The sequence below is a fragment of the Rosa rugosa genome, chromosome 3 (assembly GCF_958449725.1).
Source record: "Rosa rugosa chromosome 3, drRosRugo1.1, whole genome shotgun sequence".
Classification (NCBI taxonomy): domain Eukaryota; kingdom Viridiplantae; phylum Streptophyta; class Magnoliopsida; order Rosales; family Rosaceae; genus Rosa; species Rosa rugosa.
In genome coordinates this window covers 3,391,234-3,461,202 of record NC_084822.1, presented here as the reverse complement: position 1 = coordinate 3,461,202, position 69,969 = coordinate 3,391,234, and the positions used below count along the sequence as shown (strand labels likewise).

General features: G+C 39.6%; 4 protein-coding genes and 1 long non-coding RNA gene across 28 annotated transcripts; all 5 read left to right on the top strand.

Moving 5' to 3' along the window:
* The first annotated feature begins 6,214 nt into the window (after positions 1 to 6,214).
* On the top strand, positions 6,215 to 6,852 carry LOC133737032 (small ribosomal subunit protein uS2m-like). Its single transcript, XM_062164667.1, has 2 exons — positions 6,215 to 6,695; positions 6,774 to 6,852. The coding sequence occupies exons 1-2, from the start codon at positions 6,244 to 6,246 to the stop codon at positions 6,850 to 6,852; spliced, it is 531 nt and encodes a 176-aa protein (XP_062020651.1). The 5' UTR covers positions 6,215 to 6,243.
* Positions 6,853 to 15,785: 8,933 nt separating this feature from the next.
* Positions 15,786 to 26,552, top strand: LOC133735600 (uncharacterized). Of its 6 annotated transcripts, XR_009859162.1 has the most exons (12): positions 15,786 to 15,937; positions 16,030 to 16,338; positions 16,984 to 17,087; positions 18,017 to 18,085; positions 18,196 to 18,240; positions 18,392 to 18,546; positions 18,651 to 18,721; positions 18,849 to 18,896; positions 19,931 to 20,880; positions 20,997 to 21,083; positions 21,498 to 21,553; positions 21,728 to 21,853. XR_009859162.1 is itself a non-coding variant. In XM_062163003.1 (10 exons), the coding sequence occupies exons 1-7, from the start codon at positions 20,548 to 20,550 to the stop codon at positions 23,157 to 23,159; spliced, it is 879 nt and encodes a 292-aa protein (XP_062018987.1). In that variant the 5' UTR covers positions 20,533 to 20,547; the 3' UTR covers positions 23,160 to 23,241; positions 23,325 to 23,447; positions 24,339 to 24,530; positions 24,681 to 26,552. The 6 variants fall into 6 exon arrangements, 5 of the variants coding, with proteins under 5 accessions (XP_062018987.1, XP_062018988.1, XP_062018990.1 ...); XM_062163003.1 differs by lacking the exons at positions 15,786 to 15,937; positions 16,030 to 16,338; positions 16,984 to 17,087; ... (4 more) ...; positions 18,849 to 18,896; positions 21,728 to 21,853 and adding exons at positions 22,081 to 22,233; positions 22,310 to 22,438; positions 22,614 to 22,741; ... (2 more) ...; positions 24,339 to 24,530; positions 24,681 to 26,552 and having other exon boundaries at positions 20,533 to 20,880; positions 21,013 to 21,083; XM_062163004.1 differs by lacking the exons at positions 15,786 to 15,937; positions 16,030 to 16,338; positions 16,984 to 17,087; ... (4 more) ...; positions 18,849 to 18,896; positions 21,728 to 21,853 and adding exons at positions 22,081 to 22,233; positions 22,310 to 22,438; positions 22,614 to 22,741; ... (2 more) ...; positions 23,970 to 24,109; positions 24,339 to 26,552 and having other exon boundaries at positions 20,533 to 20,880; positions 21,013 to 21,083.
* A 14,859-nt stretch (positions 26,553 to 41,411) lies between these two features.
* LOC133735713 (disease resistance protein RUN1-like) lies at positions 41,412 to 48,267 on the top strand. 12 transcript variants are annotated; one of them, XM_062163147.1, is made up of 11 exons: positions 41,412 to 41,634; positions 41,865 to 41,966; positions 42,073 to 42,180; positions 42,373 to 42,504; positions 42,636 to 43,200; positions 43,297 to 44,380; positions 44,552 to 44,827; positions 44,930 to 46,021; positions 46,129 to 46,773; positions 46,894 to 46,983; positions 47,059 to 48,267. In XM_062163147.1, the coding sequence occupies exons 5-11, from the start codon at positions 42,692 to 42,694 to the stop codon at positions 47,839 to 47,841; spliced, it is 4,479 nt and encodes a 1,492-aa protein (XP_062019131.1). In that variant the 5' UTR covers positions 41,412 to 41,634; positions 41,865 to 41,966; positions 42,073 to 42,180; positions 42,373 to 42,504; positions 42,636 to 42,691; the 3' UTR covers positions 47,842 to 48,267. The 12 variants fall into 12 exon arrangements, with proteins under 12 accessions (XP_062019131.1, XP_062019133.1, XP_062019130.1 ...); XM_062163149.1 differs by having other exon boundaries at positions 42,621 to 43,200; XM_062163146.1 differs by having other exon boundaries at positions 42,373 to 42,508; positions 42,621 to 43,200.
* A 442-nt stretch (positions 48,268 to 48,709) lies between these two features.
* On the top strand, positions 48,710 to 59,284 carry LOC133739960 (glycine-rich cell wall structural protein 1.0-like). 5 transcript variants are annotated; one of them, XR_009860931.1, is made up of 6 exons: positions 48,710 to 48,896; positions 49,056 to 49,113; positions 49,227 to 49,451; positions 50,081 to 50,235; positions 58,238 to 58,598; positions 58,847 to 59,284. XR_009860931.1 is itself a non-coding variant. In XM_062167787.1 (4 exons), the coding sequence occupies exons 2-4, from the start codon at positions 49,103 to 49,105 to the stop codon at positions 50,103 to 50,105; spliced, it is 261 nt and encodes an 86-aa protein (XP_062023771.1). In that variant the 5' UTR covers positions 48,710 to 48,896; positions 49,056 to 49,102; the 3' UTR covers positions 50,106 to 50,235. The 5 variants fall into 5 exon arrangements, 2 of the variants coding, with proteins under 2 accessions (XP_062023771.1, XP_062023772.1); XR_009860930.1 differs by having other exon boundaries at positions 50,081 to 50,255; positions 58,238 to 58,675; XR_009860932.1 differs by lacking the exon at positions 49,227 to 49,451 and having other exon boundaries at positions 50,081 to 50,255.
* Positions 59,285 to 64,841: 5,557 nt separating this feature from the next.
* On the top strand, positions 64,842 to 68,314 carry LOC133740511 (uncharacterized). Of its 4 annotated transcripts, none has more exons than XR_009861274.1 (5): positions 64,842 to 64,938; positions 65,503 to 65,586; positions 65,715 to 66,489; positions 67,368 to 67,523; positions 68,074 to 68,314. It is a non-coding gene; the product is annotated as an uncharacterized LOC133740511 (long non-coding RNA). The 4 variants fall into 4 exon arrangements; XR_009861275.1 differs by having other exon boundaries at positions 64,864 to 65,586; positions 65,715 to 65,882; positions 66,324 to 66,489; XR_009861273.1 differs by having other exon boundaries at positions 64,924 to 64,938; positions 65,027 to 65,586.
* The last annotated feature ends 1,655 nt before the right edge of the window (positions 68,315 to 69,969 follow it).

Here is a 69,969-nt window from a genome sequence, read left to right as displayed (position 1 = left end):
GTCTTTGAGTGTGAAAGGGAACAATCTAAGCTTCAAGCCATCTGGATTGAGACCATGTAGTTGAACGGTGGTACACACTTCTTCAAACTCCGCAATATGATCATAGGGATTATTTGAGGGCATGCCATGGAATGTGGGGAGAATGCTCAAGGTAGTTGGCTTGATCTCAAAGTGATGCTCACATGGAGGGAGTACAATGCAAGAAGGGTGATCAACAATTGTGGGACTAGTGTACTCCCTCATGGCCTTGCCTTGAGGAGGATTTTGTGCGTCTCCCATGTTGACTTCTCCTTGTGAATGTCTTAGAGGTACTCTCTCTTGATCAAGAACTCGAGGTGGAGCACTCTTGGTCACTAATGGCCTTCGGATCCTCCTTCTTGGTCTCCCTCTAGTATCCTCACTCAATACCCTTCCGCTTCTAAGAGTGATCGGTTGATATGAAGAAGATGCTTCGTTCATACACCTTGGAACAAAAATGAGACCACGTAATGAGTACTCAAAAATTCACAAAATAGGCAATGAGAATCAAATTTCACTTTTTTCAATGAATGAGAGGGGTTAAGAAGAGAAAGTAAGACAACAATTAAACAAGAAAATAAAATAACACAAGCAAAGAAATGGTGAATACCAACAACTCAAGAAATTAACGACTATGAAGGAAACCTAATAAAAACTAACAAACAAGTCAAGGCAAGTGACGATCGCTATCGATGCTCATGTCTTACATGTACTACAAAGTAATACAAGGCCCGTCACTTCGATAGAAATAATCACAATGTCTCAACAAACAAACAAACAAGTATGAAATAATCTAAATAAGAAAAGTAAAATAAAGAAACACACTTTTTTTTTTCTTTTTTTTTTTTTAATCTAAACAAACAAAGAAAAATTAACTAAAACTAAGAAAATAATGCAAGTGACCTAACAACCGAAAACCCAAGGGATTAAAGCTATTACACTTTAATCCCCGGCAACGGCGCCATTTGATTTGTGTGCTTAAATGCAACTTACGCGCAATAAGGGCACGGTCATCAAAGAAGTGGGAAATATTTGAACCCGAAATTATCGTACCACGGGGATTGAAAAGCTAACTCCAATCCTTGGTTATGCCGATTACTAAGTCACCAACAATTTAACAAACAAAACCTAAAAAAATAGCACCAAGCTATTTACATGCCCGGCCCGGAACAACCAAGCCTAAAATTGGTCAAGAGAACCACAAATAAATGCGGAAACTCACAACCAAATGGTATGGACAATGAAAGTGGTTTGTGAAATTTGATTTTTGATTTTGAAAAATAAATTGACAATTGAAAATTAAAGTAGCTAATAAAAATTGAGATAATAGAAACTAATCAAGAAATGGAAATTAGGTCACTAGGGTATCCTCCTAGCCAAATTTAATGCATAAATATATTCCGACAATGGTCACTCAATTCATAGTGGCATCAAGAACCGTACCCAAGGCTTTTCAAGGCTCATGGGTCATTAGATTCCTTAAAGGGTATTCCTACTCCGGATCAAGGGTCGTAGAAACTCAATTGGGACAATCTAGAGCCTTGTTAGGGCCTCTAGTTGCACCAAAAGGCGAAGAGTCCTAGAATCAAGGTTCCCAAGCTAGCCAATACGGCAATCGAAATTGGTATTGTAACTAACCATGTTCTAAACAAGTGTCCTAGCCATAAATTAGAGAAATGATTAGGTCCCCTAATTTGTTCTAGACATGCTCATCTACACATTCAAGAGTTAATCAAGCTCCTAAGCATGCATCTAAGCCAAATATTATAGAATAGAACATATGCCAAACACGAAATTGAAAACCATTAAATCAAAACATATTTATTACATTAAATCCATGCTAGGGCTCAAACCCTAGCTTCCTAAATAGACTACTCACAACCCATCCAAAAATCAACAACAAAATACATCAAATAAAGAGAGAAAAGTGAAGAGGAGTGAGAAGTCACAAGAACAAGTCACAAATTGCTGTGGAGCAATTATGACAAGCTTTGATTTATGATCTTTCACTTTTGCCCAATCTCAAATCTTGATGCCCCTTGAAATTCCTTGAGAAATTGATGAGGATTTGATGGAATTTTGGTGAGGTGGGTTTTGGATCTTGGTGAGGAGAAAAAAAATTGGTGAGAAGGAAAATGGATCTTGGTGAGGTGAGAAATAGATTTTGGTGAGGTGGTGGTGAAAATATGAGGAGGAGGAAAATGGTGGTGTGTGGTCTGTTGGAGAAGAAGAGAGAAGAAGGGATGGGAATATGGGATAGGTCTGGTGCGGCCTGTGGGGAAGAGGAATAAGGGGATTGAATGAGATTGGAATTAATGGTGCCGCTCCTGTTGGTCTTCTCGGGTTCTCCCCTGATGGATGAGATGCGAATGGATCTGCGGCTTTAATTGAACAAGGAAAGACTAGTGTGCCACATGTCATGAGTACACTGGTTGAGTGGTGCAAGGATAACGTGTTGCTGTGCGTTTGGCAGTAAGAGAAAGAATGAACTGCTGCACTCCTTCTTTGCATGTTTAAACCAAATGATTAATTGAATTCCTGCCACTTGTCACCAAGATACATGATTTTGAACCCTTTCAATTATGCTAACGTGCAGGCCAATAATTAACCTTAATTAACCACTAGTTAATTAAGATTAATGGTTAATTAAGGATGCTTTGATCTAGAACTGACGGCCTCGACCTTTATTGAAAACTCCACCTTGCTACGATGATTTCGCACATTTTGTTATCAATTTCCATAACTCCGCTTATTTTCTACAAAATAATAAAAAGGGATTAATTACATTATAATTGACTTGAGAATTAGCTTATTTATAGTGTTTTAGATATAATTACACGCATATAAATGAGTATAATCACAAGTTCCAGCCACTATTAGGCAAGAACACAATTTTTTGCATCCTCCGCGGCGCACAAATTTGAAACTCTTTTTGTATTTTTGTATTTTTTTTTATTTTTTTTTTATTTTAATAAGACATTGTGAATCAAGGTTTAGACATGCGGCCCAAGTATAGTCGTCTAGACACAAATTTTCTTTCAAATCCTTTGGGCAACCTTACTGAAATGGTCAGGTGGGGGAGGGCGAACAAGAGAGGCAGAATCCATTTTGGCATGAGCTACTCCCACATAGTGGTTTATGCCCATTTGCACGCACTTCTGGATTCAAGAACCTGTCATGAACGTTGTCCCCTTTCTAGACACCATTTAAAGGTCATAAGTGTGAAGACAGTTCAACAAGTGTTAATAAAAGCCGCCCTTAACCTTAAGGGACCTGAACTAGGCACCAATAAGGAGTTTAGGCCAATATTAACAAAAGAGACTTCACCTATTCCGTTATGATTCACAAATGACGAAAATAAAAATGAAAACTGAAAATTGACAGGAAATTTAAAAACAAAGAAAGAAGTTAGCAGCGCTATATTTGGCTAACCTCCAGAAGGCCACGGGGGAGGCCATCTATGCTTCACTCCAAGCTCCGATGTATCAAAATTTGTAGGGTAAAAATCCCTCCTATGAGAGCTTGTAGAAAAAGAACAAAGATACTTCTCGTTGAAGAATTTGGAGGAATTTGGCTCGTGAGAGGGGTATTCTTGCCCCCCAAGTATCTTTGTTGGTTGACGAGACATGATCTCCAATTGTAATTTGGAAGATGACGGTGTCCCAAGATCGGCTTTGTCGCCAACTGTCGCCAACTTCTCTTGATCAAAGGGATGATCATGGGTCATATCTTGCCCCCCATGTATCTGATCAGTAGCCACATATTTGGCTTGATCAGTGGAGACATCAGATATTTGTTCAGAGACAATTTTCTTGTCAGAAGAACAATCTTGTTGATGACGTTCTCCATAAGTAGCCTCTATGTAAGGCTGTGATTCACCAGTGAGGCCATTAGGTTGATTGCCACCTATAGGCAAATCAGCCTCATAAATGACCTCTTCTCGAGCGTTATGCTCAATTTCTAGGTCCCAATCGCGAAACCTCTGCTTTGTTTTTGCGATCAAAATGGCTATGTCCCTGGCTTGCTTTTCTTTATTCCTCTCGATGTTGGCCATGATGATCGCGAGCTGTTCATCAATGCTTGCCCCCTCTGGGATGGGAATAGGCATAAACTCATCATTAATGGCGGTATCGCCAATGGTGGCAACATTGTCCATCAATTCACTTTAGGAATTTCTTTTGGTAAAGATTTTCCCCTGGCATCTCAATGATGACGAAAAAAGACTCTAGTATAGTCCCACCGGGCGTGCCAAAATGTTAGGAAATGTTTTGAAGCCCGGTGGTTGAATGTGCTTCAAGAAAAAAAATTCTAACCTTGTCCCACTGGGCGTGCCAAAATGTTTGTTTTGAAGCCCGGTGGTTGAGTGTCTTCAAGAAAAAAAAAAATTCTAACCTTGTCCCACTGGGCGTGCCAAAATGTTTGGCTCCAATTTTGTTGCAGCTGGTCAACAGTCTCTTTTCTGCGCGGGCGTGCCAGCACCGTTCGGGTGCGGTCGTCGGGGGTGTCCCTTGACCTGACTTCTTTTCAAGCGATTGTAGACGAGGAGAGCACCAATTAACCTCGTCGTGGGATTCTTTCTGCCTCGTGGTGAGGACTTTGCTGAAGTTTCTTCTTGTTAACACAATCGATACTCAATATTGTAGATCGAGCAGAGCGACATCACCGGGAAATGTTGAGATCTTGCTAAAGCGTGACTTTAGCTTGGCTGGGTTGCTAGGGCGTTACCCTTGCTTGGCTGGTTCTGTAACCGTTGTGGTCGCGGCACTACCGTCGGCTCCCGAGGAGACTAGGACCGAAGCACGTTGACAGAGGGTTTGGCGGCACTGAAAGTCGGCTTCTGAGAAGACTAGGACTAGGAGTGTGATCACCGCTAAGAGAAAGAGAAAGAGAGGGAGAGGAGTTGCTCTTAGAGAGGTTGCTCTAGAGAGAACTTAGATCATCTTAGAGATGTTGTTGTTGAATGTGAATGTGTGTTTTAGAATGAGAAGAGAAGGTGTTTATATAGGGAAGAAAAATAAGAGTGAAATGATGAGTGGAAGAAAAATAATGAAAGTGGAGTATGAAAGTGATTTGTAAAATATGGAAAAGATAGAGAAATGATGAAATGAAAGCAAGGCATGAAGGTGCAAAAACATGGAAGTGATGATGATCTATTAAAGAGATTGTCTTGAAAAATATATCCAAGGAAAAAGAGAAAAGCATCTAGCTTTCTTCATGTGGGTAGGAAACATGAACATGTGAATATTGAGCTGGTTTTAGGTCAGTTTCTGCCCCTTTATTCCTTCAATTATTTCTCCAACAAGACTTCATTATATGCCTTTGACTTCTTCATATGAAATGTTCCACTATGAGTGTAGATCATCCTGACAAATTTTCAGATTTTTATTCCATGTGGTTGGGCCGAAAATGCTGCTGGACCTCTTACAGGTCCAGTTTTCCAGTTTTGCTTCTGTAGAAAATTGGGCTGATTGTTTGAAGGCCTTCCACTCAAAACAAGCTCTGGCACTCTTCATAAGAAATGATCCTTGGGCTGTCTAGAATGGATCTGCAGAGTTTCAGCTCATTTCAAGTTGATTTGGTCAGTCTGCCGCCCCTCCTTCCTTGTTTAGCTCGGTTTCTCCTAGCCGAAGTAGGAAAATGTGCTAAAGTTGACTTTTCATGTTTCCATGCTTCCATGCTTTCATAGTAGGCTTTATTTAGCCTCTAAATATATATTTCGAACTTGTCGACAATATATAGCTTGAGCCACTGACATTGGCTCAATTTCTCCAAGACACGCCTTGTCAGGCCAAAATGCTTATTTTGGGTCCAAACACCCACTAACCAAATTTAAAACGAAATAACTATTCTGCCCTCAATCTAATTAATGTGTTACATGCCATGCCACACTCTCTCATCTCTCTCATCCCGATCTCTTCTCTTCTCTATTCTCTCCTCTCTCCTCTCTCCTCTTTCTCTCTCTCCAGACCAGTCTCTCTCTCCATATCGACGTTTGCGACCTGCTGCATCTCCTCCCTTCGCCTGAATCTATGTCGCCACCTTCTCCGGCGAGCTGCTTCAGAGCTACAACGACAAAGATGGGCTCGGATTGCAGATCATTGTCGGTGCAGTCTCTCTTGCAGGGCCGCCTTCTCCTCCGGCAAGGAGTACAGATCCAAGGTCGAGGCCGAGCTCTCTGAGGTCTGCGCTAACATCCTGAGGATTCGTCTGATTTTCATCGCCGCCATGGCCGAGAACAAGGCCCGCTTCATGTTCGTCAACACCAACTCCCTCTGGGACGAAATCGTCGAACAAATGACCAAGAAGATCGGCTGCTACTCTCCCTCCATGAACACTCTCTGGCACACTGGCAGCTTCCTCACCAATAGTCACAGCCCTAAGAAGTTCAGGTCTCGCCTGAAGAAGATCGTCTTCGGACCGACTCAGCCGCCGGACTGCCTCGTGGTTATTTACTCCGAGAGGAAGTCGTTGGTGATTCTCGAGGCGCATAGGTTGCAGATTCCGATTGTTTCGCTTGTGGACTCGGACATGCCTATCGAGTACTACAACAAGATCACGTATCCGATTCCGTGTAATTCCTCGGTGCAATTTGTGTACCTGTTCTGCAATTTGATCACCAAGACGTTCATGCTTCAGCAGAAGAAGAGCGGCGCCGTTTCGGCCGAAATTGAGACTAGGTGTGTTGGTGTTTTTAGTGCGTACCAGGTGTTTGATGTTTTGATTGAGTGAGATTGATGTGTGTGTTTTTGTTGCAGTGAGCGAGTGGGGGTTATAGAGGAGGCTAAGAGCACAAAGAAGGATGTGGTGCTTGTGGTTCAATCAATTAAAGGATGAGATCCTTTAATTTAGTCATGTTTTTGTTCTTGCCTTAATTCAATCAATCTTGTGCTGCAGGTCTATTGGGAGGCAATAGACGTTTTGAATTAATGTAATCTCCTCTTTTTTTTCTTTAATTAAAGTTATATTTGTGTAATTTTAGAAAAATTAGTTTTCATTTCAGTAACCGAAACGTATATTGAGGGGCAATATACATCTATTGGGGGGCAATAGACGTTTTGAATTGATGTAATCTCCTCGTTTTTTTTCTTTAATCAAAGTTTTATTTGTGTAGTTTTAGGAAGATTAATTACCATTTTGGTAATCTAAACTTCTATTGGGGGGCAATAGACGTCTACTTGGGGGCAATACATGGCTGATAGTCGTCTATTGGGGGGCAATACATAGCTGATAGTCGTCTATTGGGGGCCAATAGACGTCTATTGGGGGGTAATAGACATCTATTGCCCCTCTATTAGGGGGCAATAGATGTCTATTGGGGGCAAAAAAACTTTCCGGTGGGATTTTCAGCAAATTCCGGTGGGCGGCAGCCGGTGACTGGAATCCGGCGACCGGTGACGGGCTCCGGCGAAGTCTCCTATAGTTTCTCTCTCTTCCATTTTCTCTCTCTCTCTCTAAGTAACAAATGGGTGAGGGGTAAAATGGTATTAAAAAAAATTAAAAACAAAAAAAAAATCTTAATGGGGTATTAGGAAAGACTCCCTTAGAGTGTATTGGGTAAGAGGGAATTAAAAAAACTTAATGGGGTAAGAGGGAAAAAAATCCCTAGAAATGGGGTAAATGGACAAAACCCCTTAAAATTAATCAAGTTGGATCTTGACGGTAAGCAATCACCTATTCCAGGATTTGATTTTGTACTTTTTTATACAGAATTATTGTCTATGTATTTGCTCAATTTGTGCTTTCAATGTATATTTGGATCATGCTTCTTTTCTGAATTGGTCTAATCTGTGCGATTTCATCGATTTTAGTGAGTGGTTTTTTTTTTTGCTTTAAATTCAATAGTTCCTCATAGTTTGTGCAAAATCAGTAAGCTAAATCATAGCACGATTCCAATCGATGAGAAGCATGATAAGTGGTAACTCTTACAAAATAGTTGCTTAAAAGGAAGCATATATACTTGTGTATACGTCTGTATCTTAAAATTCCTTAACGCGTTGCTAGACTGATCAACAATCTGATGAACAATTTTCTTTGGGACAGTGTAAAAAAGGATATGAAACAGCAGTTGTTAAGACGTGAATTAGTTTAGATATGTAATACAAACTGAAATCTAGCTGAATTAGTTTAGCTACTTTCAGTTTGTAGTTGATAATCCGGTTGATAAGAATGGTTGTGGAGAATCTAGCTGAATTATTATCAATGTGGCATACTGTGATTATAGGCAAATGTTGTGTAAAAAGAAATGCAAATACATTTATGCTTCTATTTCACTTAGTTGTTTCTATACGCCTATTACAATGCTTATATGTAACATAATACTTGACTTTGATCTTCCTATTTCTTCTTCAACTTTGATCTTTTTGTCCATTTTTTAACTGTTGCATGCATCTATTTTGTCTTCTTTTCCCATTTTAATTTTTGAATTATGAACAAATGAATCCATTTTTCTTCCAAGTTCATAATCGACTGTGCAATTGTTATTGAGTTCAAAACTGAATAATCCATTGTGCACTACTTATCATTTTTCATTTTAAAATATGTTTGACTACACTTGATGTAGCAAGATCAATGATATTTGAAAAAAAGTTACAAAGAAATCAAACTGTAGAAAATGATTCTTCATTTCAAAAACATTTTTTTTCCACCATACTCATAATACCTGAATTAAAATCAAACAAACTGATCAAATAATTGTATTTAACAAATCTATTACAAAATGTTGAATACAACAAGTCATAACATCGATATGATCAACATCTAGCATTATTAGGAGCTGAAGTCATATATGTAAATTTAGCTTCATTTAGTACTTTTTTTTATAGAATTTTCAGTTTAAAATTAATAGTCACTTCCAGCATATTTATATTATATCCTCAATGAACATTAACATCTTCTCTCACTTATTTTCAGCTCCAAGAAAACATGGCGCACACGTTAATCCGTCAGATAAAAGCTTTTCAGCTTAATTTCAGAATCAGGGTTCGCGTTTTGAGAATCTGGAGGCCAAGGAGGTACAACAGCGAGATATATGACGGTCTTCATTACATCTTGGTCGATGAAGAGGTAAGTTCTTTACAGATTATTCAAAATTACTTCAACTATTGCAAAACTGAAATACATCTTGCTCATCAATGCCATTACTGATCTTTCACTTATTGAACACGAGGAAAATTTTAAGCAAATATTATGGATTCATTGCTTCCTTTCAACATTTTTTTGTCTACATTGATTCTAAACTATACCTTTTTTGTGTGCAAATTTTTTAGGCGATAGCTTATGGATCTGCGAAGCTTGAAGATTTTGGATTGGCAAAGGTATGTCTTCTGTTCCTCTGTGCCATTCTATATTTTCAATAGTTTTCACAATCATTTTGAATCTTTTCTCCTAATAGTATTTGTTGTGCCTTTTTTCAGATAACTACCAAAGTGAATGAAATTCAAGTTTTGCAGGGGACTGCATTCGATGGACCCTGAGGTTTGCCTTCACACTAATAATCTTAATCCATTTAAACAGTAAAGTCCCCCTGATAAATTTTTACTTATTTATAAAATGGTTGATTTGATGGTGTTGTATAGTTTTGTCACATGTTACTCTCTTTCCTACTGTCAATGGACATATTTGATACTGCCATTTTCTATTTAGGTTAAAATGACATGTTTTTTTCCCCCTGAGTTCTTAGCAACTTGATTTGTGATGAGTAGATGAGCTTTAATTTAAATGTAAAATTTAGTGTTTTCCATTTATTGATCATTTTATGTGATGCCCCGGAAATTCGTATTTATCTTCCGAGGATTTTCCGGAATTTAAATTGTGGTTATTGGATGGTTTCGTGGCTCGTGGACGGAGCGGAAGTGTTTCGGACGAATTTTTGTTTGAAAAGGATGACTTTAGGGGGGTTGCAAAGGTTGACTTTTGATACGTTGAGATTCTCCGAAAACTTCCTTCACAAAAGTTGTAGAGCGCATCGATACGAGTTCGTGGACATGCGGAACGCGAGAATCGGAGTTCGTATGAGAAAGTTATGGCCATTGGAAGAAGTTTCCATTTTGGTATAAATAGAAGTTTCCCGAAGGAGAAACTTACTATTTTCATTTGGTTTCCTTTTCCGGAAACCCTCAGTTTTTCTCTCTCTCTTCTCTCTCGACTGATACCTTCAGTATCTGGGTTTTTCGACTGACCCGACCCGAACCCGGTGTTCCGACCCGGCCGGAACTCCATTCTCCGGCGACCTCTACCGGCGAAACCTGCACAGATCGATTCGACTCCTTGCTCCGGTCGTCTCTGTGGTGGCCTCGAGCAGCGATTTTCAGTGGAGGAAGCGCAGCAAGGCGGTGCAGTTCGTGGTTTTTCAACCCGACCGGAAAACGCAGCTCCGACGTCGGTGAGGCTTCAGGCCAATCTTGGGGAGCTCAGAGCAGCCTCCTTGATCGATCATTGGTGGTTGTTTGGATCGATTCACGTGAAAACTCTATCAACTCAGTTTGGATTACTGTTCACGGCTTGTGAGGTAGTTTTCGATCCCTTATGCTTGTTTTCTGACTTCGAGCTAGTTATGAAAATCCACAAGCATGCTTAGATGAAGCTTTTTGATGTTGGGAGTTTTGTGAAATAATGAGTTTTGGCCGGCGGCGGTGCGCCTCCGTCTGTGGCGGCGTTCCGGCGGTGTTCCGGCCATGTATGGGACTGTTTCTGGTATTATATGTCTTCTACTCGTCGATACGAGCGTTTCGATATATAATATGCAAATTTTGGAGTTCGTATGGATTTGTTATGATTTTTACCGTTTCATATCGGTGAATTTATTCGATCCGTGAGGATCCGAGCGTCCAATCAACTTGTGGTTGGGACGTGTCGATCGTGGATGTATTCCGGAGACATAGGGTAGTCTCGGATGTGGTTTCGCCTCAATTGGCGTCACTTTGGGGATTGTGGTTCAAAATAGGGGTTTCGGACTTAAATCATTTGTGGATTGTTGCTAAGCTGAAACCGTATGTGATTAGGTGATCGACGAAGTATTTTGGACGGTTATTTGGTGGATTGGCTGTTTTGTTCCTTATTGAAGACGCAGCGGGAGTTTCGAGGTGAGTAATCTCACAAGGTTCAATCATGAACGAATTTAAATTGGTTGATTTTGATTAGCTTTCGAAATGAACTATAGATGATATTAGTGGCATTTCTGAGTGGATGACTATGTGTGTACATATATATATTATGGGATATATATACATACATATGTATTCATGATTTGGTGGGTTGTGGATTGATGAAAACAATATGCATGAATTGATGCTTTTTATTGTTTTGAGTTGTGGCTTTTCGGAAAACAAATGGTGGGAAATGATATTTCTATTGTTTTGAAAAGTGTTTGAGGAATTGAGAGTCACAGGTTGTGATTTCTTCTTTTGATTTGATTTAACGTTTTGATCCGACGACCGGTGGTCTGAGGATGTGAGAGTCACAGGTTGTGATGTCTCCGTTTGATTTGATTTGACATTTGGGGTCCGGTGCGACTCGTTTAATGTTTTGATCTGAGGGTCAGGTTGGCCTAAGGATCCGGGGTTGCAGGTTGTATCCTCAGGCAGTGTATATCGTAAGGTTGAACCTTGGCCGAGGTGACAGGTTACGATATATTCAGTTAGAGCTCTAGTCTGTCTGCCATGGTACTTCAGGGATCTAGGTAGGTTACTTATGACTCCTGGGTACGTATTTTGTCCAGGTTGGACTAAAAGAATCATATGCTATTTGTTAGGTTAACGATAGGTATGATTGATGTGTGTTGTGTTTTGTCCAGGTTGGACCGATTTGTTGTTTTATCCAGGTTGGATCGATTTATCATATTCGAATTGTTAGGTTAACGATTTATATGATTTTGTCACGGTGTGACTTTCGTTGTTTCTTTTGGGAAAAGAGCATTGTTTTGGGAGGCATGGTATGTTTCCTTATTTTCGAGTCGAAGGTTTTCCTCGTGTTTTGGCTTGGGTTGCGCGGGCTTTTATCCCGTGATTTGGTGTGAGTTGTTTAGAGTTACTCATACGCGCTTGCAAAAGCTTACCGGGTTTGTTGTGTGGCAACCCGGTGCACCATTCAAACGGTGTAGGGGTTAATCCTGCAGGTTAGGATAATCAGGCTGAAGCTGAGGTAGCGCCTTTGCAGCTTTACGGTAGGAAGCCAGTTTTGTGATCTTACCGTTGATATTAGGGCTGGGCTCGGGTCGGGCCGGGCCCGAAAATTGGTGAGACCGAGACCGAACCCGAAACTGTCGGTTCGGGCCGGTTCGGGCTTTTTGTAAACTGAAAACCGACAGAAACCGAACCCATTCGGGCCGGTTCGGTTTTCGGGCTTTTTCGGGCCCAAAATGACTGTTTTGCCTGTTTTGCCAGTTTTGGTACCTAGAATGCATATCAAATTATATAATGCATATGGGTTGGGTCTTAAAAAAGCGCTTCTTATCCATAACTCCAATACTGAGGTAATATTTGAAGGTACTCTAGGTGTCCCTTGTAGACCTAGAAAAATAACAAAAGAGAAAAGGATTGGGATTTGGGAACCTTTAAAAATTCTGATTGAATATTATGGGTCTTTTATTGATTACAAGACTAGATCTTCTCCAATATGGAGCAAGTATTCAAATTCCACAAAGCTTAGTAAGTTGGCCAGACCATCATTCTTAAATCTTCCAAGAGTACCCAATATCAAAAGCTTACACATTAGACCAAGCAGGTTATGTACTTCAGCAATTTCTGCCATAACAGAAATTAGCGTCCAGACCCAATCTAAAACACAACAAATCCATCCCAAATTCTAAAAGGAAATCACCATGATATTTCCACTCAACTCTATTTAACAACCATGCTCTCATCACAGTTTAACAACCAAACTCTCACCATTAATTCAGCAACTTGGGAAATTCATCACAACCCAATCGAATTCGATAACTATTTATACTAACACGTAGAGCACGAAGAGGTGATCAATTTTCAAACCTCATGCATCAACTTAGGCAAGGCTTCCGCAATCTGAGATTGTACAGATCGAGACTGCAGAGACAACGGAGATGAGAAGACGAACCGATTGGCGCCGGTGGTCAACCGTGAGATGGCCGGACGACAGATTTCTGGTCGGGTCCAGTCGCGGGAGTGAAGATCGGGGAAGGTGTTGAGGGAAAGTGAGGAAGGAGAGGGATTTTTACATGGAATCTGCATAAGGGCTGCGTACTTGTGCGTGCATTCGTGATTGCAGGGAGGACCCCATTGCTGCGGTATCATCGTCTCTCTCTCTCTCTCTGTGAATGGCGGAGCGGTGGTGGGTAACTGGGCAGAGAGGAAGAACTCAGATTTCTGGTGGGTAACTCGAGACCGGAGCAGGAGCTGGTAATGGAGACCGGAGAGAGAGATACACAACTCACTGGGACCGGGTTGAACTCAGATTTCTGGTGAGGGAGGGACTGAGAGAGTTAGAGGGAGATTTCATCAGATCTGAAGTTTTGGGGCTGAGGTCGATAGTCGATACAAGCAAAGTCGCAAAGAGAGGGAGGCTGAGGTTGAGTTAGTGGACACCGAGGCCTTTAGGAGTTTAGGGTTGTGTATTTTTTTTTTTTTTTAAATATTAAACTTATTATTATAACACCCAATCATGGACTGACATGTGGCATGTGCTACAGTGTTCGGTTCGGTTCGGGCTTTCGGGCCCTGAAAATATGCAACCCGAGACCGAACCGATTACATAAATTCGGGTCGGGCTTTAGACCGAACCGAAAATTTCTATTCTAAAACCGAACCGATTCGGTCTTTTTTCCTCGGTTCGGGTCGGGTCCTCGGTCTTTCGGGTCCGGACGCCCACCCCTAGTTGATAAGGACTTCCGTTGTATAATTAGCTCTGAGGAGCATTTACGTTTTATTTTTTGTTGACAATTTAATTCGTAAGCTTATGTAATATATGACTCGATGGGCGGGTCAATATGAACGTAGTGGGTTCAGGGCATCAATATGTATGTAGTTAAAGGGGAAAACGTTTCCAGGTATATTGATGTTGATGACTGAACGTTCACGCATATATAATTATGGGGTTATATATATCGATTTTTATTGTGTAAAAATTAGGGGCGTGACATTTTATGATACTCATGGTTTTGCAGTGGCTAATTATATGATGAGTAGAGAAACTCATACTAGATACTGGTGCCCGATGTTAATGGAAATAGTCAAGTTGACAACTATGACTATGGAGATCAACAATTGCAGCAAGTACATATATGAGGGGGTACTGCTTAAAAGAGTTAAAAGAGTTGACAAATTTATATTTGTTCATTAATAAGAAAACTGTTTTACACTTTAGAGCGCTAATCTCCTCGATCAATCTTATTCAAGAAAGCACTAGCCTCTTAACACACGCTCACGCGTGTGTCAATTGGCTTTTTTTTTTTTTATACTTTATTTGTGTCTATAATATTTTGCTTGAGTTTTTATTAATATTTCTAAAAAAAGAGTTTGTTTTCTTAATTTATCTAAAAAATGTTTATTTTTTATGAAATTATGAATAACTTTTTTTTTCTTCAAAAAAAAAGAATAACTTTTTGTTTAATAAGCAATTTTTTTATTTAAACTGCCAACTAAAAAAAAAAATTAAACTGCCATTGTAGTTAACAAAACGTCTAAGATCCTTTTTTTTTTGTAATTTCTTCAATTCAGTTTACTGTTATATTTACTATTTTAGCCTTCATGTGTTAAATTATAGATTTTTAGACTATAATTAAAGAAGGGTAAATTGTGGGTTTTTGAAAATTTAACCATAAGCCTTGTTGGCTTAATTAATACTGATAATACTGATTACAAATTGGGCATTAAACCATGTGAAAAAACTATTCCCTCTTCATTTTTTAATTGAAAGTCTATTTATGTTTGACAAAGCCAAATTCATTGCTTTCTTGAATTCCTAATGTTGAAAATGAAGTTTGGTTCTGTAATGCCCTTGGCTCAACACATTGTCATGCTGATAGGCACTTAAGAATAATTTTAGATATAGCTATAGTGATATATCTAACAAGGCCCTTGGTTATGTTGCTGCATTTTTTGGTGATGGCTATCTAACAAGAGTATAATTCTATTTAGAGCAGAGAACTAAACTGCAGTTGGAGCCTTAGAGTTTCGATCTGGTTATAATCCTGCATTTTTCATCCTGATATTTACTTTTTTGTGTTCTTGGGTTGCCTTTTTCAATCTCATTGTCAGGCCTGCAATAATACATTGTACTTTGTTGGATACATTAAAAGCTGAGGTTTACATAAGAAAATTAACCTGCCAATAATTTGCATTATAATACTTCTCTTCAATCATGTTAACGGTGCTCTTAGTTATCTACTTTTGCAGGTCAACTGTAGAAAATCAAATCGTCAAGGAAAATTCTTTCTTGGAAGTTTGAAGACTATCGTAGTGGTTAATGGTTGACAATCACTTAGATTTTTCTTCTTCAATTTGATTTGTACTTCACAATTTTATGCATAGAAAGAAATAATAACAACTTTTCTTATACTTTGGAATAAAGTTTTATGTTTCTCTGCCTATGGCTATAGTCGCTATACTTTGTAGGTTCATATACTTCTGAGATTCCTCTTATTTCTCATTACACCTCTCTTTCTACTAAATTTCAAGTCTCGCAGTAACGCGCGGCTTCCTTTTCTAGTTTACTATATAATAAAGGAGAGTTGCTGTTCATAAGAGCTCGAAATGAAGTGACGCTTTTGCCCTTCTATTTCCCTCATTTACAGGATGCCATCCTTCTATAGTCGAGTCAAATGTGCGTAGATTTGGTTCGTGGTCTCTAGAGAAAGCACAGTCGAAACACAGGGAGAGAGAGCCAGAAAGTGGTGATACAGAGGGGAAGAAGATATGCGTTTTGGATAGCTCTGCTGACTACATTTTGGGTTAGTTTTTGATTTGTGTTTTTTGGTTTATAGTTTTCGTTGGGTTTTTTGCTGTGGCTGGTTTTCAGTCTACTTGGATTTCCATTTTGTAGGGGTATTGTTCGTGCTCCAGTTTGGGATTTTCTCTTCTGTTGGTTTCTCTTTTCCTCCCTTCTGCCTCTTTTTTCGCTTTGTCGCTCTCTCGCTCTCCTCCCTCTCAACTTTACATAGAGAAAGAGTGAAGCAGAGAACCATGATCAGACTGGAGATTTGGGCAAATCCAGGTTTGCTAATCAGTTTATGTAAAGCGAAGAGGCTCTTTTGCTTCAACCACAACACTCCGATTGCTCTAGTGAAGGTTGCCTGCAGTCTTATCTGTTTTTTCAATTTGACACTCCAATAGCATCTACAGCATTTAAAAGGTAATCTCGATTTGAAATTTTTTATCTTTTTAAGATTTTGGCTTCTGGGTTTTATGGCCTGAATGGGTAGGATAGGATAACTTTACAATATGTCTTCCTTTTTTGTTTTTGAGGATATGATTAACATTTCCGGCATCCACAACTCTGCAATTACTTAAATCCTATAAATTTTCGTGACCATATGTGCAGAGTTATGATTGGAAGGAATTAATCATTTTCTAATTCATGCAATATTCTATAGCTGTAATGAATTGACTGTCTGCCATTTCATTTTCTTTAGTCTGCTTCCTGGGGATTTGGACAGGAGAGAATTCAAATTACTAACTCAACATGATTCAATATATACATGCAATTTTGACATGGTTGCAAGGAATTCTCTCCTAACTGTTTAGACTGTGGGCGTGATCATTTACTTAACAAGATTATACAATACATGAAAGATTCGAACTGCATTTAAATGAAAGATTAGAAACTGCTTTCAAATAAACATCAACCAATGAATATACTGCTTTGAACTAAACATCACTATCCAATTAACCATTTTCTAATTCCTTCAATATTTTTTCTCCAGTTTTTTCAGATTGAGTAAAGGTTTATATAGTTGGTTTTTGTCGATTTGTGGTTTAATTCATACATTCTTTTCAGGTGTTCAGATTTCTGGTTTATTGATTTGTCAAGGAGAGTTTCAAATTGGATTGGGGTTTGCAGAGGCCTCAAGGTTTCATCGATCGTTCTTCAGCTTGAACCAGGTAATTAAAACATCTGATCCTATATAATCGATTTCAAAATGTGTTTTTATAGTTTTACTCTTTCATTCATATTTGATCAGAGTTCATGCAATTTATAACATATTGGGGGCACCCATATTGATATATGCAATTCATAACTCAGAAATTCTTTAAGATCATAGTGACATTAGGACTGAAGAACAGCAGACTTGATGAAAACCTATTTATACTGACACTTCTTCCAAGTTAATAGAGTTTGTTTGTCTTTAATTAAGAGTTTAGTAGTCTACATTTGTCACTGTATTGTAGATGATGAATAAAAGTTCGATTCGAATAATGATACTATATTTGTTTTTGTGTTTGAGGTAGAGCTATGAATGAATAAATCAAAGTTCAAATGTGAATAAGAAGATCTCAGTAAATTCTACACCTTGAAAAGCCTACTTCTCTCATTTGTGAATAAAGAGACATTCTACTTATTCTTTACTTTGGGTTTAGCGTAGAATAGAGTAAATTGAGAAAACCATGTACAACAACTGTACTTTATGTTAACATATATAACCTGCTGTTGTTGTCCAAAGACTGAGTTTGAAAACAATCAAGCTTTCTCAATTTGGATTACATAAAAAAAACAAAAAAAAAAAACAAAATAACAAAATAACAGGGGAAGAAGGGAAAAAAGAAGAGATTTTGATGAAGAAAGAAAAGGGAAGAGAGGAAGAAACAAAAGAAATGAAAACAAGTGGCTCTCCATCTCGGTATTTGATTTAATACTCAGCAAATCATTTATTGGAATTAGATTTATCATACCATGTAGTGGAGGCCAGGGCAGCACAAAATTCTCAACCTTGGCGTAATGATTATTAAATATTTTTTTGTTTTTGGATTTTTTTAATGCTGTTATAGACATTGTTTGATGACTCGATTTGTATATGTTGTTTTGCTTTCAGGAAGGGAATAAGAAGAAACAGAAGAGGGAAACTCCATGAAAACAATTATTGGATCATAATATTGATAAGGTGTCTAAAAGTTATCATTTGCACCAGCATCTAAAATTCCTTGAAAGAGACATTACCTAATATTTCAGTACCTTACATACTGTTATTCATCTTCATCTAAACTTATCAAGATGCTGATGAGCTTTTGGAATCAGAAAGGAAGGTTCATGACATTGGTAATAAGCTATCCCAATTTCATGTCTGGTAGACATAGAGGTTTAGAAATAGTAGTACCACTTATAGTTTCTAATTTTCTACAAGTATCTCCCACAACAAATCATTTTCCTAATTTCATTGACAAAAGATGCCAATACATAATCTTTTCAGGAAGACTTTTATGCTCTGATGGACTGGGAAAACAAAATTGATCCTTTACGCTGCATATCAATGCATGAAATTACAAAGCCTAATCTGTTTGCTCAGAAAGATGATGCAACTATATTTGTCAATTTCCAGCTGGGTTGGACGTGAAGAGTAACTTGGTAAATTTGAATTTTGGTTTCTTATGATATGTTTGATAGATTTGCTTATATTTACCATGTGCTTTGCTTGGTCATATCAACTCAACCAATTAACTGAGTTTCAGGACTTGAATGAGTGGCCTGTGCTTAAAGCCCTTCCATCTTATGGCAGAGGAAGAGATGCAGCAGCTGTAAGGTACTCCAATCTCATATTTGGAACAAATCTCACTAATGTCATTGTTACAAGTTCAATTCTTTCTTCCAAATTGCATTCCAATTTTTACTAAAGAATGATCTAATATGTAAATTTTGGTTATTTTTAGGATCCTAAGCTGGAAAAATTGCACGCTGATCAAATTGCAGCTCTGAAGGTTCGATTTTTAAGTGTTTTGTTTCATGTTGTTATATGGATGATGTGAGAATCGATTCAGTTGATAGACTTTAATGTTTTTTGTGATTTCATTTTTTTTTTTTTTTTTTTACTGTATGGACTTGGTGGCTTTAACTCACAGCTTCAAAACTTGATCCATCTCTAGCAGCCTCTTTCACACTGGATATATGTAAAACTTTAACCTTTTAATTTTCTTTCTGTTGTGACTCAAGTCAAGGTAAATGCCCTACCAGACTCTACAGGAATACATCAACTCCCTTTGCATATAAATAACACAATATATTATTTTCATTTGAACTCAATTTGCCGGTATTTGACAAAAAAAAAAAAAAACCCCAATTTGCCAGTAAAGGCCTCATTTGATTACTGTACATATCTTGAATGTCGTTCATAATCACACATTTTATTTACAGCAAACATTAAAATTCTACTCACTATCGATATGGTGAAAATGCACGTGTCAATGAAGATATTGAATTGTTTCAATTCATGCAACGACTTATTTGAGTGATACAAGAAACTTGCTTCTCTATAAGCTATTTATTTAGAAATTTCAGTTTGTTACTTGATCAGAAACATCTTATTTCTATCGATTGTGATTCAATTTAACTTGCTATGTTTGCACAGGGTTGTTTCAATTGGTAACAAAGAAGCAAAAGTTTTATGTCGGTCATTTTATCACTTAGCATTTCACTGACTCGGTTGCTATATCCCTACAAGTGCAAGAACTCTGTCTCTCTCAGGCAAGTCCTTATCTTAATTGCATTCATACACATTTTTATTCATCTCTGATTCAGACAAAAAAGCTAGGAGAGATGTAGTTTCTTCTTCATTAACTTATAGTTATTTTCCGTTAACTTTTCAATACAAGAGGGTTCCACTAACTAAACTATAAGAGCTCTTTGCTATATGCCAATGCAGTCTTCATAAACAATCCAGAGATCCTCATTATAAACATCCTCCCACACCAAAGCTTTTAGGTTAACCTCTAACTCTATTTTCTTCGTTTTAAAGTGACAGGCAAGCTGACCATGAGCCAGCAACATCATCAACAGCAAAGCACAACCTAGGAAGCAGAAGAAATGACTGAACGTGTATATGATTGTAACTATTGTTGAACCAATTTTTGTACAACAATGGCTGGAGCAGCCAGGTGAAGCAACTCCAGCGGCAACTTTCGCTATGCTAACCTACTCTGTACAGTTACAACTGGAGCAGCTACCCATTTTATACTGGTACAACTGGAGCAGCTACATATTTAAATATACTCCAGCAACAAGTTTAACTAGGTTAACCTAATTTTGAATAGACTTCGACTGGAATGAAAAATGTATGGAAAGCCCTCCATGGTTTGAACTTAATGACTGAAATGCAAGTAATTTGAGTATCTATGTATTTTTGAATGAAGCCTGCATTGCATATAAGTAAACCTTCAATGCTATTTCAGTAGAATGAAGTTGTTTTCAATTATGCATTTCATGTTATAATTTGTTTGCAACAAGAAGTTCCGCGGCAAAGCGCGGACACCATTTCTAGTTATTATTATTATTATTATTATACATACATCTAAAGGAGTATACACTGTGCAACTGTTCATTCCAGGCGTTACTGTTCATACGAGCCCCAATTGAATGACGCTTTTGCCCTTCTCTTATTCTTCTAATTACGGGTTGCCATGCTTCCAGACGTCTCCATGTGAGGCAACCGACCTCCTCATTTTTTTTCCAGAAGTCTCTATCTTGAGGCAATATAGAGAACTGGGTCTGCTTCCACCGACCTCTGCAACCGACTCCAACCTTCGTCTCATCGACTATATCTCTTTCTCTTCTACTCTAGGGATTTTGAATGTCGTTGACTTTCTTGCTTATGTGATTGAATGCATTGTCATACTTTTCAATTATTATTTGATTTCAGGCAGAATAAACTTGACCAAGAGTGCCACAAGATCGAACGCCAAATTTGAGGTAATCTCTTTTTCTGCATTACCCAATTAGTAATTCCATCTAAAGTTTTACTCTTTTTCTGGCTATTTACACTTATACCATCTACTCTAATCCTATAAAGCGTGCCATTGACTCAGTAGCTTCTTTGGGAAGGTGTCCTTAAACCGACGGCAGTTGCTGCACTGTTTCAGATCTGCAATCAACATCAGCTTTTACAAAAATCGGTTAGCATCATCAACCATTGTCTTTCGCTTTTTTTTGCTTCGAGTCATCCATCTGCTGTACTATAAAATAGCGTTTCTGTTGTCTGAGAAAGTTGAAGTCAATGGCAAGATGTGCTATACAATTATTTTACTCGACTTTAATCTGTACAAGATCCTAGCTTTGTTTGAATTTGAAGTTAAAGATCGCGAGTTTATCCTTGACAGCTAATCGGTCTGGATTTTTTGAAAGAGCAGTTATCAGTTGCTTATTCTATATAAATCATATCAATGTTGAGTGAACGCTGGTAATTTAATGGTGGATCAACTACTATAGTTTGGAACCTAATTCAGGATTTTGAATATGTACCCTTAAAGTACTCTATATAAATCATATCAATGTTGATAATTAACAATGTTTTGCAATTGTATATTTAGGTGGGTTAAAAATGATCATAAAAACTTAAGGAGATCAATCAGGGAAATTTTGACAGGTGCGTTTTTCTTGCTTTGCTCCTAGCATCATGCTTTTACCAGAAATTTTGGCATCTGCATCTGAAATTGTTTCTGTTTGTCGAAGTTTTCTTTGTTCGAACCATTTAGGCTTGGTTTAATCAATAGTTGAGTAGATAAAAGGTACTTAGATTAAGAAATTTATGTGAATACAGGGGGAGGAGTTAGAGAAGCTTGCTTTAGATGTATCGGTGGAGGAGTTAGAGAACCAATAGCTTCTTATGCAACATATTATGAAATTGGTGGAGGCATTATCGGCCACACTTAAAAACAAGGCAAGTAAAAGACCAATTATTCATACGTTGTTATCCTTATGTGCTTAGCTCATTTCACAGCCATCTTTCTTATCCTTTTAGAAGACTCTCTCCACTTATTGTTTTCTTAATGAATTATTCTCAATGAAAACTGTACTGAAAGCTATTGGTTGAACCAAACAATGCATTTAGTTCTTACAACAAAACCATGAACTGACTTTGTTCGCATTTGCTTCTTCTACTGATATTCTCAGTAAATACAGTATACTGTGGCCCACTGGTCAAGTCTCTATCAGCAAACATAACAACTGCAATTCGACCCACCTGCTCTCCTGCAAAAGATGGTAATGAACAAGGTAGTGCTTGGATTTTTGTCCTATCCCAAAATCACTCATCAAGGACACCAGGTAGGTTGATAGTGGCTTCCAGGTATTCGACATGTTTAATTAAGAAGATAGGTCACCAATATGTTTACTTTGACAGCTCAAGAGGAAGAAGGTCAACAGAACAAGAAACGGTTATTGGTGATTGCTCTGATCACAATTCCTATGATTATGATCCTACTGAGAACAATGATGTATTTTCTAAAAAGGAGAGTAGTCAAGTCAATTGGTAATCTTCTTAAACTGTTAATATATATATATATATATAGAGAGAGAGAGAGAGAGAGAGAGAGAGAGAGAGAGAGAGAGATGTTGAATCACTGTTTTTTTTTTTTTTTACTTTAGTTCTTTCACTAAACCTTGGGAGAAGAATCTAATTTGTTCTTTGTTCTGTTTTTGTTTAGGGATTATAGACAACATTAAAAGATCAGTTTATAGGCTATTAAATGTAATTCCAGCTACAGTCAGTTTTAACATCAATGCTCCTAATCTGTCTACAAGTTGGAGAGGGTGGTTTATATATGTCTACAAGGTACAGACAGTTTCCGTGTGACTCTGTTTCCTTTCATATATGTTTAGAGCTTTTATATATTTCATAAGTTAGTGATGGATTAGATGCTTCATGATATTATCAAATTGAATGATTTGGTTTGCAACATTTTGGATAGTACAAAAAGATCATGCTTCTTTCAATAGATATAAGTTGATTCCTTTTTTTTTTTCCCTTCTTCTTATTGCTCTTTGGTATCTAAAAATCCATTCTTTGCAATCAGCAGCAAGACAGAACCTATGTATATTACATTTCAGAAAACTTAGGCAGGAGAGTGGTAAATTACATAAGCATTAATAACCTAAAGTACATTACATTTAGGTTTCAGATCATTGCTGGAATGCTCTCATTTGAGCTTCTGAGTTATTCATGAATTTGCCTTTTGTTACAGGAAGGATGAGACCTGGGTGAGCCAGACAGAATTGTCAGGAAACTGTTGCAGCGTAGGGTCTGTGTGAAATTGATTAATCTGGGTCTTGAGGGTAAGCAATCACTTTACCCTATTCTAGAATTGTGTACAATGAAACCGAATCATTAGTAACATTCTAAGGATTATGATATGCAGTGGCCTTCATCTCTGTTCAACTGAAGCCCCTCAGTTCGATTCAGAGTTTTCATGCAGATCGAGAAGAAAGACATCCAAGATTTCAGAACCAACCCATCTTTTTGAACGAAGTTTACGAAAGAGGTGAAATACTACTTCTTTGAGTCTTTCATTTGTATCATTGTAAATAGAAAAACTCTTACTGCTTCTTCATCTGGTCAGTATAATAGGAAAGTAGCATATAATGAATTCTATTATTCTTTTGGATGACTTCTCTGTATGTTTCTTACAATAGTTTGGAACTTGATTCAGCTCTTCAGTTTTATGATAATGTCAAGTTCCACACTGTGGACTATGGTGATCTTTTAAATAATAAAATACTGGAAGTTTCCCTGCAAACCAATGCCTATGATCAAATGGAATTTTGAATAAGATTGTCGTAGAATGGTTTCATAGAATCTGTACCCTTATGATTCTTCTTTATAATAAACTGTACCCTTATTCGTTTAGTACATACACATAAACAATCTCAGATCTTACAGTGTATACCTAGGTAGCACTGAAAACCGTGATGGTTATACACCACGCTTTCAGGGAAGTTGATGCTCTAATTAAGTATAGCTGGAGTAGAGATCATATTCTGAACATATCTCATTTGCTTTTCAGTAAGAATAATAAATGACCATGAAGATTCTTTGACATGAAGCATGGACTATTATACCTGCATTCATTTATATGCATCATATCTCGAAGAACGCCTGGACTGTTTTTGTGTCCTGAAGTACGATGTTCAGAAAGATCACTTGGTATGCAGTTTGAATTGGAATTTATGTGCAAGCTTTTTGTATGTACACTGTTCTTTCTATATATATATATCCTGAAGTACGATGTTCAGAAAAATCACTTGGTATGCAGTTTGAATTGGAATTTATGTGCAAGCTTTTTGTATGTACACTGTTCTTTCTATATATATATGTACTATCTCAAAATTTCATACCATTCCATCCAATATTCCTTATGATGTTCCTCCATCAGGTTGCAGGTAAAATTGCCCAGTTGTATGCTGCAATTACAGATGGTATTGTCAATTTAGTTAACAACGCAGGCCTTGGATTTCATTATTGCATCCTTCATAACATGATCCCATTTAGGGGGAGTATTGATACTTGGATTATCTTCCTCTGATTGTTTCTTCTTGGGTTGGTGTCTCTTGAGCAACTTCTACAGGTAATCATTCTTCTACATAGCTTCCGCTACATAGTTGCCTTTGTCATTCCTATCCCAAAAAGGGGGAAAACAATTTGTTATGTTTTTCTGTTAAGGATTATTCTGCTCGATTTCATTTTATTTTACACTAAGTGTGTGATAATGTTTCAGGAACTAAGGATCCTCAAAGTACTTGTTGAGGGGGAGTCGAAAAATAAACGTAAGAGTTTTGGTTGAGGAATGCCAAAGGGGGAGATTGTAAGTATGAAATATGTTGGGCATTCCATCAACCTCATAAGTCAAAACTCTTCCCCATGTGATAATGGCATCATATGATTAATTGATGAGAAGTTGTCGACAATACCAAGCATGGCAAGCATGCTATCTTTAAAATATGGTTTCTTTTGTCTAAAGCATGCTTGGAAAGAAAACTCATGTGCTCTCTTCCCTACATTCTCACGGTCAAAAAGGAAAATGAACATGATGTGTTAAAATGTTAAAGTATGGCTTTGCTTTTTAAGCATGAAAGATTGTTTAATTACTTTGTGGTGAGCAGGTTATCAAAAGACCAAAAGCAGAAGAATATTGCAGCATGCACATCGAAGTCTAAACATGCTTGCTGTCAAAAGATCAAAAGCTGAAGAATATTGCCGTGCACCTCATCTCCTTTACATGACCACCCATTCTGTCGAAAAACAAAAAAAAAGGAGTTGCATCTGGTTTCATGTTTTTCCATTTTGTCCTTCATGGAGAACGAGCTGTCAAAACGAAAAAGCAAGAACACGATAGCTTGGTGTTCCGTCTTCTTCTCATCAAAATCTTGCTGTCAAATAAGAAAGGTGAAAGCAACTATATCTCCATCTTGCTGCCCACTCGATGCAATCATGAAGACCTTGTTGTCCAAGATGGAAGTGGGAAGCAAGTGCCTATTCACCTCGTGATCTTCTGGTCTTGCTGCCCACTCGATGCAATCATGAAGACCTTGCTGGCCAAGATGGAGATATAGTTGCTTTCACCTTTCTTATTTGACAGCAAGATTTTGATGAGAAGAAGACGGAACACCAAGCTGTCGTGTTCTTGCTTTTTCGTTTTGACAGCTCGTTCTCCATGAAGGACAAAATGGAAAAACATGAAACCAGATGCAACTCCTTTTCTTTTGTTTTTCGACAGAAGGGGTGGTCATGTAAAGGAGATGAGGTGCACGGCAATATTCTTCAGCTTTTGATCTTTTGACAGCAAGCATGTTAGACTTCGATGTGCATGCTGCAATATTCTTCTGCTTTTGGTCTTTTGATAACCTACTCACCACAAAGTAATTAAACAATCTTTCATGCTTAAAAAGCAAAGCCATACTTTAACATTTTAACACATCATGTTCATTTTCCTTTTTGACAGTGAGAATGTGGGAAAGAGAGCACATGAGTTTTCTTTCCAAGCATGCTTTAGACAAAAGAAACCATATTTTAAAGATAGCATGCTTGCCATGCTTGGTATAGTCGACAACTTCTCATCAATTAATCATATGATGCCATTATCACATGGGGAAGAGTTTTGACTGTTGCGGTTGATGGAATGCCCAACACATTTCATACATACAATCTCCCCCTTTGGCATTCCTCAACCAAAACTCTTACGTTTATTTTTCGACTCCCCTTCAACAAGTACTTTGAGGATCCTTAGTTCCTGAAACATTTATCACACACTTAGTGTAAAATAAAATGAAATCGAACAGAATAATCCTTAACAGAAAAACATAACAAATTGTTTCTTCCCCTTTTTGGGATAGGAATGACAAAGGCAACTATGTAGCGGAAGGATTACCTGTAGAATTGTGTGATAGAATGTTATTGTAAACTGCAATAATGTAAACCTAACAATTTTAGACAGATGAAATTTTTGCTCATTTTATCATTCTGTCATTATTGTAAATTATTAGCAACAGCAAACCCCGCAGCAAAGTGCGGGCACTATTGCTAGTCTATACTAAAGCTCTAGCATCCTATGAATAGTACTGCCCCTATTGATTTACCTTTTTACCCTTAATGTTGTGTTTATTACTATTTTGCTCCTTATGCTTATTTTATCATTTTACCCCTCTCTTCAAATTAAATTACCCACAGAATCCAAACATATAATTTAAACTTTAATTAAATCAGAATTAGGAGTGGGATAATGGAGGATTTTAATCCCTTAACTCACACCATTCATATGGTGTGTTGGCAATTTCTAGTTTCTTGCTATTTATCCCCGAGCTGGTCCACGAAAAAAGCAATGTATTATCCACACACCCTCAAGGAAAGAAGCCAAACGCATGCATTCAAAAAAAAGAAGCCAAACACATACATGATCAAAGCTATGTAATCTTTCTACTGCAACTCATACCACACAAAATAAATCAACTTGAACCCATCGCTAGCAGTGTTTCTTCCTTTCAGTTTCATTGTCCTTGTTCAAGTTGCTTTATTTTGTGTGGTATGAGTTGGCTTGGAATAGTGTACTACAGGTTGGTATAGTGTACTACAGGTTGGGAACGCGGTAGAAAGTAGAAAGAAAGAGTGACTAATTTCCCTGCATATTCCTCTCTACTTCCAAAAAGAATGTGTTGGATACAGGCAAGTAAATAAAGGAAAAATAGGTTTAAAGTTTAATCATGATTTCACAATGCCAATGTTGGCCAAGCTCAATACAAGATATAGATGGTGTACCATCGGTGACAAAATGAGAAGGGGATGTTTGGTACAGGACCACCACAACATCCTTCCAAGATAGCTGAGCTAAGTTAGGCTACTGGGCTGTTGTGCCGTTACAAAAGGATTAGGGGAGATGTAAATGGGCTTGTCCTAACAAGTCCCACCCCCTTAAGAGGCAAGCCGACCACGGCTGCCGAAAGTGGGAAAACAGGCCATAATGCATTGGGCCTCCTCCCAGGTGGCGTCATTTGCAGGCATCCCTGTCCACTGCACCAACCACTGCGTAATAGGCCTGCCTTTCTTCTAAACGACCATCATATCGAGTACCTTGACTGGTGTCCACATGATTTCTCCCTTATCATCAAACTGAGGGAGGGTTTGAGAGCTCGGGATCGAGTCACCGATTCGCCGTTTCGATAGAGAAACGTGGAAGATTGGATGGATTTTGGAGGAAGCTGGCAGATCGAGCTTGTAGGCGACTAAACCGATGCGGTCCACGATCTGGAAGGGGCCGTAGAATCTGGGCGACAATTTGTGGGAGGGTCGTTTGATCAAGGAGCGCTGGCGATAGGGATGGAGCTTCAAAAAAACCCAGTCGCCAATTGCAAATTCCTGTTCCGTGCGAAGCTTGTCGGCTTGCTGCTTCATTCGGTTTTGCGCCATGGACATGTGGAGTTTCAGGGATTGCAAAAGTTCATCACGGCTGCGGAGGGCGGAGTCCACGGCATGTACCGCCGTAGACCCGGGTAAGTACCGAGTAATCGATGGTGGTGGAATGCCGTAAAGTGCTTGAAAGGGGGCCATTTTAATGGTGGAGTGGTAGGAGGTATTATACCACCACTCAGCCCAGTGAAGGAGACCATGCCAGGAGGAAGGTTTGTCGGCCACAAAACACCGCAGATAGTGCTCGAGGGAGCGATTGACGACCTCAGTCTGACCATCCGATTGGGGGTGGTAGGCGGAGCTCTTGCATAGTTTGGTGCCCTGGAGCTTGAAAAAGGACTTCCAGGAGTGGCTGAGGAGGATGGGGTCGCGATCGGAGACGATGGAGCGAGGCATCCCATGGAGTCGAAACACCTCCTTGAGGAACACTTCGGCAATTTGAGAAGCCGTGTAGGGGTGTTTGATTGGGATGAAGTGACCGAACTTCGATAGTCTGTCAACCACGACCAAAATGGCATTCATACCTTGGGAGGAAGGAAGACCATCCACGAAATTCATGGAGATGTCACAAAACACTTCCTCAGGGATCGGGAGAGGCTGCAGTAAGCCGGGTGGGTGGATGGCTTCATAGTTTTGGCGTTGACATTGATCACAGGTGGCAATGAAGGTTTTCACATCCTTACGAACACCGGGCCAAGCGAAGCTTCGAGAGAGATGAACAAAGGTTCGAAGGTAGCCGGAATGACCGACCTCAAGGGAGGAGTGAAATTCCTGAAGAATTTTGGCACGCCATTCGGATGTTTGAGGTACAAAAATCTTCCCTTTGTAATACAGTTTGTTGTCGGTCAATGAGAAATGTTTCTTCGTGGGAGAGCCTTGCTGGAGTGCTTGGGTGATGAGCTGGGCTTCAGGGTCTCTAAGGCAAGCTTGTTGAATATGTGACAGGCTGTCAAAAATAGGAGAAGAAACGACCTGGAGAGCGCATAACTCATGGCGTCGAGAGAGTATGTCCGGAACTGTGTTGAGGCAACCGGCGCGGTACTCGATCTTGTAGTCATAGCCGAGAAGTTTGGCTAGCCATTTGTGTTGTGACAATGTGGAAATGCGCTGGTCCAATAGGTGCTTTAAAGTCTGGTGATCTGTCAGGATGGTGAATTGGCTCCCTAGAAGGTAGGGACGCCATTTGTCTATTGCATACAAAACGGCCAGCATTTCTTTATCGTATACAGATAGTGCCTGGTTCTTGGGGTGAGAGAGCCTTACTCAGAAAAGCTACTGGATGGTGTTGTTGAGTGAGGACAGCCCCTATGCCGACGCCGGAAGCATCCGTCTCGATGGTGAATGGTTTGGTGAAATCCGGCATGGCTAAGACCGGAGCTGTGGTGACTGCCAGCTTGAGTGTGGTGAAGGCTTCGTCAGCCGCCGGTGTCCAGTGGAAGCTGTCGGCCTTCAGCATGGTGGTAAGTGGTTGGGCTATGAGCCCAAAGTGCTTGACAAACCTTCTATAGTACCCAGCCAAGCCCAAAAAACCCCTCAAGCCTTTAACCGTTTTGGGCTTAGGCCAATCAATGAGACATTGGACTTTGGTGGGGTCCACCGAAACTCCTTCACGTGTGATAACATGGCCCAAATAGTTGACAGATGGTTGAGCAAATTCACATTTCGACAGTTTCACTTTCAATTGATGAGTTTGTAATAATTGGAACACTTCCTCAAGATGTTGAATGTGAGAAGTGTAATCCGAACTATAAATCAAAATATCATCAAAGAAAACTAAACGAATTTGCGTAAGAGATGCTTAAACACATGACTCATTAAAGCTTGAAAGGTAGAAGGAGCGTTAGAGAGACCAAATGGCATTACCACGAATTCGTAGTGACCCTCATGGGTTCGAAATGCGGTTTTGTGGATGTCCTCTTTACACATCCGGATTTGATGTTAGCCCGCTTGCAAGTCGAGTTTTGTAAAGTATTTAGCACTATGGAGCTCGTCCAAAAGCTCATCGACGACCGGAATGGGAAAACGGTCCTTGATGGTGACGACATTGAGATTGCGGTAGTCAACGCAAAACCTCCAAGAGCCTTCCTTCTTACGGACCAACAGTACCGGAGAGGAAAATGGACTACAGCTAGGGAGGATGAGACCATTGGTGAGCATCTCTTGGACTTGGGCTTCCAATTCCGCCTTTTGGGAATGTGGGTAGCGATAGGGCCTTACATTTACTGGGCCGGCCGAAGGAAGTAGAGGGATTCGGTGATCAATGGGCCGAGCAGGTGGGAGGCCGGTTGGGGACTCAAACAAGCAGGCATAAGTGGAGAGAAGGGTCCGAATTTCAGTGGGCTGGGCCTCGGGCGGTAACACCTTTGGACTTACGGTTTGGGGGCCAGAGTCCAATTGATCTGGGGAGATTAAAGTCATCAGAGAGCTGGGATCCGGTGGGGAAGCTCTGGTGGTGATACCCTGTAAAACTTGACATTTGCCTTTGTCCATGAACACCATCACTTTTTCCAGGAAATGCCAACCCACGAAACCTAAGGTGTCGAGCCATTCTGCACCTAAAAGAAGGAAAGAGAAAAGAAGAAGTGAAGTGGTTCTCCTGGATGGTCACCGATACGTCCAGCGCTTGTTGAGAGGTGGTCACCACTTCGCCCGTGGTGGCGGTGAACCGTAGCGGTGGTGCGGCACCAACTGTGAGGCCCAGTTTCGAGGCGAGCGTTGGGTTCAAAAAGTGAAAGTACTAGAATGGCCTAGAGGGGGGGTGAATAGGCAATTAACAATTATTTGCAATCAATTTTCCTGGACGTTGTTGAGGGATTGGAAAAGCCTATCTATCCCTAACCACAGTATAAAGTATTTACCATATGCAAGCATAAGAATAAATAACAGAAAAGTAAAGAACACAGGAAAATGTTTACGCAGTAAAACCCTCAAAAGTGAGGTAAACAACTGCGGGCCTCAGGCCAAGTGCTTAAGCACACACTATAAAATAGTAAACAAAATACAAGGTACACTTACAACCTCTCGGATAACTCTGGACTCGGTTATCTCTAGCTAAACTCTTTTAGCCAGTTGAACTACCTCTCAGTAATTTGTCTACAGCTTCTAAATGTGCTCCACTTGTCTTGAAAACATCGGTCTTGAAAACTCAAACATAGTTGATTTTCTCAACTGAACTCATCGGTATTGAATACAAGAGAATGTTAAGAATAGAATACACTCATGACTCACTTATTCTCTTGAACATTGAACTCAGACACTACACCTCAAAACCGATGCAACTTATGGAACCAAAGCATTCTTTTTATACACCCAGACTGCTTAGAAGAACTTTGTTAAACGCTCAAAGTGCAAGTCCACGTGAGGGGACACCAGCCTGTAAGATAAAAAGAAAAAGAAGGCATATGGGCGCATCATGTAGACACAAAGAATGCACAGTACTATGACTTAATTAAAACAACCACATGGAGAGTGCACAGCACTATGACTTAATTAAATCAACCACATGGATGCTTACAGAAAGGTGCATAGCACTTATCACAATATCTCAAATCCTGACCCTATGACATGTAAAGAAGGAAAACACATGGATGCACGAGAAGAGTGCATAGCACTTATCAGAACTTTTCAAGCATGCAGAAATTGATGCAGACCACTAACAAGTGTTTCAAAAGTTGACGACCTCAGGATTGAAGACAGCTAACAATCCTGATAATTAATTCTGCACAATGTGATGACTGAAACTCACCCAACAAACGTATGAGTCAGTGCGTCATTGTCATGTGTTACTGATCCAAATGCTTAGATCAAATCACTCACACACTTTTAGCTAGAACACTCAAGTTTTGTATAAGGGGAATGCCAACATACAATTCTTATACTAACAATCTCCCCCTTTGGCATTCCTATACAAAACCATACTCTGCTAATCCTAGATTCTAAGCATCTATCTTCGATCATATCCAACACTTCCAATGCTCCTGAAACAATCAAACAACATACCAAGTGAAAAGCAACTGAACTTGATTTAAACAAAAATTCAAAAACAACAACAGTTAATTTCAACAAAAGTCACAAAAACATCTAGCCTTAACAAAGACAAACTAGAAAAATCACAAGCTATCCAGAAACATCAGAAGCATCTTCTCCCCCTTTTTGTCTAGGAATGACAAGGGGTCCTAATCAATATACTCAACAATAGTGTCAACAGACTTAGTGAGAGAAGTATCCTCAACATGAGATACTGTGAGGAAGGCAACTCCCCCTTAACCTGAGCCAGTAAGAAAAATGAACGAAATGAAGCAGACAATGAGGCATGACTAAATCCCAATGAAAGTATAGTGAATCTCATGAAACGTGCAGAAGCGAAGATTTGAACAATTTACTCACTTACAGCGTTAGACAAAAAAATGGGTACCATGAGTAGCCAGCCAACTTAGAGAATCTAGACAAGAACAAAATAGGTGCTCACTCAACTTGAATGAATAGTGAACAAGAATCAATGTGAGGTTTTAACCCTATCGAAGTAGCCGGACTGAGGTCACAATCGAGAACAAGTTCATGTGCAAGGATTCAACTATAACATTTTTTTTTTTTTTCAACCTTATAACACCTTTTGTTTTTTTTTTTTTTTTTGAATATATAAGCACAAACTTAATGACCCATGTAGCGAGTTTTACGCCAGTGACTCTCAGACCAGTTGGTCTTAAGGCACTAAGTATAACAAGGATACTCCAAGGACTTATCAACTCGAGTCACAAGTTAGAATATCAAACAACCACCGGGGGACCAAACCATTCCTGTTTCTATCCCAAAATCTCATATCGTTCGTCACGACCGAGACCTGTTTACTTTGGGAATAGCCTGGCCATACTCCTTCAAGAGAATATTTCTTTCATTTTAATATGGAAGGAGCAAGAAAATGCACACTAAGATAATGAACTTAGAAAGTTTTAAACCTCAAGTCCAGACAAACTTTTGACAAGATGTAATCCCCACAAGAGATTCAAGTGTGCATGTGAGTAGATCAAGGAATAAGAGTGAAACACAGACCTTGGATCATACTAGACTCCCAGGTTGGCTAGGTAACAAGGTCGCACCACTTAACATTGTTTTACCAGTAAGCATGAAATCAGGAATCATATGCTTTAGCTAGATTTCAAAATCCTCACGACCATCACAGGGATTGCAGACATGCATGCAATCCTTTCACTAGAATTAGGAACTAAAACTCCTGGACAAACCATGCACCTATACGAACTAAGTGAAACACACAAAGCATGATGTACATGTAATCAAGGTTTAGCACAGACCCCAATAGCTTTACGAAGTGATTCGAAACGAGTGTGATCAAGGGGTTTAGTAAGCAAATCAGCTAATTGATGTTCAGTGGGCACAAAATCAAGTCCAAGTATGTCTTTTTCAACTAAATCACGAATGAAGTGATATCTAATATCAATGTGTTTAGTACGAGAATGTTGGACAGGATTCTTTGATATGTTAATAGCACTTGAATTGTCACAAAAAATGGCAAGCTTACCTTGATTGAAACCGTAATCCCGGAGCATCTGTTTCATCCATAACATCTGTGTACAGCAACTTCCAGCTGCAACATATTCTGCTTCAGCAGTGGACAGAGAAATGCAGTTCTGCTTCTTGCTATGCCATGATACCAGATTGTTTCCAACAAAGAAACACCCACCCGAGGTGCTACGTCGATCATCCAAGTTTCCTGCCCAATCTGAGTCCGAGTAACCTGCAACTTCCACGTTAGTCTCAAAAGTATAGAAAATACCAAACTGGGACGTACCTGAGACATATCTGATGATGCGCTTAACTGCCTCAAGATGAGATACCTTGGGATTTGCTTGATGTCGTGCGCACACACCAACACTGAACGAAATGTCTGGTCTACTTGCAGTAAGATATAGTAGACTCCCTATCATGCTTCTGTACAGTGTTTGATCAACACTTTTTCCAGCAAGATCCTCACTGATTTTTGTGCTGGTGCTCATGGGTGTGGGGATTGCAGATGCTGTTTCCATCCCAAACTTTTTCACCAAGTTTTTTGCATACTTGGATTGTGACAGAAACATACCTTCTTGAAATTGTTTAACTTGCAAACCCAGAAAATAATTCAATTCACCACACATGCTCATTTCAAACTCACTTTCCATCGCAGTTGTGAACTCTTTCACAAGAGATTCAGAGGTAGACCCAAATATGATGTCATCTACATATACTTGGGCTATCATTATGTGCTTGTGAATTCTCTTAACAAAGAGAGTTTTATCCACTGCCCCACGCTCATATCCTTTGCTTAGTAAATGAGCAGACAGACGCTCATACCAAGCCCTAGGGGCTTGTTTCAATCCATACAAAGCTTTCTTTAGTTTGTAAACATGATCAGGATTGTGAGGATCTGTGAATCCCTGTGGTTGTTCTACATAAACATGTTCATGCAGAACACCATTTAAAAAAGCACTCTTAACATCCATTTGATAGACTTTAAACCTAAGGTGACAAGCAACAGTAAGCAAAAGTCGAATTGATTCTAGTCTTGCAACCGGGGCAAAAGTTTCATCAAAATCTAGACCTTCTACTTGAGCATATCCTTGAGCTACAAGTCTAGCTTTGTTTCTAGTGACAAACCCTTTCTCATCAGTCTTATTTTTAAAAATCCATTTAGTTCCAATAACATTGCAATCTTTAGGTCTAGGAACAAGAAACCACACATCATTCCTGTTGAACTGATTAAGTTCATCATGCATTGCATTAATCCAATCATCATCACACAATGCTTCTTTAACATTTTTAGGCTCAATTAATGAAATAAAACCAATATGTGAGATTTCATTGATCCTATCAACATTATTTTCCATGAAACAGATTAAGGCAGATTCACATACCTTATTTGTCACTTGACTCCTAGTTTTTAAGCCATCATTCAGACCACCTATGATATCTGAAATAGAATGGTCTTTTTGAACTTGCTTATGTCCTTGTCTATGTACTGAAGGAGCACCAAATAATTCCTCATTTAATTTATTTGTCTCTTGGTCACTTTCACTCCCAGGTTGTCCTTGATTTTTGCTAAGAGAAGAGTAATCATCATCTGCAAAGAAAGGTACAGAGTGAGCAATAGAGTCATCAATAGTTACATTGATCGTTTCAAGAACAGATTTTGTTCTTCTGTTGTACACTCTAAAAGCTCGACTATTTGATGAATACCCAAGAAAAATTCCATTATCACTACGAGCATCAAACTTTGCAAGATATTCTCTATCACGAAAAATGAAACAAGGACTACCAAAAGTTTTCAGATGACTTACATTGGGTTTCTTACCTTTCCACAGTTCGTAAGGAGTTTTATCAGTACCTGAGCGAAGAAAAACACAGTTTGTGGTGTAACAAGCTGTGTTGACAGCTTCTGCCCAGAACATGTGAGCAATTCCAGAACCACACAGCAATACTCTTGCCATTTCAATCAAAACTCTGTTCTTCCTTTCAACAATACCATTTTGTTGTGGTGTGATAGGTGCAGAATATTCATGCATAATTCCATGTTCATCACAAAAGTTATCAAAAGAAGAATTTTGAAATTCAGTTCCATGATCTGTTCTAATCCTAACAATGCTAGTATTTGAAGAGCTTTTCTCATTTAAAATCCTTTTGCATAGCCCTTTAAAACTAGTGAAAGCATCAGATTTTTCTCTCAAAAAGTTTACCCATGTGAATCGGGTAAAATCATCAACAAGGACAAGTATATACTTCTTACCTCCTATACTTTCTGTCTGAATAGGTCCGACTAAGTCCATGTGCATTAGATCCAAAGGTTGGGAGGTTGTGATTTCATTGATTACACGGTGTGAACTCCTTATTTGTTTACCAAGCTTGCAACCTTCACAGACAATATCTGTTTGTCCACTTAATTTTGGTAAGCCACGTACACCTTCCTTGCTGGACAACTTCACAAGATCTTGAAAGTTGATGTGCCCCAACCGTTGGTGCCAAAGTTCCAAAATATCATTTGTAGTTTTGATCTTCATGCACACCTGAGACATGTTAGTTTCATTTGCATGTATGCAGAAACAATTATCTTTGGACCGCTTTCCTCCCATGATACTTTTGCCAACATTATCAAGTACAACACAGTTATCTTTGTTGAAATAAACACCTTCATAATCATCACACATTTGACTCACACTGATCAGATTTGAATACAACCCTTCCACATATAAAACATTCTGTAAGTTGGGGATACCTGGTGTGCAAACACTCCCTTTACCGATTACTTTTGCTTTCCTTCCATCTCCAAAAGTAACAGATCCACATGTGAACTCGTCTGAGAAAGAAGTGAACCAGCTTTTGTCACCTGTCATATGTCTAGAACAACCACTATCAATGTACCAAGTATCAGCCCTTCTTGCTGCTAAAACAGTTAAGGCAACAAGACAAGTTGCTTCAATAAAATCTGAATCTTTTTGATGCACACAAGTATTATCAAACACGGATAAATCAGAGGAAGGAATATTTACAGAAGCAACATGACAAGAGTGTGAACCTTTTTCTACCCAGACTTGTTTTGATTTTGGAGTTGAAGACTTTGGGATTGAAACCAGCTTTGTAATCCTGTTAACTTCTTTCAAATGTTCTTTCAATTTGTCATGCAAGGACATGTTTTGAACTGACCTTTTAGACACACTGGATACTTGAAAATGTTTCTTGAGACGATTACACCTGGGTCTAATGTGACCAAGTATACCACAGTAGTGACATATGGGAACAAACCTTTTAAAAGGAGGAGGAAATTCATTCTTAGGAGTCATTTTTTCTTTCACAAACCTGATGGGTTTTGAGTCCTTGAAAGAAGTGCTGTCAGAGAATCCTATTCCCTTCTTGTCCCCTCCAACTTTTCCAATGCCTATCATTTTTGAAACTTTGTCAGAACTTATTGAAAACTTTAAAAATTTTTCTTGAGATTCTTTCAAAGAAAGTTCTAGGCTCAGTTTTTCAGAAGACAAGGAGTTAACAAGACTAATTTGAGTATCCAAATTATCTTGTAAGCTCTTTATACGCCCAACATACACTGACTTCTCGATCTCCCAGTTTTTTGTGCAGGATTGCAGGTGCTTAGCAATCCCTTCCTTTTCTTGTTCTACCAGACAAAGTTTTTCACTCAAGGATTGATTTAGCTTCAACATTTTGGTCGAGGCTCTACACATTTCTTGGTATTTGTCAGCCATGGCTTGATCATTTGTTTCTTCATCATCAAGATCCTTTTCTTCATACTCACATGAGGATGAAGGATGAAGAGCAGCAGTTAAGGCAACGTTGTCTTCACCACACTCAGATTGAGTGTCAGACTCAGAGTCACTCCAGGTTGTGTTCATAGCCTTATTTGAATGAGCCTTGAATCTCTTATTTCCACAATCTGCCGCAAGATGTCCGAAACCCTGACACTCAAAACACTTAGGTTTATCAATAGAAGGTTTCTTATAGGTAAACCTAGCTTTAGTGTCTTTTTCAGAAGAATAGTCACCGCTCATATTTCTCCTAGAACTAGACCCAGAGAAGTTCTTGGAATTTTGAAACGAATTACCAGATCTTAAAAACTTTTTGTAATGTTTGGTTAAGAGAGCAAAGTCTTCAGCAGTAAAATCGGAGTCACTATCCTTTTCCTTTACTAACTCTTTTGGCTTTTCATCCACTTTCCTAACAGCATTCAAGGCAATGGTTTTTACTTTCTTATCTGGCCTGATTTTCATTTCAAAAGTTTGAAGATTCCCAAGAAGTTCATCTAAGGTATAGGTATCTAAATCCTGAACTTCTTCAATGGCAGTTTGTTTATTTTGAAAACTCAAAGGTAAGGACCTAAGGAATTTCTTTACAATCCTATTCTCAGCAATAGGATCACCAAGACTATCACACTCATTCGTCACATTTATAAGCCTAGAATGAAAATCATCAATCGACTCATCATCTCCCATAGTCATTGTCTCAAACTCAGAAATTAATTTCTGAAGTTTCTGAGTCCTAACTTTCTTGTTTCCTTCATAAGTCATTTGAAGAAGATCCCATGCCTTCTTCGCAGTCTTACAGGTTCCAATACGCTTCTTTTCTTTCATAGAAAGAGCCGTATACAAGCTGTGCCGTGCTTTAACATCATTGTTAAAATCACGCACTTCAGCTATAGACCAATCTTGCCTAGACTTAGGTTCTTTTATGGAAGCAGAACTCTCACTCTCTTTAGACTTAGTTTCCTTTGTGGGAACCTCCCACCCAAGTTCAACAATATTCCAGATATGTTCATCCTGTGAATGTAAGAAGGCTTGCATCATAATTTTCCACTGAGAATAATCATTCCCATCAAAAAAAGGTGGACAGTTTATAGAACCAGAACGTTCTCTATCTCTATCCATTCTAGACACCCTACGGATCTCACTAGGAGAACTAGTGACCTGCTCTGATGCCAAATGAAAGTACTAGAATGGCCTAGAGGGGGGGTGAATAGGCAATTAACAATTATTTGCAATCAATTTTCCTGGACGTTGTTGAGGGATTGGAAAAGCCTATCTATCCCTAACCACAGTATAAAGTATTTACCATATGCAAGCATAAGAATAAATAACAGAAAAGTAAAGAACACAGGAAAATGTTTACGCAGTAAAACCCTCAAAAGTGAGGTAAACAACTGCGGGCCTCAGGCCAAGTGCTTAAGCACACACTATAAAATAGTAAACAAAATACAAGGTACACTTACAACCTCTCGGATAACTCTGGACTCGGTTATCTCTAACTAAACTCTTTTAGCCAGTTGAACTACCTCTCAGTAATTTGTCTACAGCTTCTAAATGTGCTCCACTTGTCTTGAAAACATCGGTCTTGAAAACTCAAACATAGTTGATTTTCTCAACTGAACTCATCGGTATTGAATACAAGAGAATGTTAAGAATAGAATACACTCATGACTCACTTATTCTCTTGAACATTGAACTCAGACACTACACCTCAAAACCGATGCAACTTATGGAACCAAAGCATTCTTTTTATACACCCAGACTGCTTAGAAGAACTTTGTTAAACGCTCAAAGTGCAAGTCCACGTGAGGGGACACCAGCCTGTAAGATAAAAAGAAAAAGAAGGCATATGGGCGCATCATGTAGACACAAAGAATGCACAGTACTATGACTTAATTAAAACAACCACATGGAGAGTGCACAGCACTATGACTTAATTAAATCAACCACATGGATGCTTACAGAAAGGTGCATAGCACTTATCACAATATCTCAAATCCTGACCCTATGACATGTAAAGAAGGAAAACACATGGATGCACGAGAAGAGTGCATAGCACTTATCAGAACTTTTCAAGCATGCAGAAATTGATGCAGACCACTAACAAGTGTTTCAAAAGTTGACGACCTCAGGATTGAAGACAGCTAACAATCCTGATAATTAATTCTGCACAATGTGATGACTGAAACTCACCCAACAAACGTATGAGTCAGTGCGTCATTGTCATGTGTTACTGATCCAAATGCTTAGATCAAATCACTCACACACTTTTAGCTAGAACACTCAAGTTTTGTATAAGGGGAATGCCAACATACAATTCTTATACTAACAAAAAGTTTTTGGCCGAACCGCAATCGACAAAAATTTCGATTGGACAACCATTGATGTGTCTGCGGAATCGCATCATCTCACTGACAGCTGTGTTGGTGATGGCATGAAGTGGAAGGGTCGGGTCGCTATCAGAGTGTGTTTCCTCGGATTGGGTATCATCGGTAGGCTGGATTTCCAAGGTAGGATAGGCTTCCAGGATGGCCATCACGGGTTTCTTACACACATGGGTCTTTGACCATGGTTCATCACAACTAAAGCAGAGGCCTTAGGTGCGGCGCTCTCTGTGGTCATTGGGGGTCCACTTTCTGGACGCACCTTCTGTTCTAGGCTTTTGGTTGTGTAGGGGGTTGGTTGGGAACTGGGTGGTAAGGGGTTGTGTTTGGCCTGTAGTGGCGACAGAAGGTGTGTGGGGATGTGTGGAAGGCTTTGTGGAATACTGCCAAGAGGAAGGACGATTGGATCTGTAGGATCTGATATGGTTCAGTTTCAGTTCATAGCGACGTGCCAAGCGTTGAGCAGAGGCTAGAGATCTAGGCTCCATAGCGATGACGTCATGCTGGATATCCGGTTTGAGCCCACCGAGAAAAATCCGCAGGAGTTGGGAGTCGGACCAACCAGGAGCTCGGCAAGAGAGCTTGGTAAAGGTGGTGATGAAGTTGTCCACCGTGGTGGTCTGCTGTAAGTGGGAAAGAGTCGTTTGAAAATCGGCGTCATTGCCGGCGCCAAAGTATTCCAAGAAGGCAGTCGCAAACTGAGCCCAAGAGGCTGCCGGATGCCTTTGCTCAAAGGCATTCATCCACATACACGAGTCGGGCCCGAAGTGCAAAGCGACGGTGGCTATGTGGGCTGCCCGAGGGATGTTTTGGGCTCAGAGGTGGTTCCGCCATAATGAACCAACCGAGCGCATCTTCGCCATAAAATCGCGGTAGATCGACTTTGGGTGGGCGAAAGAATGGATTGTCAGGGTGAGGGTAGTGATTGTGGTGCTGATTAGGGGCAGGGATATGAGTCGTCGGCTGTGGAATGTTGAATGCCGACAGGGTGGTGGTGGTGGGTGGTGTTGGGGTAAAGGTGAAGGCTTGCTGCTGGGAAACTGAAGCGATAGTGGAGTATTGGGGAGCAGCAGAGGAGTATGGGGGTGGTGTATGGGGTGAGGAGGCTGACGGTGTGGTGATGGGAGTTGTAAACGGTGTGGGTGGGAGGGAGAGACCAATGTTGGATAAGGGTGGTATGGGCGAGGAGATGGAGCCAAAGGTAATGGTCGGTGCTGAGGGTGTTGGGGGTGTAATAGAGATAGGTGCGGTGGAGTTGATAGGCTGTGGTCGATGGGTGAGTGCGTGTACCATCGTGCTTTGCAAGGCGGCTAATTGAGCAGTGATGTGGTTTTGAAAAGAAGAGTGGTTTTGGTTGATGGATTTGATAGATAGGTGTAGCTCGTCTTGAAGCAGGTCCAACGATTGGTGGAATTCGGCTCGTTGCAGGGGTGCACAGTCTTCCGGGTTGTGGGAAGAAGAGGGAAGCTGTTGGTGAAGGGTTGGGTTGGGTAGTGGAGGAACATGGGCGGAGGAGGGTTCAGAAATTTGCAAGGCCCTCATCGGCGCCATGCTCTGATACCAGATGTTGGATACATGCAAGTAAATAAAGGAAAAATAGGTTTAAGGTTTAATCATCATTTCACAATGCCAATGTTGGCCAAGCTCACTACAAGATATAGATGGTGTACCATCAGTGACAAAATGAGAAGGGGATGTTTGGTACAGGACCACCACAACATCCTTCCAAGATAGCTGAGCTAAGCTAGGCTACTGGGCTGTGGGCCGTTACAAAAGGGGTTAGGGGAGATGTAAATGGGCTTGTCCTAACAGAATGCAAGTCTTTCATTTGGCGTGGGAATGGGAATGGGAATGGAAATGGTCAATTTGTTTATCTGTTTGACGGAGGGCGTTCACTGACAATGTTTTTTTTCTTTGTACTCCTTTTTATTTGGTCAAGTGGACGCTCGCACTTTTTCTCCATTTCAGATTAAAACACCAACCGAAGACTCTCAAATATCAGATTCTCTTCGTATTGATCCAGCTCCATCAATTATTGAGGAGGGTTCTTGCCTTTCTTCAATCGTTTCTCCAGGATGATATGATATGATAGGTATGTAATTTCTCATGCATGCTTCGAATTAACTATATGTAAAAGCTGTTCCTTTTTTACTCCGATTACGGGGAGAGATCAAGATTCAACACCATATATTACTCCCTAGTACTCATCTGCATGCATTTCTTTTTCTCTGATCAACACTGTTGTTCTGTTCTGTGCTTCCAATATTTTTTTTTTTCTTCCGATGTATACTCAATAACTACCAATGAAACAATCAACTGTAGGACACCCGAATGGTTGTTGTAACCTATCAAACAGCTTATGGTTGAGGATTTAACCTGATCTCATACAATATAGTCTGGGTTTAAGAGTACGTTGTAGTAGAGGTGGTTCCTTAATTTTACTTTTTCAGAACATATTATTAACTGATCACTATGATGTGACAATTGTTTTATATTTTAACTAACGCCTAACCATCACAATTGATGTCAGGCCGTGGATCGTAATTTCACTGTGTGTGTGAATTGGTCAAATAGTCAGTTTGTTCCGATTGTGGGAGTTGAATGGCCAGTTATGTAAAGTGCGTTACAGTTCTTTTTGGTAATGTGTGTTACACTGTTTGTTTTTGGTGAAGTGTTTCTATTCTTGTACATTCTCAATTTCAGACTCATAGATTCTCAAAAATCTCAACTTCCCTTCATATCTCCCTCAATCAGCCGATTGTACTCAGTGGATTGAATATCAGTCTTTAGCATGTTTGGTATATAATACTCAATTCACTTCCAATTTTAGTTGACTGCGTTGATCGAGTTGTTGGAAGATGATAAGAGGTTTTGCTCTGATCAAGCTTGCTTAGTTTGTGGTTTGTTTCTCTTGAGAGGGTTCCGGCTGGCCTTTGTTCGATCGTCTGTCCAGGATGATATGGTAGGTATGATCAAAATTTCTGCTATATGTTTCTAAGCAGATATATTTCCTTTCTTATAGATCAGTAAATTTTGTTTTTCTTTGAAACATTCAATAGAGAATTGAACTTTATATAGCTGCTTCATTTTCAGTGTGTTCCTGTTTCGTCCTCTACTTGGGAAATTAACGGGGAGCTCAATAGACATATATGATGGGCACTGAATTACCCTCCTCCTCATTTGCCTCTTCTTCAAACACACAATGGACATATGACGTTTTTCTCAGTTTCCGAGGTGAGGATACTCGTAAGAGCTTTGCAGATCATCTATATGCTGCTCTAGACCAAGAAGGTATTTTCGTCTTTAGGGATGATGAAGAGCTTCATAGAGGACAACCCATTTCATCAAATCTCCTGGAAGCAATACAAGTTTCAAGAATCGCGCTTGTTGTTATCTCAAGAAACTATGCTTCTTCGAAGTGGTGTTTGGATGAACTCACTACAATTGTTGAGTGCATGGAGGATAGAGGGCAGGTAGTGTTTCCAATTTTCTATGATGTAGATCCGCGCGAGGTGAGGAAACAGACTGGATGGTTTCGACAAGTCTTTATTGAACATGAAAGGCGCTCTAAGGATGACTTGGAGAAACACAAGGTGCAAAAGTGGAGAGCTGCTTTGACTCGAGTGGCCAATCTATCTGGATTTCATTTACAGGATAGGTACGTAGCATTTACTAATTGATGACGATTAGATAAATAATAAATCCGATGATAGTTAGTTACAAGCCAATGCCTCCCCCTTTTTTTTGCCTGCAGGTATGAATCAAAGTTTATCCGAGAGATTATGGGAAAGATAGTAAATGAGTTGAGAGGTACAGTCCAACAGCCTCATTCGGATGATCTTGGACTTGTGGGAATTGACTTTGCTGTTGAGGAAATAATGAAGTATTCAGCTACAGATCAAGGGAATGATGTTGTCTTTATAGGTATATGGGGAATGGGTGGGGTTGGCAAGACAACTCTTGCACAAGCTTTTTATGATAAAATCTCTGATCAGTTTCAAGATAAATGCTTTCTGAGAAATGTTAGAGAGATTTCTAGACGAGACGGTATTGTTGCATTAACAAAAGATCTCCTTCGCAATGTCTTAAAAAAGATGGATGTGCATGACAGTGAGGTGAGGCATAGATTTCGTCGTAAAAAGGTTCTCATCATTCTTGATGATGTAGATAAGTTAGAACAATTGCAAGCATTAGCTGGAAGCAACAATTGGTTTGGTCGAGGGAGTAGGATCATTATAACAACCAGGGACAGTCAATTGTTGATTGCTCATCATGTGGATAGATGTTACAAGGTCAAGGAATTGAAAAGTGATGATGCCCTTAAGCTTTTCAGTTGGAAAGCCTTCAAGAATGATCATCCCCCAAAAGATTATATGGAGTTATCCCATAGCTTTGTAAATTATAGTAAGGGCCTTCCCTTAGCTATTGAAGTTTTGGGTTCTTTCTTGTGTGGTCACAGCCTTCACGAATGGGGAAGTGCCTTTAGTAGAATACAAGAACATCTTGACAAAGATATCATGTCTGCACTTAGAATCAGTTTTGATGGATTGCATGAGAAGGAGCAGCAAATATTTTTAGATATTGCATGTTTCTTCAAAGGACAGGAGAGAGATGAGGTGACAATATTGTTGGAGGGTTTTGGTTTTGACCCAATCATTGGTATAAGTAATCTCATTCGAAAATCCCTCATCAGTATGGTAGGGAGTAAATTGTGGATGCATGATTTGCTTCAGGAAATGGGTTGGGAACTTGTTCGTGGGGAATCTCTCAATGAACCTGGGAATCGTAGTAGATTATGGCAACCCGATGATGTGCTTGATTTACTGAAGTATCATAAGGTAAGTCTAGATGGTTTTATTGGAATATACATGAAGCTAAATGTTAAAGAGTCTTCATTTTTTATATCTTCAGTTTTATTTAAATATCATTACGTGCCAGTTCCCAATTTTTATTTTACCTACACTACTTAACAGTTTGTAATATTTTTTATGATTATTATGTGTAAATAGGGATCAGATGCAGTTCAAGGGATAGTCCTTACCTTGCCTCAAGAACAGAAGGAGCAATTGAAATGTGATGCCTTGTCAAACATGAAAAAATTGAGATTTCTTAAAATGTCTAATGTGCTCCTTCCGTTGGGCCTCAATTATCTATCTACTGAGTTAAGAGTTCTCGAATGGCATGGATATCCTTCAAAGTTGTTGCCAACAGATTTCCCATCGGAGAAGCTTGTTCAACTCAACCTGTTTGGCAGCCATATCAAACATCTATGGAAGGGATTCAAGGTAACAATTTCTTTCGTGTATATATTTTGTGGGTTTTAGTAAATTGACTTCATAAGACTATAAGAGCTTATAGTTTTTCCATTTGTTTTTCTTTTTACACAGTGTTTAGATATGTTAAAATCAATTGATTTGATGGACTCTGAAAATTTGATTGAGACACCAGACTTCACGGGTGTCCCAAATCTTGAGAGGCTGAATCTTGAAGGTTGCACAAAATTATCTAAGGTTCATCCATCCATTAGCAATCTCATACACCTTAGATTATTGAATATGAAAAACTGTGAAAGGCTTCAGATCACTTCATGGGACATCAGTTTGAAATCTCTCGAAATTTTCAATCTTTCGGGCTGTGCACGACTCAAGAGATTTCCAGAGATTGTGGGAGATATGAAATGCTTGTCTAAAATTTATTTAGATGGGAGTGCTATAGAGGAACTACCAGTGTCAATTGAACATCTGACTGGTCTTACATTGTTGGATATGGCTCATTGCAAAAATATTTTGAGAATTCCTAGTGTCATTTCAAGTTTGCCAAGGCTTAAAACAATCATTCTGTCAGGCTGCTCTAATCTTATTGAAATTCCCGAGAACATTGGGAATGTGGAATGTCTTGAAGAGTTGGATATAAGTGGAACTGCTATAAGGCAAATGCCATCATCCATTGTGTACCTCAGAAACCTCAAAAAGTTATCCTGCTCCTGGTGCAGTGGTCAAGTTTCTACATCACTGCTCTTTCCCTGTCTTCCAGAAGTATGCCCTGGACCGAACTTCTTGTTACCTGCTTCATTGTCTGGTTTTAGCTCTTTAATGTCATTGAATTTAAGTTACTGCAATCTGATTGATGGTGCCCTCCCTAATGATTTGGACCGCATGTCATCATTGATGGAGTTGAAGTTACGGGGAAACAATTTTACAAGCATACCTGAAAGTATTTGCCGACTTTCTAAGCTCATAAAACTTGAGTTGGATGGTTGTATCCGGTTGCAGTCATTGCCAAAGCTTCCATCGAGTATAAAGTTGGTTGGGGCAGCTGGTTGCATGTCACTTAAAAGTGATTCTGATCAGTATGATGTATTTTATTCAAGTGAAAAAACTGTTTGGATTAATAAGCTCACAACATCAACCATATGTTCCATTAATATTAGGAATTCACAATTTGCAGCATGGCTGAACATATATCATGAGGTTAATGAGGTATACCTTTCTGTTTAAATATTTCTCTCCTAAGTCCTTTATACTGGCCAATCTTAAAGTAAGTTGCAGTTTTTTTCACACTCATTCCCCCGGGTTTTTTTAAGCAGGTACAGGTTGATATAAGTCTACCGGTGAGAACGGCATATGGTTTATCAATTGGAACTCATGGAATACCAAATTGGTTCAACAATTGGAGCAGAAACTTTTCTATAACAATCCCGCTTCGAAAGGGCCTAATTTATAACAGTAGGCTATGGAGAGGATGTGCCTTCTATGTTGGTTTGGAAGTTGATGAGAATTTTGATACCAGTTCTGATTTCAAAGTGATGCACAAGTTTGACTGTTGTTTTGATACCATGGAAGGTCCCGGTTACAAACAAACTCTATACCACGAGGTAAATGCTAAAGGTTTCCAATTGACTGGGTCACTTGGATATTGGATAATAATACCGCATCTGTGGTTTTCAGCAAGGTTGAATGCCTTCAATCAGTGCAGTAGCATCCAGGCTAACACTACAATTGATAGCCCATACGTCGAGGCTAAAATGAGTGGTGCCCGTCTACTCTACGAAAAAAGAGATTATATAGAGTTTATCCATGCAATAAAAAATGCGACTCGTACTTCAAGATTTATGCAGAATAACAGTTCCTCTGTAAGTTTGTTGGCTGAGGATGGTAGCTGCAAAATTGACTCGAGCATTTCGTTGAGAGAACATCTTAGCTCGCTGCCTTCAGATTTAAAATGCTATGAGGTCTTTCTCTATCATATATATTTTCATTTGACATCAAATGCTTCATAGTTTACCCAACCATTAGTACTCACTTATCTCTTCTTGATCATTCTTGTCGCACGTCATATTTTCTTTATTCAGGGGGTAAATTTTGCGGCATCCAAGTTCTACCTTATTAAAGGCAGAGTCTTTCATCGCCAGACCTCGTCTCTGTTAGGAGAAATCCTTCAGGTCTGTCTGTCTGTCTGTCTCTCTCTCTCTCTCTCATGGTCACAAATCTAATTCCAATTTCTTTTTATTTAATAGAAATATTCTGGTCAGCACTCGGTGTTTTATAGAGGAACTTTTCCTCAATATGGAATTCCAGAATGGTTCTGCAGTGTGAACAGTTCCTCGGCAGCCTTCCCGCTAAATCCTATGAATGTGTGGAATGGAATAGCTGCATGTGCTGTTTTCACAGTCCTTGACAATTTGGATGCTGAAAAGCCTGACATAGGCTGTAGATTGGGAACTGGCTATCAGGGTTTCGCAATAAGTGGACGCATCAGTGAATCTCTTATTAGTTTGAAGGTTCGTGGTTTCGTGGGTATGTTTTATGCATCACGTGGGTCACTTTCACATCTTGTGTCAAATGATTACACTTCCATCATCAAAGCCAAGTTTTATAGTAACAGCAAGAACATAAGGGTGCAGAGTTGTGGGTATCAAATTGTATCCCATGAAAATATGGAAGAATTTATGGAAACAGTGCTGCAATGTTCAGTCACATCTCAGACTTTTCAGTTGTCAAAAGATACGAGTAGAGAAGAAACACCGAAAGAAAAGGAGAACTCCCTCTACTCAAATAGAAACGGAGAAAAGATACAAGTAGAGAAGAAGAAAAGGAGCGCTCTCTCTAACCACATAGAAAAGGAGAAAAGGAAATCTTCCTGCAGATCGATCTGTTGCTTCCTGTGTAAACTCGGTGTCATTTTTTGGGTATTCTTAGTTGTTGTTTGTGGGCTTTACTTGATGGGCTTGGCCCATGTTGGTTTCCCTTTGTGGAAGACAGTGGGAGCTGCATGTGGAAGGTTAATTGTACATATGTAGGACATATGTATATATGTCTTTGAAAAGGGCAGCCGTCATGGATGATTAGAAGACGAGAAACAAATTGAAAACCATCCCAGAATACTCATAGAGCCTTCCTCTACTTGTTGGTGACATAGCTACTCCATAGTTGAAGCTTCTTCTCTATTTGAATCAAGAGAGAGTTATTCATGGTTGCTCTCTTTTAGCAAGGGTATCAATACATCGGTTAACAATATAACAAGGTTGCGTTTTTTTTTGAGTTCTTGAATTGATAAACCATAGTTACTCAAGTGAATAACAAAATTTTGTTGTAAAGAACCAATTTTATCCACACATTTATCATAAGCCATAGTATCAATATCGCAATCCTAACAAAGTCATTTTATTTGTTAGGGTATGTATTCATTGAAAATATTATCAATATCGAAAGATTGAAAAATTTCATTGTAATTTTTTATATTTGTTTGTTCAACTTTTTTTTTTTTTGCCTCCACGTATGTAAATTTCTGCATCCGCCACTGTCCATAATGCTATTTTACTATATACTAAAAGAGAGATACTGTTCATAAGGGACTAAAATGGAGTGATGGTTTTGCCCCTGATCTTTTCTCCCAATTACAGTTTGCCATTTTTTTTTTGCACTCTGGGTGGTTTGGTTTCCACGTGGCTCTGTTTGCTTGCTCCACGGAGAGAGAGGTGAAGAAAGATCGAGAGAGCCAGGCATGTCAAGAAGGATCGAGAGTGTGCAGGTGTGCATCTTCGCTTTGCGCCAAGTGAGAGAGAGAGAGAGAGAGAGAGAGAGAGAGAGAGAGAGAGAGAGAGAGAGAGAGAGAGAGAGAGAGAGAGAGAGAGAGAGAGAGAGAGAGAGAGAGAGAGAGAGAGAGAGAGAGAGAGAGAGAGAGAGAGAGCAGGTGTATTTCTCGATTGGAATTTAATTGGTTCTGATTTTGCATGTCTTCAGTCTAAATTGAGAGAGTGGGTTGCTTCTTCTTTTTTCTAGAGCCGTCTAATCTAAATTGCGAGTGTTGTCTGGATTTCTATAATCAGTGGATTGCTTCTTTTTCTACAATCGTGTAAGGAGGATTGAGAGGTCGATTTTTTGGTTTTGATTTGTGAACTTGGATTTGGTTCATTCTTTTGATTAGAAAATTTGGGCGTTTTGTTTGAAATTTATAGAATCGATGGAGATTATTGATTTTTAAGGTTTGATTTTAAGTTCTCGGGATTTCCAGGTTACCCAGAATTTGTAATTGTTGATTTGGACTAGAAATGCGGGGATATGATACACAGGTAAGAAAAGTTTCAATCTTTGGCTATCTGATCATTGTTTATATGCCAGTTATTATGGTTTTTCTTTGATAAATTCACTATTTACTGGTGTTTTTTTTTTCCCCCCGGTTTAGTGATTGGATCGACCAGTTGAGGAATATGATGGCCGACGGCAGAGAGGGATCTGGTGGCGATATTCAAGGCGGTGAGGGAGAAGGAGAGGAAGAAGAGGCGGGCGGCGGAGGAGGAGGAGAAGAAGAGGTGGGCGGAGGCCAAGGCCAAGGAGGAGGCCAAGGCGGAGCGCAAGGTGGTGGAGGAGAAGAAGGACAAGGAGGAGGAGGAGGAGAGTGGAAAGAGAGGTATAGATCATGAGCTGTTTGAGCTTTTTGATTTCGAAGATATAAACTTTTTGTTGCGTTTAGTTATATGATGTTGTGATTTTGAATGATTGCTGGGGAATTAGGAATAAGGTGTGTAAATTGAAATGTTCATTTGGAATTTTACTGAAGAACAATGTGTTTGTATAGTGTGGAAGATAATGGGATGAAATGTATGAACTCTAGAATTGGTTGGAAATTTTGGTGAAGAACAATGTGTTTATATAGAGTGGAGAGTTTTGAACTTGGAATCTTAGCAGATGAGTTGTGGTTTTGCGATGTGATTGTTTCATATATTTGGATTTTAGGAAATGTGTTAGGATGTAGAGACTGATATGTTGAAAATTCAATGTGTTAGGGTGATTTGTGTTGAAGTTTTTGAAATTGTTGTTCTGTGGCATATTTGGGGGTCTGTAAGAAATTGGCGATTTTGAACCAAATGCTTGGGGGGGGGGGGATGTGATTGTTGTGGCATTGGAATGATGAAGCACAGTATATTTGTAGGCATTTTATTCTGTTTCTCATACAAATGCTAATTGTGTTTGCTGCCCCAAGTACACAGAGTATAGTTATATATTCTTGATTTTATAACTCTGATTATTTATGTGCAGTTCCAAACAAAGGGAATGGGCTTGATATGGAGAAATACTCATGGACCCAAAGTCTGCAGGAGGTTAATATAATCATTCCAGTGCCTGCTGGAACTAAGTCAAGGGATATTGTTTATGAGGCAAAGAACCGTGTGAAGTTTGGACTGGACTGAAGGGTTGGTCTCTTATAATTGATGTAAGTCTGCTGCTTTATTATCCATATTATTAGTTGGCCGTATATCACAAACAACTAGAGATGATATGAATGCATAGAGTAGTTTACTACATGGTAACATTTCAAGCAGAACAGTAGATATAGTTAGAGATCCTACACATAATAAAAAATAGTGGCAGATGAGAATGTGTGCGCATGAATTATACTAAAATGATGATGGTTCAGGTATATACCCCTTCCATTTATTTCTTTAATTTTGATCTTGTTGTAGAGAAACTGAAATTGAGAAGAATTTGCTGTGTGTTCTCATTGATAATAGGGGCCTCTTTATATAGAGGTTTACAATGCATAGAATCTCAATCATACAAGGAAAGTAATTCTACATTGATTAGGATTCTAGATCCTTCTAATTAAATCCTATTACCACTAGGTCAAGTAACCTAGAGTTTGGGCCAAACACAAATAGAGATATCCTTAAACACTCCCCCTTGTGTTGTCCAAACGCGGTGCTTCTCTCGTTGCCTCATTAAAAACCTTGCCGAGTAACAAAAACCCAGTGGGACAAAAACAACCTCGGTCGAAGGGGAAAAAGAGCACAACACACCCTTCACGTTTCGAGGTGAACATGTAGACATCTCCCCCTGATGTCTGCGCCTCCCCCTGATGACTACGATCATGGGAGTTCAGATAATTTCCGCAAGCCAATTCTTGCCACATGTTTCTCGAACGTGGATTTGGGCAATGACTTAGTAAACAAGTCTGCCTCATTGTCCTCAGATCGAACCTGGTTCACTTTGATCTTGAGGAGTTTCTGTTGTTGCTGATTGTAGAAGAATTTGGGCGATATATGCTTGGTGTTGTCGCCTTTGATGTAGCCTTGCTTCATTTGTTCAATGCAAGCAACATTATCCTCATAAATGCTCGTTGGCTCATCTGTGGTAGACTTCAAACCACAATTGCTTCGAATATGCGTAACTATGGATCGAAGCCATATACATTCACGAACTGCTTCGTGAAGAGCAATAATCTCTGCATGATTCGAAGAAGTAGCGACTAAGGTCTGTTTTGTAGACCTCCAAGATATCGCGGTCTTTCCCATGGTGAAAACATAACCAGTTTGGGAGCGACCTTTGTGTGGGTCAGAGAGGTACCCAGCATCAGCAAAACCTTCCAAAACACTTATATCGTTTTGGGATGGGGATAGGGGACGCAGTCCACCATGTGTGGCGTCCCTGGCACTTGATGGGTCCGAATCCATCTTCTCTCTGTAGGGATAGAACAAGCCCATATCGATCGTACCACTTAGGTATCGAAAGATATCTTTAACACCAGTCCAATGGCGTCGTGTAGGCGCAGAGCTATATCTAGCTAGCAAGTTCACAGCGAATGAGATATCCGGTCTTGTGCATTGAGCTAAGTACAATAATGCGCCTATTGCACTTAGGTAGGGCACCTCTGCCTCTAGCACTTCTTCATCGTCATCTTTTGGACGAAATTGATCCTTCTTTGGATCAAGACTACGGACGACCATTGGGGTGCTTGAAGGCTTAATCTTATCAGTGTTGAAACGCCTAAGCATCTTTTGGGTATAAGCTGATTGATGAATCAGGATACCATCTCTACGGTGCTCAAGTTCTAAACCGAGGCAAAACCGTGTTTTCCCAAGATCTTTCATCTCAAACTCGGATTTCAAGTGTTCAGCGGTTTCCCTTAACTCTTTAAGGGTGCCAATTATGTTCATGTCATCGACATAAACCGCTACTATTGCAAATCCGGAACTTGTCCTCTTTATGAACACACATGGGCATAGTTCATTGTTGACATATCCCTTTCCAATCAAGTAGTCACTTAGACGGTTATACCACATCCGTCCGGATTGTTTCAATCCATATAGTGAGCGTTTCAATCTAATTGTAAACGCGCTCCGTGGTTTAGAGCCACTTGATTTGGGTAACTGAATTCCGTCTGGAATCTTCATGTATATCTCTGTATCTAGATCCCCATATAGATACGCAGTAACCACATCCATAAGCTGCATGTTCAGTTTTTCGGAAACTACCAAACTGACAAGGTAGCTGAACGTTATGACGTCCATTACGGGAGAATAGGTCTCCTCGTAGTCGATTCCAGGGCGTTGTGAGAAACCTTGCGCCACAAGGCGAGCTTTGTACCTTACAATCTCGTTTTTCTCATTACGCTTTCTAACGAATACCCATTTGTGACCAACTCGTTTGGTGTTGGGCGGTATTGGCACAACCGGTCCGAATACCTTTCTTTTCGCTAGAGAATCAAGTTCTGCCTGGATCGCATCTTTCCACTTTGGCCAATCAGCTCTACGTTGGCATTCATCAACGGAGCGTGGTTCGATGTCATCGGTCTCAATAATCTCACGCGCCACTGAATACGCGAATACATCATCAATGATGACGGAGTTTCTTTCCCACGTCCCATGTACACTAGTGTAATTAACAGAGATCTCTACGTTCTCAGGGATAGGTTCTGACATTGAGGCGTCCCCCAATGATGTCTCTTGGACATAACCATAATCCGGAACATTCTCATGGGACGGATTTTGAGTATCGATGATCAAAGGATTTGTTTGTGCCTCATTCGCTCTCTTTCTAGGGCGAGTATCCTTCGAACCAATCGGTCTACCGCGCTTTCTTGCGGGACCTGCGGCCATAGATGCCACATCATTGCCATGTTGGGCAATGGCGCCATCTCCTGGTGTCACAGGAGAGGCATGATGTCCAGTATTTGGGACATCGATCCTTGCAGGCACGTTTGCAGCAGGTATATGTGATCTCGTCACTTTGGCAACATCAGAAAACGCATCAGGCAGAGTGTCTGCTACGTTCTGGAGCTCGATTATTCTTCGCACTTCAAGTTCGGACTGTGCGGTACGGGGATCGAGATGAGACATAGTGGGGACAGACCACGACAATTCCTGTCGTTCCTGTTGAACAGATGTGTTCTTATCTCCCCCTAACGATGGGAAGACTGTCTCATCAAAGTGACAATCCGCAAATCTAGCGGTAAAGAGATCGCCTGTCAAGGGTTCAAGGTAGCGGACGATCGTTGGAGATTCATATCCAACATAAATGCCCATTCGTCGTTGTGGACCCATCTTAGTACGCTGTGGCGGCGTAATAGGCACATAAATGGCACACCCAAAAATGCGTAAGTGCGAGATATCGGGCTCGTACCCAGTCACTAGCTGTAACGCAGAGTAAGATTGGGTGGCAGTGGGTCGTAGACGAATTAGCGTCGCTGCATGCAATATTGCATATCCCCAAGCAGAAACAGGGAGATTGGTGCGCATAACCAATGTCCGTGCGATCATCTGTAGTCGTTTGATCGCGGCTTCTGCGAGACCATTTTGGGTATGAACATGGGGAACTGGATGCTCTACATCAATCCCCAGTGACATGCAATAGTCATCGAATGTTTTCGATGTAAACTCCCCAGCATTATCAAGTCGAATTGACTTAATAGGATGGTCAGGGTAGTGAGCCCGTAGACGGATAATCTGGGCGAGGAGTTTAGCATAAGCAGCATTTCGAGTGGACAGTAGCGCGACATGTGACCAGCGTGTCGACGCATCAACCAAAACCATAAAGTATTTAAAAGGTCCGCATGGTGGTTGAATGGGTCCACAGATATCCCCTTGGATTCTCTGTAAGAACGGAATGAGTATTTTGGGATCCTTTGCGTAGGACGGTCTCGGTCCTAATTTCCGGAAGGAACAGGCTTTGCAGAAAGAGCGAGGGGCCTTAGAAGCAACCAATGAAGATTTTGGTTGGGTCTGAGCGTCTGTAGCGCTATTAGAAGCAAAGTGTGTGACTACATCTCCCATTATGGCGTTAGAGCCATGGAAATTGGTGTGTGTGGCGTCATGGCCACTAGGAGGAACAACCATGGCGTCATGCTCATGGTTGGCGCCATTAATGGCGTCATCACATAGGACTTGGGCGGCCCTATGGCGCCCCAAGACGGCTGCAGCACCAGATGCTGCAATTGTTGCAGTCTTGCTAAGTCCTGGAATCAATTTTCGATTCTTGCTTCTTCTCACTCTGAAGAATGGATGTCCGTGTGAAGTCTTTAGTATACGGAGCATCATATCACGACCAGGATGTCCTAGTCGGTCATGCCAAAGCCAATATGTGTCTGAATCCAAGAGATCTTCTCTTATGACATTGTGGGATTCAATTGGTCGAATTGTAGTGACATAAAGTCCACTAGATTGACACATAAGCTTCTCTAAGATGCGCTTTCTTCCGCAATCATTAGAGGTAATGCAAAGGAATTCTATTCCGTTCTCACTATGCGTTTCCGCATGGAATCCGTTGGCTCTAATATCTTTAAAGCTCAATAAGGTTCGATTTGCCTTAGGAGCGTAGAGAGCTTCAGTGACTTTAATCAAGGTGCCATTAGGCAAAAGGAATTGGGCCATTCCATGTCCTTGAACTAAACCTGATGGCCCAGCCATCGTAGTCACAGATGAATATGTAGGCAACATCTCCAAGAATAATTGCCTATGTCGTAGAATGGTGTGCGTAGTCGCACTATCCGCAAGACATTGAAGTTCATCCATTCCTAAAAGAAAAGCTCGTAATTAAAAAGGAGTCATAAAGAAAAGAACTCAACTTTTATTAATAAGCCTAACGGAATTACATCATCGTTTCTTTAACCAAAGAAAATCTAATCCAATAAACTAGTTAATGCAAAACAATGGTAGTCGTCTAACTCCTTTCGGTAATTCCAATGTAAATGTGACCAGGTGAGTAGAGAGATGTCGGTGGAGCGAGGCTCACTTAAGTACCACTTATCTCAAAACCGTCCTAGACATCACACTCACATTGAGTACGCCTACTTTGAAGAAAGACTAATAGCATTGGCATCTACTATAAAAATAATATGGCAATTGCCTACATCTCTTGGAAATAAAAAGACTTAATCAAAATCGCCAGTTTCTGGGTCTTGATCCTTGTAGTCTTCCACCCTTAGATCGAGATCTCCATCTTGATCTTCTTGTTCCATGTAATTTGCCTCCCTTGCTTCACGATACAACTTGTATGCGTTTGCAACGTTCTGGGATGCAGTACACTTCTTTGCCCAATGTCCACTTGATCCACATCTGAGACAAGCATCATTATGGTCAGGTTCCCTTGATCGAGGCGCTCTGGGAGCGTTTTGTTGGCGGTTATTGCCTTTGGTGGCGTTACCACCATAACCAGAGGCTTGGCCTCTCTCTCTCTTCACACGTTTACCTCCACGGTTCCGTGCACGCCTATCTTGGCGATTTCCTTCCTCTTTAGGGCGAGAATATGGACCAGAACGTCCAGAATTATCCCTACTCTTAGGGTTTCGCTCCTTGCGTCCTCCCTTGGAGGCGCGACTATAATTAGACTCCGGAATTGACTTGGTTCCCACGGGTCTGGAGTTATAGTTCTTCACAAGTATGTTGTCGTGCTTTTCAGCTACGTTCAAGGCACCAATTAGCTCATGAAATCTTGTGATGCGTCTGGCATTGACATCAATCCGATAGTTTTTGGCTATCATCAATGCAGAGACGGGGAAGGTGGAGAGAGTTTTCTCGATCAACATCGTATCAGTGATGTTCTGTCCACAGAATTCCATCATAGACTTGATACGAAGTGCTTCTGAATTGTAGTCAAGTACAGACTTGAAATCACAGAAGCGGAGGCTAGACCATCTCACTTCTAAGTCTGGAAGCAGGGAATCACGGACGTTGCCAAAACGGTGCTCGAGTTCTACCCATAGTCTTCTTGGGTCTTCCTCATTGAGGTACTCATTTTGGAGCGCGTCATTCATGTGCCTTGTCATGAGAATGATGGCTTTGGCTTCATTCGCCTCTCTCGTAGCTCTATTTGCTTCAAAAGCAGCAGCTTGTTGAGGAGTACGCACGTCCTGACTTGGCTCTTGGATCGTACTCAGGATCCCATCAGCCTTAAGATGCTGGCGCACATCACGGACCCACTTGTGGTATCCTGCGCCTGTTGTCTCTAGTGGAGCGAAGCTCAACTTGTTCAGGTTACTCATCCTGAAAAACAACAAGAAAATAGGGTTAGTTTCGGAGCGAAAAAGGCTACCACGAAAAACTATAAAATTTCTGAGCGTAGTCGCTTCCAAGAAATTAGGGATTTTCTGAGCGTTGTCGCTTCCAAGAAAATCCGATTCCAATAGGGGTTATTTGGATTAGATTGAAACGACGATGTAAGTGGTCGATCGTTTTCTTCTCAACAAACTCTAAGTTTGGAGGACTCTACAAGCTCTAAGCTTGGAGTGAGCACGAACCCCCACAGTTCGGCTTTTGGTCTCCCCTATGAAGAAGAAAGGGGGGTAGAACAAGGGATGTTGGAAGTCCCCGAGAAAAAGAAGAAGAAATTGAAAAACTTCAAAAACGGGAACTTTTAGAAAAGTTTACCTTGAAAAATAGCCGGAAAACTTGACGGAGGTGGCCGGAAAAAGGTTGCCGGAGGTGGCCGGAAAAATGGCCGGAAATTGGTGGCCGGAGGTGGTGGCCGGAGCTAGGCAGGGTTGCTGCAGGGGTTGTGCAGGAGGCTGTGCAGGGGCTGTGCAGGGCTGGTAGGCAGGTGCTCGGCAGGTGCTCGGCAGGTGTCGGCAGGTGTCGGCAGGTGCTATGCGGAGCTTTCGGCAGATGTCGACAGGGGCAGGCACAGGTCTCGGCAGGTGTCTCGGCAGCTCTCGGCAGGTCTCGGCAGATGTCTCGGCAGATGCAGGCACAGGGCTCGGCAGGTCTCGGCAGCTGCTCGGCAGGGCTCGCAGGGGCAGGCACAAGGCAGGCACAGGGCAGGCACAAGGCAGGGGCCGGTCCGATTTTTCCGACGGCCGGTTCAGGGGGTTTCCGGCCGGTTCCGGTGGTTCCGCCGCCGGTTTTGGGCTCCTTGGGAATAGGGCTTCGATATGTGGGGCGGTGGTTTCAGGATTTTGAAGGTTACGAAATTAGGGTTTTCAGGGTTAGGGCTTCGTGCTGATAACGTGTTGTAGAAAAACTGAAATTGAGAAGAATTTGCTGTGTGTTCTCATTGATAATAGGGGCCTCTTTATATAGAGGTTTATAATGCATAGAATCTCAATCATACAAGGAAAGTAATTCTACATTGATTAGGATTCTAGATCCTTCTAATTAAATCCTATTACCACTAGGTCAAGTAACCTAGAGTTTGTGCCAAACACAAATAGAGATATCCTTAAACAGATCCTTCTTAATGGTACAGATGCATAGACTGCATATAGCTGCATTATGCATTAGTGAAAGTACTTGACACCATGAAAAACTTGCCTTTCTAATTTAAATGGTGTTTAGTAAACTTGGTGCAACTTTTATAACCTACTTTACTTCGCTTCGCTCAATCATTGGTTTGTAGAGTTTGCTGCATGGTGGCTTGCGAGGAATATATTTATGCTTGAGTAATCACTCACTTGCGATAATGACTAAAAGTTTTGGAGCGTTAGCAGTTAATGTTTTGATTATACTTTGGTGTTAGCATGATGTAAAAAGATTTTAAATGTTCTGTATCTATGCAGAATTTGTTCAGTTAATTTGAAATGCTCAGTTAATCTGAAATGCAATTTTTATTTTCTGTTGTGTTTTCTTTGCACCTAAAGAGATTATTGACATTTTATATTATGTTTTGGGCAAGTAAAAGCTGCATTACTGAGGCTTTAAATTCCCAAATAGTTTGAGGGTATCATACTGGCAATAAATGACAGGAACATCTATTGAGATTGTGAAGACATCAGATGAAAGAAAGAGCGGTATAAAATTCATTTTTATTAGTGTAATGAGTAACAAAATAATGCGAGCGAGATTGTTTCTATGCCTGCAATTTAACGAAGTCAGATATCATTTTCCATGTGAATTTGGATAGGACAATCATAGTATGAATTGGTTTCTATTGTTTCTTTTCTTTCAGTTTTGTCAACATCTTCATTCATTTTTTCTGTACTATATGCAGCAAAAAATACTCTTATCAAGTGCAGGGAAGAAAATGGTGGAGTACACGGTGCCATTAGCAGAGAAGACTAGAGACATGGCCATGTTTGCAGGTAAGACCACTCTGCATTATGTTGGTCATGTTGCGGTGAATTTGAAGGACAAGGCCACTGTGGTAGGTTGGACTGCAGCGCACTACGCAACTGAGGCAGCAGTGGAGGGAACCAAAGCAGCTGCAAGAGTAGTTGCCGGAGCAGCAGGGTATGCTGGTCATAAAGCTGTGGATATTGTGCCCAAGCCTTTTGAGTGCTGCTAAAGATGCTGCTGTGGTGACTGGTGAGAAAGCTGAGGCCAAGAAAGCAGCTGAAGCAAATAGGCCCAAGGTAGATATGTCATGTCGCCTATAATATGCTTACTGTTATTCATTCTGCAGTTAAACGTTCCAAAAGAGATGGAGCAGGTAGGATTTTATCTGAAAATATACAAGTAAAATTCTCGATGTATTGAATAAAATGGTTATCTTCGCTTTCAAAAAAAAAAAAAAAAGGTTATCTTCAGAGGCCACCAATTACTTATGTACTGATGATTTATTAGTATAAAACTAATTAGTTTATTGTTTGATGTGAACAAGGGTTCTGAGACTACTTATCAAGGGGGAGAATCCAAATGCTGGGAGCAAGAGAGACATGGCCGAAACCAGTTCAGAGGGAATCTCATCATATGCAGAGTGGCAGAGTGGAATGGTTGAGGAGAGCGAGGAAGGTTGGAGCTCAAATGCACAGCACGGAGGGCAGGAATGGAGCTCAAATGCACAGCAAGGGAGGCAGGGGTGGAGGTCATCCGAGAAGCAAGGCAGGCAGAGGGGGGGGGGATACCAGAACATGATCATAGAACAGACTAAATCTTTTGTTAATACAATGATCATTTCAACTATATTTTCTATGCTTTTGAATTTAGTACTTAACGTTGTGTTAGTTCCAAAACCGCAGCAAAGCGCGGCCAACCTTTCTAGTAAATACTAAGATGAAAAATATTCTTATAAATTCATATTTATAATTATAAAGGAGCGCTCTAGAGTTAATCATCTTTTAGACCAATTTTTAGATTACATATCAGCGTTTGTGCCATTCAGTTTTTAGGTCCGTATTAGTAGATTACTTATGTAAATTTTCAGTTAAATTGATGATCGTTTGGATATTCAAAATCGTAATTTATTAATTATAAACACGAATGGTTCTTGTTGGACATATTCAGTTTGTCCATTGAATTGATCTAATTACTAATTGATGATCGTTTGGTAACCGAATTAGATCAATTCAATGGACAAATCAAATATGTCCAACATGAACCTTTTGTGTTCATAATTAGTAAATTACGATTATGAATATCCAAACGATCATCAATTTGGTTGAAAATTTGCAGAAGTGATATACTCATAGGAACCTAAAAAATGAATAGTAGAGATTCTGATATGTGACCTAAAAGTTAGTTTAAAAGATGGTTTGATCATTTTATACCAAACATGTCTTGGAACAAAGATGCTCTTTTAAATCTTCTTCCTCAGGATATTGGTTATGAGATTGTAGCTATTCCTTTGCCTATTCATTCTACTCCGGTCACTTTTGTTTGGGGACCTTGAGGATCAGATAAATTTACTATTAAGAGTACGTCTTGGATTCAGACTCAACAAAGCCCTAATCATTCTAGAACTTCACTTTTAAATAGGATGTTGAAATTAAATATTTCCCCTAAAGTTAAAATTTTTGCTTGGACTTTAATTAGAAAGGATTAAATTCTGCTTATTACCTTCTACTTTCAAAGGTTCATCAGTTCAGTCCCTGCACTTCTAATTTAATCAGAAAAGTCCTTCCACTCTCCAATTTCATCAAATCGATCCAATCCGTCACTATTTCGTCAATTTTCGCTGTTAATAAGCTGACGTGGGACCTCCTCACAAGGAAAATTTCCAAACTACCCATCGCTAGGCTGCCCGCCGACCCGTCAATGTTGTGAATGCAGATGGGTAGTTTGGAAATTTTCCCCGAAAATTGACGAAGTGGTGACAGATTGGATCGATTTGATGAAATTGGAGAGTGCAAAGACTTTTCTGATTAAATTAGAAGTGCAGGGACTGAACTGATGAACCCTTGAAAGTATAGGATAGTAAGCAGAAATTAGTCCAATTAGAAATGGTCTTAAAACTAACGATAGAGTTTCAAGCTACAATCATAATATATCTCCAACTTGTTCTCTTTGCTCAAGTGCTGTGGAATCAGTTGATCACATTTTTATGCATTGCTAGTTTTCTATACAAGTTTGTCTAAAACTCTTACTCCTAAGCCATTCAATTGAATAATAGAAAATTACACACAAGTGATCTTTTGAAACTTTAATTAGTGATAAGGCCACTTCGTTTTTCTTGTACACATAAGGCCACCTGCTTCCACAAATTAATTTATTCTTGACAATTTTACCCTCCTACTTAAGAAATCCAATTAATTCCATCAGCCTTATGCTCGTACCTCTCTCTCTCTCTCTCTGATCACATTCTCTCTCTCTCCTCGACCAAAGATTTTTCACGTCTTTGGTCTCCGTCTCCAATTCCAGCGACCACCGGCACGACGCTCTCTCTCCCCTCCTTCGATTCCAGCGACCACCGCCTCCGATCTGGTGAGATTCTAATTGATCCAAGCTTGCAAAACCTCGAAACAACGCCGCCACGCCTGAAGACGACGACGACGAAGGTCCGATTGGAGCTATCTCTTTGGAGTCCAACTCAGATATCTCTGATTCTCTACTCGTCTCAGAAACCGAATGTTCGCAGTGAGGCCTTTGGTTTCTCTGTGAACCCGACCTCGTGCTATTACTTTGGCAGCTAGATTTCGTGCGAGTTAGACAGATTCTCAGTTGGATCAGAGAGTGAGGTGAGGTTGAGTTTAAAGAAGAGAAGCTTCGGCGAATCCAATCGAAATCCTAGAAGACCCTTCCAGACTCCGATCATTACTTGCCGCTCCTAAATTTAAACCCTTCTGAGTAGCTTTTGTATTGTTTTGAGCTATGGTATTGAAATTGGATCTTAATTTTATGCCTCATTGTTCAATTTTGATGTTATGGTATCTATGTTTCTGATGGTGTTTTATTCTAGTTTGTGTTTTTTTTTTTGTGGTTGAATTCTGGCAATATATTTATCTTGCACTTGCATCATTTTAGAACTAGATCGAGCAAGTGAAGGGGTTTTTAATGTTGGTGAGAGTAGCTTTCGGAGTTGGTGAGAGTAGCTATCGGAGTTGGTGAGAGTAGTGTTTTGTTGTTGGTGGGAAAAGTTTTTGATGTTGATGAGAGTATCTTTTGTTGTTGGTGAGAGTAATTTTGGTGGTGGTGATTGTAGTTTTTGGCGGTGGTAATAATAGTTTTTGACATTGATGAGAGTAGCTTTTGTTGGTGGTGAAAGTAGTTTTCTGCGGTGGTGAAAGTAGCTTTTTGTGTTGATGAGAGTAACTTTTGTTGATGGTAAGAGTAGCTTTTGATACAGGGGGAGCTCTTTAATGTTAGTGAGAGTAGCTCGCTGGTGTTGGTGACAGTAATTTTTGTTATTGGTAAGAGTAGCTTGTGGTGTTAGTGAAAGCAACTTTTGGTGTTGGTGAGAATAGTTTTCTGGTGTTGGTGAAAGTAGCGTTTGTTGCTGGTGAGAGTAGCTTTTGGTATTGGTGGGGATAATAGCTTTTCGTTTTGGAGAGCATAGGTTTTTTGGGAAGGAGTAGCTTTTGTTGTTGATGATAGTAGCTTTTGTTGTTAGTGATAGCAGATTTTGTTATCTCGCAGGAGGTTGCCGGAAATCTCACTAGAGTAGCTTTTGTTGCCAATGACAGTAGCTTTTGTTGCTAGTGATAGTAGATTTTGTGATCTTGCCGGAGGTTGCCGGAAATCTCATCAGAGTAGATTTTGTTGCTAGCCGTAGTAGCTTTTGGTGTTAATGATAGTAGCTTTTGGTGTTAGTGACAGTAGCTTTTGTAGTCGTCGGAAACCCGCATGAGTTGACAGGAGACCTCGCCGGAGAGGAGAGAGAGAATGATTGTTGACTTTGTACTCTAGTGGCATTTATGTAATTATGATGGTTTTTAATATCCAAAATATAACACTCTTTTTAATCTAGTGGCCTTATGAGGGAAAAAACTAATTGGTGGCCTTATGGCTAAAAAAAATTCAAAGATGCACTTATATGTTATTAACCCTTTGGAATAACTCTTTTATTTCATGGATTGAGCATATCAATAATAATGCTGAACATAGAGAGCATCTTCCTTCCATTTTAATGATTGTTTGGTCTATCTGGAACTCTAGGCATAAATTAATTTTCTAGAATTTAAGTACTACTCCTCATCAATGCTTCTATCAGGCAATTTTGTTAGGTTCAAATTCTGTTCAAGCAAATCCTAAGAACAAGAGCCCCAAAGTTTCTAAATATTTTCATATTAAGTGGCAGTCTCTTAACACAAATCAAGTTAAATTAAATTTTGATGGTTCTGTTAAATGAAAATACTACTGTTGGAAATGTTATTAGGAATGCAAATGACAATCCTTTATTTGCTGCTAATAAAGGATGGTTTACACACTGCTCTTCTTCATCAATACTCCAATATTTTAGTAGAAGGTGATTCCAAACTGCTTATCGACTATGTTCAAGGAATATGCAAAATACCACTTCTAGTTCAGGATATAAGGCAGTTGGCTCAATACTTCAACTTCATCATTTTCAGGTATATTTATTAGGAAACAAATTTTGTTGCAAAATCATCTAGCATCTATGGCTCATAGTTCCCAAAATAATTCTATATGGTTTTTCTATTTACTCCATGCTGTGTCCCCAACGTTCCATTTGAATCAGCTGAGAGGGGGTGTTAGTAGAGGTTTTGTCCTTTAGTTTCTTGTTTTTATTTCTGTCATCGAAAAAAAAAATTTCCTGAGGTTCAAACCTAGGTGAGCACTTTAACCAACTACGCCACCTTTACACTTAAGTGAACATTTGATATTTTTTTAATTTATATATAATATACACATGTTCTAAGATTGGAGGCTTCCTGATTTTAGGTTAGCGCGGCTGCACTAGTTGCAGCCCATTAGAGCAAGTTCATCCGTTGGGTCAATAAGTCAGGGTCACCAGGTCACTAGGTCAGTAAACTGTTCACTGCCACTGAACATATGTTTCCGCCCGTTGGGTTAGGGTCACTAAGTCAGTTACTGTTCATTGAATATTCTATTAATTTTTTAGTGTAAATAAGAAATATATGATGTAAATAAATAGTATTGATGAACATTTTGGAAATGCAACCAAAGATATTTTTTTGGGTAGACAAATTGTATCTCCACCGACACATTTTTTTTTTCTTCACCTTACTAGACCTGGTATAATTAGCTCATTAATTATTCACCATCAGATGTACGTCATTAACCAAAGGTCTAGATCTGTTGATCGTCGCCTTCAAAATTCAAAGCAGTCCAACGTCTACTTGACAGGTCAGTAACCCACGTTCACTAGGAGACAAAAACCTACCTTCCACGCTCTTGCAGCTTTTTCTCCGCTAGAAGACAAGCGACTGCATGCCAATTTCCCCATAGGCACATCTCTCCTCCTCTCTTCACTTTGGGTCACATTGGAAGCTTGGGTCATGCCCTGGGTCACCAAGTTGACCCAGCAAGAGGCCTGGGTCATTTACTATTAGTTCGCCCTAAGCCACGTGAAAGCAAGAAAATGGACATTTCTCTGACCTGGGTCAGAATGTAATGTGGTTCCCTTGCATAATCAAGCCCGGTGGACTTGCTCTTAGGGGCGCCCTGCTAAGTCAAAGTTATGTTTCCCTATCCAATTTTTGTCCTAGTAAATTTACTTTGTTGTGATAGAAAATGCCACTACTAGAAATCTGTTCATTTACATCACATCATTTAAATCGGTTAGACTTGCACATGATGTAAAAAAGTAAGTTAACATCGTTTTAGAAAAATACCGATTTAAATGTATACCATTAACATCAGTTCTTAAAATGACCGGTGTTAAAAGTTTTATTTGAAAATTTGCGGGAACCTCATTTTCGTGGACGCGCTAAGTGTTTTAATGAATTCAAGGACGCGGGGACGAAAACTTAAAATTTTCACACTTAAAAAAAAAAAGCACTCGGCCCGACCCCAAAACTTTCTCACTTTGCCTCAAGCCCTAATATCCATTCTCAACCCCAGCATCACAAACTCGAGCTCCTAATCAACTTCACGAACCTTCCTCCTCCATTCTCCGCCGGAATCTGAAGAGCCGAAAGCCCGACCTCGATCTGAAATTGAAGTAACAACTTTGAATCCTGAGCCGGCCTCGATCTGAGATTGGCAGAGTTGAAGAAATTGAAGAGGCTCGCTCTGGTCTTCTCCGCCCTCTGCTCCACTCTCCTCCTCGGCCGAATCCGTCGGCGATAGGCTCTTCATCTCACCTTTCCACTACTCCCGATCTTACGCAACCACCCAAACATTTCACCAAGACAAAAAAAAAGGCCGCAAAAAGTGGTTCATTCTACCTCCGTTCACTGCCACCGTAAACGGCGCCGCTTTGGGATGAGAGCTCTCAGAGATGTGTATATTAAACCCTCCACCTCCTCAGCTACGACGGCGCTTAAATGGGTCACCAGGTGCTGCCCCGAGATTCCCAGAAGCCTTGTTCAGAAGCTCTTTCGCTTAAGACAGGTTAAAGTCTTTTGAAGTTTCATTACATTTTGGAAATGGGTTCTTGAATGGTGATTGGAAAGTGGTTTGCTTTGATTATTTATCACAGGTTCGAAGAGAAGCATCTGACATGGATCAATGTGTTAAGGGTATCTGAAATTTGTATTAACTTTTGTTTTGTTTTGTAATGGACTAATGGGTAGAGCTCAGAGCTTTTGTTGCAATTATATGGGGTAGTTTTGTTTCTGATTTCGATTTTCGTGAAGGTGGGGGCTAAAGACTTGATGAACTTAGAAGATCGAATATGTCTTCCTATTTCTGTGAAAGAGTTCCCTGATGATAAATAAGAAGAGGGACATTATAGTGAAGAAGAAGTAAAGTTTATTCGTAGCCTTGTGTTGTATAAGGTTCATAACTGTGGTCTCTATCGCTTGTGTGCATGTTAAGCTAGTTATCTTGCTTACACATGTTATTTGCAATTTTTTGTTTATTAATATGCAGATTCTGTTGTTCCTTGTCTATTGAAATTGCCGGCACTGTGTTATAGAGTAAATAAAGTGAGATTCATCTCTATTTATGTTTCAGTTTTACTTGGATTTGGGTTTAGGAGCAGGATGACAAGAAGGCCCCTGACTCTGCTGCTAAAGTCAAAGGCGAATCAGCCAAGAAGTAAGTTTCTGATCTCAAGATTCTTCAACTATTTCTGGCTGGTTGATTTTGAATTGGAAATTTGATCATAATATCTGATTGTATGAGTGATCTGTGAGTCTAATTTGTTTATTATTGGTTTTCTGCAGGGGATATGTTGGAATTCACATCTCAGGATTCAGAGATATCCTTTTAAAGCCGGAGCTTGTACGCCCGATTGTGGACTCAATATTTGAGCATCCTTTTGAAGGTATACTATTGAATTCAATCTTCCCCGGCGACGGTATGGCCCCGAGATTGCCGAGTCCGTCAAACAGGTCCCTTTTTTATCCTTATTCACTATATGCTCTTCAATTTCCCTTTACGACTGGTTTATTTTGCATCGGAGTTGTGGATGATTGTATGTTTGTGTACGCATCTGTGTATAGTTAGCTATATACACTCACTCGCACTCAATGAAACTCTGTAAGGTAAGGGTGATGCCCATTACTTATAAAGATTAGATACAGAAAGCCAGAACTGTTACTATCTCTAAACTGTTGGTACTCTTTTGAATCTTTTTAGAACTGCATTTCTCATTGTAGTCACTGAAGTGTTATACTCTTGCATGCTTATTGAATGTAATGCTTGTTGCAAGAGTTGCTTCAATTTTAAATCAATGTTTGACGCCAAATTCCAAATTTCAAACCCCTTGAATCATTTTTTCAGCTTTTGTTTTTGTTTTGGGTTTTTTCTCTGCTAACTTTGACTGTCAACAGTGGGATTTTGTTTGTTTTGGGTTTATGGGTTTTGTTGGGTTGCTTTTGTTATGAGCAATGGGGGACTCAGGTGGAAAAGTGAGGTTGGTTCAGTGCCCAAAGTGTGAGAATCTTCTTCCTGAGCTAGCTGATTACTCTATGTATCAGTGTGGTGCTGTTCTTAGAGGTATGCTTTCTTCTTCTTTTTGATTCAAATTTTTTTTTTTTTGGGCTTTCTGTTTTTGTTTGTGAGAAACTTTAGCAATTACCAAATTAGGGAGTCTCTTTATGATGGTGATACTTGTGATTCTTGTAGAAATTTGTGTTTGATTTATGAGAAGGTTAGGAACCCAAATGAGATCAGGGTTTTTGGTCTTGAAATTTGGTATGGTATAAACCTCAAAAACACACACCAACGCAAAAAGGACTAATGAATTGGATTTGTGGGGCTGAGTTTTTTATAGCTGAAAAAATGCAACTTGCAAAGTTCATAACTCAATAACATTCTATTTCCTGTAGTGTTTTCTGCAGCCAAAATAAAGCAAATTTTTTGTTTATTTTTGAAAGAATTTGCTCTTTTCGGGATCAGACAACTAACCTTGCCTATAAGGGCGTTGTTTCGGTTTACCCTCCCATTGTTTTGTATTTTGGAATCAAATTTTAAAATTTGGGCCAAGAACAACAAGGTCAGTAAGAAGGCTTCATGCTTGTCTTTCTATGATGGAAAAACATGTGGTGAAGTGGGAAGGGGGATCATTTGTAAGATTAAGCTTGTCATGTTGTTATTATAAGCATGGTGGAAACTATTTTTTCTTTTCTCGGTAACAAATACACACACACACACTATATATATATATTTATGTTATATTTCTATTATAATTTTTGTCTACTAGTGTTTATGCCATAAGAAAGCACGCAGTTCACATATCTCAAGTTAATTTGTGTGCCTACTTGTGTGTTCCTGTGGTGTGGGGATGTGGGTGCATGCATCTTTATTTTTTAGTTTATGTCTCCCTTGTACTACATGTACATTTTTGTCGCACTAATATTGCATTTCTTGAACAGTACAAGGATTACAGATTGTGACTGGGATTACAGATGGATGGAGTACCCAGCTCATGCAAGAACTTCGAGAAATCCCTTGGATCAGTCGTTGGCTACATATGGAGACCATTCAGTCATGCGCACTTTAATTTGCTGTTAGTTTTCTCCAGCATATAGGTAATTTTAAGTGTTGTATTCTAGTCCTATATTTTGAATTTGGCTTAACATGTGTGTGAATTCCCAAAATGCAAAGTGATACTGTCTTGAGTCTGTGCAGTACAATAGACCTTGTAAATACAAAGTTGAGTGTGCTCAGGCTTTACTTGTTCAAAAATGTTGTCACTGAGCACTGAGCTCAGAGCTAATGATTAATGAGCTGCAGCAATATATTTATATGCTTCATGTCATGTTCCAGACGCAGTATTCTGGTTTTGGTTCTCTGTTATGCTATTTGAGCTACTTCAATTCTTGTTTTTCATAGGCTGTGTGCATTGTGCTGTGAATTTTTCCAGTAATTTTATCTGGTTTAAGCATTTCAATCACAGAGTTTGCCCATTTTGTTGTGTTCAGTTCATGTTTTTGCTTGTTCTGATTTCCTAATACTCTGATATTATTTGGACCATTTCAATTTTCCAGACCTATAGTAGTTGATCAAACTGTTATTCTGCCGTGTATAGAAGTTGGTTTAGTTACTAATGATTCTGCTGTTTCTTTGGTTTTGTTCTAGGTTAAGATATGGAATATTCAGGAAAAGAAATGTACTGCAGTTCTGATGGGGCACACTTAGTATGAAATCTTTGAGTTTGGCGTACCCATGCAACTCTTTATCTTGACTGAAAATGTGACTAATCTTTTAACTTGTTCATATGTTTCTACGCTAGCATTTTTAGGTTTGCAGTTTTATTTTGTGAATTATGTTGGATCATGAATTTGGACATAATTAATGGAATGCCTCAATTTTTAGATGATGTGCTTGAGTTAATATATTGAGAAATGTATTTCTTTTCCAAGTAGTAGCTAGATGCAAACTTTGCATGCAATCTCAATTTAGAGATTAGAAATCAGTACTAAAATAAAAATCGATGTCTCATGATTACCAACATATCGAAATGTGCCCACAAAATCGATGTACCTAAAACCAGTGCACATCGATTTATAAACACGAAAACGTAATCTATTGTCGACGTACAAATCACTTATTATAAAGTAAACCAATTTACCATGAAACACAGAACATTAGTTTTAAAAACCTGAAGTGATGTCTACGACGAAATAACACATTAGTTCATATCAAAAGAAGCGATGTACATAAAACCAGTAAACATCGTTTTACATGAACAAAAACGATGTCCCCTGTACAACAACACATCATTCTTAATAAAGTAACCGATGTTGCCTAAGGCCACATACATCGTCCTCAGGAAAATAAGGTGGCAAGATGCATGTAAAAATGGCCAAGAACAAACAATAGTTTTTGAACACTGATGTCTACGACAGTATTAGACATCATTTCTGAAATTGTAATCGATTTAAATGTTCACTTAGGTATTGTTCGAGATATATTTTACTAAGCATAAAATGTGAAAATATGAAGAATTAAATATAGTTAACATATAAGATTATGATGATTATAACGATTATACATCGATTTGTGTTTTAGAATCGATGTTGGTTGTTGTCTGGGACATCGGTTGAAAACGCGCTTATACTGATGTCTATACTTTTCTCTACACCCACTAAGACATCGGTCGAAAATTAGTTTAACATCGGTCCAGAACCGATGTCTATGAACAAAATTCTAGTAGTGTGCATATCGTATGTCACATGCCTTAAGCGTAAATACGCGGCATTATTGCTAGTTGATGGTGTGATACATGCCACATTATGATAGTCAAATCTAGTAATGCCCATACTATTTTGGTTGCTCTAACCCAACCAAAATATTTACAAGGGCATCATGAATGAAATCAAGAGTAGTAAAATATCAAATAGATTAGGGATCAGAATCATATCTGGATTCAAACTTGGAAAGAAACAAGAGAAAGAAAAATTCAAAAACAAACCATGTATAAACGAGGCAAGGAAATCAACAAAGGAGGGAATCAAAAGTTAGCCGCGGGCAAGAGGGCGTATGAGGCGAGCAACCGAAGGAGGTGGCCTGATCAACTGCTACTCTCTCCCATTATTCTGTATTTAAACTAAATGTTACATGCTAAATGTTGCCTGCTATGTGATAACAAACGAGCCCAAACACAAAACCAAGCCCAACGGACATTGTCCAATAAGTACTTCTTTTTCTTTGGTTACATTGTCCAATAAATACTTTTCTTGATGAGACTAAGAGCAACTATAACAGTTTTCCTATAATTTTTTTTATTATAACTAAGGAAAAGTCAAATCTTTAACCTCTTTTTCTTCTTCAACTCCAACAGATTTTATATTTTGCAGCAATCTCTAAAATCTCCATAATCCTTCCTTAAAATTTTAGAGATAGCTGTAAATTTAGGGAATTTGATTTTCTCTTTCCTCACTATCCCTAAAATAAGGATAGTTATGGGGAATCTGTTGGAGCAAATGTGATGCCCCGGAAATTCGTATTTATTTTCCGAGGATTTTTCGGAAT

Bases quoted from the DNA above. Each gene is read 5' to 3' on its own strand.
- LOC133735713 (XM_062163147.1), top strand. From the start codon at position 42,692: ATGATGGGCACTGAATTACCCTCCTCCTCATTTGCCTCTTCTTCAAAC. The intron at 46,022-46,128 runs GTATACCTTTCT...TTTTTTAAGCAG, and splicing joins TATATCATGAGGTTAATGAG to GTACAGGTTGATATAAGTCT. The intron at 46,774-46,893 runs GTCTTTCTCTAT...TTCTTTATTCAG, and splicing joins CAGATTTAAAATGCTATGAG to GGGGTAAATTTTGCGGCATC.
- LOC133737032 (XM_062164667.1), top strand. From the start codon at position 6,244: ATGGCCGAGAACAAGGCCCGCTTCATGTTCGTCAACACCAACTCCCTC. The intron at 6,696-6,773 runs GTGTGTTGGTGT...TTTTTGTTGCAG, and splicing joins TCGGCCGAAATTGAGACTAG to TGAGCGAGTGGGGGTTATAG.
- LOC133735600 (XM_062163005.1), top strand. From the start codon at position 20,548: ATGACGCTTTTGCCCTTCTCTTATTCTTCTAATTACGGGTTGCCATGC. The intron at 21,084-21,497 runs GTTAGCATCATC...TTGTATATTTAG, and splicing joins ATCAGCTTTTACAAAAATCG to GTGGGTTAAAAATGATCATA. The intron at 22,234-22,309 runs GTAGGTTGATAG...TTACTTTGACAG, and splicing joins TCACTCATCAAGGACACCAG to CTCAAGAGGAAGAAGGTCAA.
- LOC133739960 (XM_062167787.1), top strand. The intron at 49,452-50,080 runs GTATAGATCATG...ATTTATGTGCAG, and splicing joins GGAGGAGAGTGGAAAGAGAG to TTCCAAACAAAGGGAATGGG.